Source organism: Gopherus evgoodei, chromosome 2 (assembly GCF_007399415.2).
Source record: "Gopherus evgoodei ecotype Sinaloan lineage chromosome 2, rGopEvg1_v1.p, whole genome shotgun sequence".
NCBI classification, from domain to species: domain Eukaryota; kingdom Metazoa; phylum Chordata; order Testudines; family Testudinidae; genus Gopherus; species Gopherus evgoodei.
The window spans coordinates 17,388,702-17,460,261 of record NC_044323.1 but is presented as its reverse complement, the minus strand read 5'-3'; the positions used below and the strand labels follow the sequence as shown (position 1 = coordinate 17,460,261).

The window sequence follows — 71,560 nt, the reverse complement described above, 5'->3', positions numbered from 1 at the left end:
TTGGGGCAGGAGGAATAAAGCGTTGTCACCCTGATTAAGTAAATGAGGAACTATGAAACTGTTTTATGATAAAGGGTTTCACTATCAAATAAATAGCACTTGCTAGACAAGGGACGTGGGTTCCAAAACCCAGTGAATTGAGAGAGGCTGGGGATAGGTATTTGTATCTGGTGGTGTAGGCCTCTTGTGTGAGCCAGAAGCACCAGTTCTACCTACTCCTCTCTCCACTGTGGAATATCAGAGTTGATTTTTGATTCCCTTAAGAATCTAGATACAGGTTACTGAGCTGAACTCACTATGGGCTAATGGTGCACTAGCACTGGGGCTCCCTTACTGTGAGCTGAAATCACTAAAGAGCTGGAATTGCTGAGCTGAGAGCACTGAGTACTGTGCTAACTAGTGGGGGAGCTGCAGAGCAGCTGGCAGAGTGGAGTGGAGCAGTTTGTGGAGCCACGGAGTGAGTGGAGCTGAGCAGTTTGCAGAGATGGCTGGATGGCTGGTGGAGCAGAGCAGCTGGCGGGGCGGAGCGGAGCGGTTTGTGAGGATGGCTGGAGGAGTAGAGTGGAGTGGCTAGTAGAGCGGAGCAGTTTGTGGAGAAGGCAAAAGCAGAACCCCACAGAGAGGCAGGGCAGTTGGCCCTGGACCACGTAAGGTGTCCCTTTCTATCCAGGCTGAGCGGGGGGACCTCTGCAGATAGACTCTCAAAATCTGGGGCTGCACTGACCCGGGACAGAGACTTTTGGATTGTGGGACTTTTGAGACTGTGGGTGATTTTTGGGTTGCTGGACTCTAGGGACATTTGAGGTATTGGACTTTGGAGTCTTGGGGTGATTTGGGGGTTGCTGGATTCAAGAGCCCAGGGAAAAGGACACGGTCCAATTTCCTGGGGTGGGTCTTTGCTCACGGTTTGGTCTATGAACTCTAGTTGAGGTGCTTTCCCAATTTAATGCTTGTTGTTTATCTCATGTAATTAAACCTTTTCTGCTACACTGAGACTCTGTGCTTGCGAGAGGGGAAGTATTGCCTCTTCGAGGCGCCCAGGGGTGTGTGTAAGATTTTCCCAGGTCACTGAGTGGGGGGTTGAGCTAGTTTTGCATTACTTTGTATTGAACCCGTCCCTTGCTGCTATCAATTCGGCTGGCAGAAGGGTTACAGTAGGGCACTTACATCAGCGAGACAAGGCTGTAGTGTGTACACTGACGTAATTAGGTCAACGTAAGCTACCTTATATCAATCTAACTGTGTAATATAGACCAGGCCTCAGTCAGCTAAGAGTCCTTTTCCATTGCAGAATGTAAATCACAGCCTGGTTCTCACTGCTTAGCAATATCTAGCTCTTAAATTTATCCCTATCTATCTTTAAAGATTTCCATCTGTCTTTGGAGAAAAAAATAACCATTTATTCTGGATCGTTTTTATCTTCAGTTGATATGTGTTTATCTAAATATTTAATCCACGTTCTCTTTGATTTCTTTTAACGGCATTTTCTCTGTAACATTCTACAAAACGTCCTGTGTTCATTCTAAAGATGCTCCCTAATCTCCCCTTAGAATCCTGGCAACCTTAGTTCTCTGTAGTGCCTCCGAACAGTGATTAAATGGCTTTCTTTTCATCTGCTGGTTAGCATGGAATGGGCCAGATTCTGTTCTTGCTTGCACTGGTTTTATACCAGTCTAATTCCACTGGGTTGTTCCTGGTCCTCATTCGTGTCAGTGAGAAGTGAGCAGAACCTGGCCTGATTCACCACTGCCTTTGCAGTTTGTGTAGTCATTTACACTTGCACAAAGTGAGTGGATGTACAATGCTGACACCCTTGTGTGGTACACTTAGCTGATACATATGTAAATAATGGCACAAGATGCCAAACAGTGAAGAATCATCTCTTTCCCCCCAAAACAGCTCTTGATATATTACCACTGAGCCTGACTCTCATTTACGCTAAGGCCCCTTTACTGTTCTAGCAGAGTAAGGGGGCTTTAAAGTGACTGCAGGTGTAATTTACGCATACTTTTGGCTCCCCTTACACTGCTTGAGCAGTGTAAAGGGACCTTAGTGTAAATGAGAATCCAGGCCTGAAACATCAGTGGAAGTGTGACTTTTATATTGTTCACTGAAAGTGAGTAATATTTGAACAACTCACTCCTCCTCAGAGCGGGGTAAAGAGATGTGGAACTTACGGTTTTGACATTTTGTTTCTCACTCCACATTATGGCGCGCGAAAGGACAGTGGGAGGAAAAGCCACAAAAGTCACAGTGGTGGTGGTCATAATACTAATGATTAAAAATTGCTTTCCCCCATTGCACCAACAGACAGCACAAAATGCCTGATTGATTTTTGCAAATTCACACTAAGCATAGACTAATAGACTCATAGACTCTAGGACTGGAAGGGACCTCGAGAGGTCATCGAGTCCAGTCCCCTGCCCTCATGGCAGGACCAAATACTGTCTAGACCATCCCTAATAGACATTTATCTAACCTACTCTTAAATATCTCCAGAGATGGAGATTCCACAACTTCCCTAGGCAATTTATTCCAGTGTTTAACTACCCTGACAGTTAGGAACTTTTTCCTAATGTCCAACCTAAATCTCCCTTGCTGCAGTTTAAGCCCATTGCTTCTTGTTCTATCATTGGAGGCTAAGGTGAACAAGTTTTCTCCCTCCTCCTGATGACACCCTTTTAGATACCTGAAAACTGCTATCATGTCCCCTCTCAGTCTTCTCTTTTCCAAACTAAACAAACCCAATTCCTTCAGCCTTCCTTCATAGGACATGTTCTCAAGACCTTTAATCATTCTGGTTGCATGATTGTTTCCTTCTGATTTCTCTAGTAGTATTTGGGCACAGCCCTTCTTACATTACTCCTTGTTCACTAGTTTTTCCAGGATCACTTCTCCATTTGCCTATGGCTCCTGCCTCCCTCCTCTGAGCCATCTTTCCCCAGCTATGTATGTTTAATTTGTTTCCATCTTTCAAATTTTAGACTGAAATTAATGAATATGTCCTTCAGCCAAACCCCTATTACTTCCCACTGATAAATTCTCTTTCCCCTTTTTCTTCCTGCTATTTACAGTGGGATAATGTCCCTGTGAAAAACACTTGTAACTTATAAACTTAAGATTTTCTTACAGATATTTAATGAAACACACAAGTATTCACCAGGTCCATCCCGTTAATTCTTCTCTAATTATGTTCTTATAGTTTTACACAAGGTAAAGATTACTTTTTTGGAAATATCTGCATTTCTTCATAGATCTGAAAATTCCCAAGTAATGAAGAATGCTATCTAATATGTTTCTGCTTTTCCAATCTCCTTGTTAATTTGTGAGCTCTTACCTAGAAATTATTCCCAATTTTAAAATGCAGCAGTGGTGAGTGAAAAATTGAGTCCCATCTGTTCGTTGCTTCACAGTTTCTGCTTCATGAGATCATTTCTAGGAGGGCGTTAGTTATACATTCTTGTGCAGCAAGTGTGGGTATTGTCTGTGCGAGCTTGCTGTGGCAGCCACAGAACATTAATAAACATGACACCTTTTCCAATTTCTTTATGCAGTGAGGATCTTGCATTGAGTTAGCTGCTAAAAAGGGTCAGTGTTTCATGGGTAATCCTTAAGCAATGATTAGCAGGCAAAAACATCAGCTAATGAATGAACTACCCTTTGAAACAACTATTCAGAGTTGTAATGTGAATCCCTGTATCTGCAACTGAATTAGGGTCTGTTCTTTCAGTCATGCCGACATGATGAACCCACGGACACTGGCAGGAAATACATGTACGCAGCTGGGGAGTAGACTTCTCGGTGTGATGTGTTCTCTACTCAAAACTGTATCAAGTAATGAGTGGGCATGGATCAATACCATGGTGTGTAGGTGGCAGATGCCTCCCTCCTTCCTCTCCCTCCCCCTCACCCCACACGCACACTGGCTGCAGACAAATAAATGAAAGGAAAACTAGGACCTAGCATTCATGGTAAGAAATTGAGTCCTAACTGCAGCTCTGAGCACCAGGGCACTTAAACTGTGACTAAGAGACGCAGGCGGATATTTTGTCCCCCAGTCTCAATTAATGAAAACTAGTCTCTCCTGTTCGTTATTTATAACGATCTTTAATTTTCTCTCTGTGTGTGGTCTCTGGACAGCCAGGCTACCCAGGGCCGCTGGTGGGGGGCAATTTGCCTAGGCCCTGGGCCCCGCAGAGGCCCTCAGAAGAATATAGTATTCTATAGTATTGCAACTTTTTTTATGGAAGGGGCCTCCAAAATTGCTTTGCCCCAGGCCCCCTGAATCCTCTGGGCAGCCCTGAGGCTACACCCTCCTCATCAGTCAGTTCCTTTCACTTGTCTTTCCTGCTTAAGGAACCGCGCCCACGCCCCTCTTGCATGTACCGGGCCTTGATACTGTCTTGTGCCTGTGTCTCAGCAGCTAGATCAGCCTCCTCTGGCCTTCTTTTTTTTTTAGGCCCTCTCTCACCCTGCTTTCTCCCATTCTCTCTCTCATCCTTTCTGCTCCCACTTCCCTTCCCCCACCACCTCTATCTTCTTCAGATAGGTTGACCAGATGTCCTGATTTTATAGGGACAGTCCCAATATTTGGGGCTTTTTCTTATATAGGTGCCTATTATCCCTTACCCCCATCCCAATTTTTCACACTTGCTATCTGGTCACCCTATCTTCAGGCCTCTTTAGACTACTAACCTTTCCTCTAGTCTCAGAGTTCAGTGCGGCTACTGCCTTCTTCGGCCTGAATAGTTAGCCAATGCTCAGGGTTGAGTTGAGGCCTGGGTTAGCTAACACATGCTAACATTTGCTCTAGTCCAAGCAAAGCCATGCTGGGAGTGGCTGCTGGCGCACATGCCATCCAGGCCTCAAGCCTCCAGCTCAGGCAGGGGATGAAAGCTAGTCTTGCCCTTACTGAGCAAAAGCATCACAGCACGTGGTGCCCTTCTGTCCTTCAGAACTTCCCTGGCTTTGACAGGCTTACACAAGTGGCACTACAGGCTCCCTAGAACTGTGCAAAACAATGCTTTGAGGCCAGCTAGTTGTGTAGGCTGGGTTAGTCACTTGCTCTGCACTCATTGCCATAACATAATTAAAAGAAAAAATACCCAGTTAGCCAACTCTTTACAGGACAGTGTAATGGGCTGCAGTTGGGTTAGGTAAGCTGCTCTTTCTACACAGGCACATCCATCCCATGGGGACTTAAATTAGCTTTCTTGGATTGCAAAAGATCTCCACACACTAGCCCCTTTCTGTTCCCTGCGTCCACACGCACCTAGCTTCACTAAGAAAAAATGCAAAGGCAACTGCTGGTAGGCCATGGCAACACCCAAAATGTTGCCAGCATTCATGAGTTTATTGCAAATCACCTGATGTTTGGTGTTTTTCTTAAAGCCCCAGCTCCTGGAGTCATGTGATAGTGTGACAATCTCAGCTTTCTAGCCCTTATTGTTGTGGAAATGTGACCCAAGTGTAACCTCAAGGTAAAAAAAATATCCCCAAAGAACCCCAAAGTAAAGTATTATTTATTATTTGCACTGTGATAGCCCCTACAAGCCCCTGTTATGTATAGACAGAGAACAAAAGTAAGGTCTTTGCCCCAAGAAACTTACATATTTTATTTTAAATGTCATGATTTTTAAACTAATCCCATGATTTTTGAATGCTTGGGGTTGTCAACACTGTACCCTGCATATCACCCTGATAAAACTATGCTAATACGGTTCTTTCACACTATGTACTCTATGAAATATGTAGGTTCTCACTAGTGGGAAGGGGCTGACTTTACATTTTGAGAGATGGAGTATGAAAGAGGCTTGGTCTATACCTAAAATTTAGGTTAACCGAGCTTCTTTGCTCAAGGCTGTGAAAAATTTCACACCCTGTGCAATGTAGTTAGGTCAACCTAACCCCCTGCTTAGACGCAGCTAAGTTAATGGAAGAATTCTTCCATTGATCTAGCTACTGCCTCTCAAGGGGGTGGATTTACTACCCCAAGGGGTGGAAAAACCCCTTCCATCACTGTAGTAAGTGTCTACCCTACAATGCTACAATGGGGTAGTAGCAACTGTGCTGCTGTAGCACTTGTAGTGTAGACTAGGGTGGCCACTCAGGCATTCTCAGAATACCAGACATCACAGTACTTCTGGGAATGGTGTGGGCCTGAGACCTCAGATGCATGATCCATGTGAGGTCATGACACATGGGGGTTGCCATTTTTAAGAGCATGCCACTTTGCGGCCACTGGCGTGACCTCCATGTGTGAGGTCACACTGGTGAGGGTGCAGCAGTGTCCTCTTCAAAATGACATCCCCTCATCCAATACTAGACAAAACCATGTCCCATTTTGCCTAAGTGCTGGATGGGTGACAAGCCTTAGAAAAGCAGGACTGTCTGGTTTCATACCAGACAAGTGGCCTGACGTACTCTGAAGTCTACACTCAAGTGCTGACATCCAGGGTAAGGTGGGTCCATGAAACAGCAGTTTTAGTCGGCAGTCCAATCAAAGCTTTGATCTGTACTGCCATTGTCCATGCAGCCACAGCCTCAGGCAGTGGTAGCAGCTTCAAGCCACGTAGACAAATCTAAGGGCAACAACATAATTTGTGAACCTGAACGCTGTGGGACTCTCACATGTCCCTTTTGCCTATTTATATTTGAAATTCACAGCATTGGTGAATGGGCAAAGTCAAGTTGCCCAGATGCCTGGTATAACTTAATATAATATTCCTTTTTGGTGAATAGTGAAAGAACATAAATCCAGACTGTTTAGAAGTCAAGCATAGGAGTTTAGTGCGTACAGTGCTGACGGAGTGTTACCTTACTTATTAGGCTGAGAGACAGTGTCAATCAATTGATTACAATGGAATATATGCATTTTCCGTGGGCAGGGGAAAGTGACGGGGTAGGCTGTTCCACAATCCTTGATAGGGCTAGTAGCAAGACAAGGTAGCACAGTAGCCAATGGTTAAAAGGTTACATAATGTCTCCGTCCATGGTCTCAAGTTAACAAGTTAACATTTAATTAATACTTTGATAAATATATATATTTGGGGTCCATAGGAATGAAGCAACTCCTCTGATTGTCCAACAGATACATTCCTAGGGGTTAAAGCAAAGAAACAGTGAAAGTATATGGCAATAAAGATTGTCTCCTTTGTGTCTTAAGGCAGGCATTGGTCCCTGGGAAAGGGTGATGGGAGGTGGCCATATCTTATACTGACATGTTCTAACCTTTCATAAACTCAAGGTTGGATATGTGGGAAGAACATCTCCCTACAAAGAAAACTAACACAACAGAAACAGGGCTTCTTTGTTCAATTTGCAATTCTGAATAAGACACAATTATTCAGTGCTCAACTCCAACACCTGGCGAGGCTTATTTTAGCAAAGCAAGGTTATCTTTTGTTTATTCTGCTTTCTCTTTCACTATTTGCTAGGCTTCTGGTCTCTTGACCAAACTCTAGACTTTTGGGTCTGGAGAAGAGCTGGTATAATCCATATACCAAGTTATTACATAAGCTGCACATGGATTTTAACCCTTCAGATAGCATGAAACTATTTCATTCTTCCCCATGTAAGAGGATGTAAAATAGACAAACAGCCATGTGAGACAAATGTTTATGAACAACACCAAAAACTGATTCTTTTTAATACAATGTAAAAATGCTGGTCATATCTCCCTTCTCCAGAAATAATTTTTTTCTATTGCCCAAACCCTCAGCCCTACTTTCTGCATCAGTTGGTAGAGGTTCTTTCAGAACTCTAAAGTGGATTCTATTTTCTAAAGTGCAATCGCCTCCTGCATACCAAGTGTGTCTTGCGGAAGTCAGTCAGTGTGAACTGTGACTTCACTGAAGACTGTCACTCCGCTGCTGGGAGGGAGATGTCACTCTTTATTAAAGTTGTGTGGGAAGACAATTATCTGCCTCACATTTCATCAAGAGTTGAGCCCAAAAGGAAGATCAATCTGGGAAAAAAAGAAAGCAGAGAGAATCCAGTTCTATCTGATTAGGATTTTTAACCACCCACCTTTTCAAATATGGGAACGATGAAGGGGAGAAAACAAAACTTTTATCACTTGACCAATAGGTTGCCAGCTCAATACCACTTTGAGAAGGTTTTTCCCCCAGTAAAAGTAGATAAATTCAGGTAGCACTGACAGAAAATCATTTTGTCATGATTAGCTCCCAAATTCACTGTGTGCCACCCTTATATGTCAAAAAGTTTTTCCAGTCTGGCTAACAACAGGTACATTATATCAACAAAAACCTGATGCACAAATGATCCCAGCAAGGTATATTATTGGTGTGGGTGGGAGTGAAATCAAAGAAAAATGTACTGCAGAGCTAGGTAAAAATAGTACTGTATGAGAAACAGATTTTTTGTTCCCAGCATAGAAGAACATATTCTGAAGGGCCACTGAAGAATTGTGTTGGGACTTTATTTGCAAACGGACATGCATGATCCTTTCCAATGGAAATGTAGTTAGAAGCATTTGGATCTTAAACCTCTTTATGGACATACTCAAAGAATATTGATACACATGCACAAAAAAATTGGGGCTTATACTGGCACTCTAAAAATAGTAGTGTAGATGTTGCTTTGACGTGGTGACTGGAACCTGCTATATTTAGCACACTAGCATGAGCTCCTCTAACATGGCAGATGCTATCAGTTCATCCACAATGTAAGAAAACTCCCTCTGGAAAATCTTGATCCAGTATTTCTGTTTGTAAAAGATTTTTTTCACACCAGGTATAACCTGCCACAGTCTCAGAAATTGCCGGTAGGATGTTCACAAAGCAGCTATAGCATGTGAAAGCCCACACACTTCCTCACTGCTAAGGCTGTCAAGTTTTTTTCTGTCAAAAGATAAGTTCTACTCCAAATGGTGAGGGACATGAAATAGAGCCGTGATCATGGCCCCAGTCAAGCAGCATGATATGACAGCAAGTTGTGCTGACAACAAACTCATTTAGTGATGCTACCCATTCTTGCCAAAATATTTGCATGAGAATTGATTAATTGGTTGCACTTTCTACCACGTCTGTATGTGTGTTCTCCGTGTCCCCAGTGCCACCTGGATGAAGGCTATTTGAGGGAGACAATTAGTGCTCCAGAATGGATGTCTTGTGCAGAGTTGCTTTAGATAGGATAGACCAGTCTTTTCCACGAAGGCTGTGAAGCTTTCTGTTCAGTCGGGTCATTGAGAAGAGCATATAAAGTATGTAGCCTTTTATAGACTGTATCCTTCCACATAAATAAGGCCTTGATACTAGAAACTCTTAATTATCCCTCAGAAGTGACTGGACCAAGGTCTAAGTGCAGGAGTATGTGTGATATAAAAACATGTAAGTAAGCTGGGACAGTATCTCATCGCAGGATAGGAGAACATCTGAAATTGTCAGGGAGTGCAGGAATATTGACACAAAGGCCTATTGGCAAGTGTGGAGTGCCGCCAGCCCCACCACTGATCCACTTGTAAGCGTGAAGGACAAGCGCCCTCAGACTGTGAATCCTGTACCATTTTCTGTGGTGTGTGACAGTGAAGAGTAGTTTTGCTCTGGTGTTTTCCTTTGAAGGATTCACGTTCATAAAGTAAGCCACATTTGCTTAGTTTTGCCAGTGATTTTCTATGCATGCAGAAATAAAGCCCGCTGGCCTTGATCCTGCTTTTAACATATATGAGTGCACATCAAACAGCATCTTGTGAAATCAGCTGCCAGCATGGAAGTCAAGTTCTGTGCTGCAAGAGAGAACATAAGAGCGGCCATACTGGGTCAGACCAAAGGTCCATCTAGCCCAGTGTCACGTCTTCTGATAGTGGCCAGTGCCAGATGCCCCAGAGGGAATGAACAGAACAGGGAATCATCAAGTGATCCATCCCCTGTGGCCCATTCCCAGCTTCTGCAAAGAGGCAGAGAGGCACATGTTACTGCTGTGATCTGAGAAAAGGGACCAGACAGCTTGCTATAAATTCCTTGGTGGTGTTCTTACCCTGTGCATTTCTTATCTCAGAAGGGAGACCTAATAAATCTGTTAAAAAAAACAAGAGTGTTTAAGAAGAGGGCAGGTGGGAGTTGCTTCTCTGGCTCCTCAGATGACAAATTTGATTGTTAAAGTCTGTGTTTTGTGAGAGCAAAGCCCTGCTGAGAGACATCAAACATCTTGAAAGGATAACAGCTCTCTGAAGGGCCTTTCCTACCTTTACGGTTACTGGACTTGAACTGAAAACCCCAGCTGAAGATAGCACTGAAAAACACTGAGCTCTTGTTCTTACAGCTTGGTCATCTCGGTGTCAAGACTGACCGTTGTATGGGTCTCATGTACAGGGATACAGATGTGAACAATGTCCTACAAGAATCTCTGTTATGCAAATACAGACTGGTAAAATTAGCCATGATTTTAACCATTAGCGTTATCATAATGTGACATTATAATTACCATTATAACAATGTTTTGCATTTTTTTAGTGCTTTCCAGCTGAGGTTCTCAGAAGACTTTACAAACATTAGGGAACTAAGCTCCAAAGCAGCCCTCTTTGTCCCTGTTTCATGGATGGGGAAACAGGCACAGACAGGGCCGGCTCTACAGTTTTCGCCTCCCCAAGCAGCGCACCGAATTGCTGCAGCAATGGGGGCAGTCTGTGTGCCCTTAGGGCGGCAGGCGCGTTTCCACGGCGGTGGCAATTCAGCGGCAGCTTCTATGTTTAGCTGAAGCCGCAGCGAACAGCTAAATATAGAAGCTGCTGCCGAATTGCCGCCACGGCGGAAACGCACGTGCCGCCCTAAAGGCACATGGACTGCCCCCGCCATCTCTGGCGGCAATTCAACACACTGCTTGGGAGCAAAAACACATGGACTGCCGCCCCTTGAAAATTGCCGCCTCAAGCACCAGCTTGGAATGCTGGTGCCTGGAGCTGGCCCCGGGCACAGAGGGAATGAGTACTAAATTATACTTTCTCCTGTGCAACTGTTGCAATCCTGATATGCCCTTCCCCCACTGAACACCCACCACGCTGCTATACTGGACCCAAACATTGAGTCCCACATATACTGGACTTGCTGAGTCTCTGGCTCTGGGCCTCTAGAAACACACTCCAGCTGCAGACTCAATGCCTGATACCCCTATTGGCAGTGGGAAGCCCTGGTCCCATTGTTAGGCCCTAGACCTAGCACCAGCTCTCCCCACGAGCTGGTGCACATCTTAGGGGTCCTCTGGTTTACTGTTTCCCTCTTTGGGGGCTGCATGACAGCATAAGCCAGTGACATGTATACTCTGCAAAGGCAGCAAAGACATTTGTAAACACACATGCACTTTACTCATAGAGAAAGAGGAAGGGACTTACAGATCCCTGCAAAAATAATAAACAGCTGTATGCAAAAACCCTCCCTCCATGGTCCTCACTACTCCAGAAGTGCTTTGGGTTTTGGTCAGTCCTGTCAGGGTCCCAAGACCCTCCTCTGCCTTGTCTTGCCTTCGATTTCTTGTTCTGGTCCATAACAGGGGGAGAGCTGCTAGGACCAGACATTGTCCTTTTATATCTTTCCACTGCCTTTGGTCATGTGACCTTCCTGGTCAGCCTCAAAGCCCCCATCAAGTGATCTGCTGCTTGGTTATTACGCATCTGAAGTTCCAACTAGAAAAACTGGTTTCTTGCAACTTTGTCGCCCTCTGTAGCATATCCATTATGTTGACAGGGCAAAGTCAGTCACTATTAATGACTCTTGATCAGTCTAGATTGTTCATCTGTCAGTGTCTCTTGGAATTTCAGTCCGAGATGGAGGGAAAAAGAGGAGGAAGGTGGCACAAGACAATCTTACAACCAAATGGTGCTCCCGAAACAACATGGAGTTTGCAGTTTGATATAGATACAGACATGTACTAAATCATAGCAGTACTCTCTCTTCCCACTAGCCCACTCAAGCAGGATGCCTGTATAATCCATCTCCCAGCACTGGAAGCATGAGGGATGGGCAGCTGGCTAGCGTTGCCGACAGTATGGCTAGTCTAGAAGAGTGCATTTCTGCACAGCCCGCCCGCCCCACCAGAATGCTTGCTCTAGGAGTGAAGCATTTGTGTCACCTTTTTAAAACGACAGCAAAAGGTAACTTGTCATCCACGCTCCCCAGTGCTCAGCATGCTTTACTCTGTCCACAGTCATCACCTTCCTCCCCCTCCTCAGCATGGATCAGCCACTGCTTACTTTGTAATGAAAGAGGTGCTGAATCTCTCACCCAATTAGATGCTGGGGCACAAGTAATTTTTTTTACTTTCATAACTGATGCGCCAAGCCTAGGGGTGCCGAGGTGATGAACTGCCAAGCCTGGAGGTGCCGGGGCGATGAACTGCCAAGCCTAGGGGTGCCGAGGCGATGAACTGCCAAGCCTGGAGGTGCCGGGCGATGAACTGCCAAGCCTAGGGGTGCCGGGGAGATGAACTGCCAAGCCTGGAGGTGCCGGGGCGATGAACTGCCAAGCCTAGGGGTGCCGGGTGATGAACTGCCAAGCCTAGAGGTGCCGGGGCGATGAGCTGCCAAGCCTAGAGGTGCCGGGGCGATGAGCTGCCAAGCCTGGAGGTGCTGGGGCGATGAGCTGCCAAGCCTGGAGGTGCCGGGGCGATGAACTGCCAAGCCTAGAGGTGCCGGGCGATGAACTGCCAAGCCTGGAGGTGCCGGGGCAATGAACTGCCAAGCCTAGGTGTGCCGGGGCGATGAACTGCCAAGCCTAGAGGTGCCGGGCGATGAATTGCCAAGCCTGGAGGTGCCGGGCAATGAACTGCCAAGCCTGGAGGTGCCAGGCCTCAGGCCTGGCAAGCCCTGGCACAAATTAGGCACTGGGATCAGCCTCATAGGAGGAAGAGTTGAGGCCAGTGAGACTTGCCCAATGTCTGACATGAAGGCTGTGGCAGAGTCAGGAATAGTATACAGATTATCTGGCTCCCTATAACCACAGGAACAAGTTCTTCCACTCTAAGCCCTAAAATAATAATCAGATCTGCTGCTGCAGGGTGTTCACCAGCCACGTGCAGGGGTCAGGAAGGATATACACTCAGCATCATGCAATTGGCTAGGTATGTTATAGAAGTAGCCTATCACACTGAATGGACAATGGCCTGACCCAGCATGGCTAATCCTTTCTTCCCAGCAAGTGGAATTCTGGAGCATAAAAGCACTTTAAATATTGTGCCTTCTTCTGACAGTATCCAGGATAAATTCCCATTCATCCCACAATAGGGGAAATTACATGCAAGCCCCTCTCAGGCATGATATGCATGTCCTCCTGTGGCTGCAACAAAGGGGAGAATACACCTCCAACATTTTTTCATCTGAGGATAGTTAATCATGAATTAAAGCATTTGTGCATTCCCTCCAGAATGCTGGCTTCACTGCAAGGGGGCTAGACTTTGTTTCCTGTTTATCCAAAAGGTTTCAATGGTGGTTTGAAAAACAGACGTCAGCCTAAAAAGAGCTTTTGATGTACTGTTTAATTCTGATATTGTTTTCAAGTGCTGTTGAGCTTAAATTCAGGGCACTGAAGAGCCTATAATGTGTTGGAATGATCCAAACTAGCTTCATGAGAGACAGTTTGAGTTACTTCAGGTTCTGGAGCCTGCATTCTAGGGTAGCTGACTTGATTGCTTTGATTGCTATCCCCTGCCCTGTTGTGTTTGTTTCAACCAGATTGCCAAAAGAGTCCTTAGATTGTAACAAGTTTTCACTAGCTTTAGACACTAATATTCTAAAAGGAAGTGAGAAGTGTCATGATTTGTGGCCAATAGCTATTGTTCTAAATAAAATGTAAAATTAAATATACTCTATAACTTATTGGGTTGAAATATGTTTGTCTGGCCAAATGCATTCCAAAATGCAAATCCATTGATTTGGAGGCAAAATAATGCCATCTGAATTGTAATTCTAGTCAAAGGGATAATGTAGATAAGACTCTTCAGTTGATGAATCTCCCAAATACGAAATATTTATTGCTGAAGATTTGACATTAAAATGAGGAAAGAAAAATGAAAGTGCAGTTTTGAAAATTAAACTGGTAAACTTAACATTTAACTGACGTAAGTGATTCTTCTAAAGAGATGACTGTGAAAATGAGAAATCATCCAATGTTTGAAGTGATTTTAGTTTTCCAGGATGATGAACTAACTGCTTCTTAGACGCCAGCTGACAGCCTTAATGATCATTCTACTTTGACAGCATTAGGAAAACCTAAATTGAAAATGCCCAGAATTGTTCTTCTAGACACTTATTTCTATTTTTTTAAAAGGAATAGAAAGGTCCATGACTAGACCAATTTGTGTGCTAATGATGCTGTTGTATGCTACGGAAAACTTTCAGATGGCTTATAAATCTGTATTGAATAAGCTTCCATTAGTAATATTTGGGTACATAAAACATATGAACTTTGGTTTCATTCCTCATTTAAATTGAACAAATTATTTCAGGTAAAGGGATTCTCTTGCTCAAATAAAAAAATCAGATTCAGCTTCTGGTTCATTTAAAAAACCAAAATCAATATGTATAATGTCCTATTGAAGAAGGAATGGTGCCTCTTCTTCCGACTCCAGTATTCCTGTCTGACAATAGTGTTTCCCTCTACCAAGTGGCAGCACAGCAGATGTCCTGAGCCTTGCAGTTTGCCTTCCCAGTGCAGAGAAATCAGTGGTGCAGACAGGGCCGGTGCAAGGAAGTTTCACACCTAAGGCGAAACTTCCACCTTGCACCCCCCTCCAAGCTAACCCCGCCCCCCTCAAGCAGCTAACTCAGCCCTCCACCCGGGGAGCCCCCCCGCAGCAGCTGCCCCCCCAACCATGACAGCTAACCCCTTTCCACCCCGTCCCCCCATGGCAACTAATCCCGCCCGGGGAGACTCCCCCTGTCCCCCCACGGCAGCTAACCCCACCCAGGGAGACTCTCCCCCATCCCCCTGTGGCAGCTAACCCTTCCTGGGGAGAGCTGACCTCCCCCGCCCCCAACACGGCAGCTAACCCTGCCTGGGGAGACTCCCCCTGCCACGGCAGCTAACCCTGCCTGGGTTTTCCCCCATCCAGCTCACCACAGCTCCGCCTCCTCCACTGAGCACGCTGTCGCTGCTCTAATTGTCCTCCCCACCCAGGCTTGCGGAGCTGATTGGAGGAGACTTAGAGCTGGGCTGTGTGCTCAGCAGAGGAGGCAGAGTGGAGGTGAGCTGGGGCGGGGAGCTGTTCCCCTGTGCACCCCCCCCCCCGTTACTGTGGGCAGCCCTCCCCGCGCGCCCCCCCCAGCTCAGCTCCACTCCACCTCCTCGCCTGAGGGGACTTTTAGGTGCCCCCAATCACTAGGCGCCCTAGGCAGCTGCCTAGTTTGCCTAAATGGTTGCACCGGCCCTGGGTGCAAAATCCGGCTATATTCAAAGTGTAACTTGTTTTATTTACACTGGTACAACAGTCCTGAAACAGAAATAGCTAAACAGCATGTAGAGCACAAAACTGGCTAACTGATCTCAAAATGTAATTGTAAACAAGGAATCCTCATCACGTGAATGTGTTTCCAGTGGGGTCCTGCTGCACAGACTGGTTCTTGGTGCTATGCTATTTAACATATTTATCAATAACCTGTATGAAAACATAAAATCATCACCGATAAAGTTTGGAGATGACAAAGATTTGGAGAATAGTAAATAACGAAGACGATAGGTCACTGATACAAAGCAATCTTGCTTGTTTGGTAAGCTAGGCATGAGAGAACAATATGCATTTCAATATGGCCAAATGCAAAGTCCTACATCTAGGAATAAAGCATGTAGGCCATATTACAGGACTGGAGGTGGGGGGAGTGGGAAATTATCCTGGGAAGTAGCGACTTTGAAAAAGACTTGGGTGCCACAGTGGATAATCAGCTGAACACAAGCTCCCAGTGCAAAGGTGTAAGTGACAGGTCTAATGTGGTCCTGGGATGTATGTGAAACAGCATCACTTGGGGATACCTCCTATAATGATAAGTATGCTAACAGTTGGCAGAGAAATCTTTTTCCTTAAAATAAACTATCACCAGCAATCTGTCCGTGCATGATTTAATTGGACTGCAACAGATGCAAAACAATGGCATAATTAAAGGTATACTAATAAGTGTCCAAATAGCTAATGTAGGCACTGCAGTATTTTAAGGGATTATAAGGGCCCATCCTGCTATGGGCTGAGTGCCTCCTGTGAAGCTGACTTCAAAGGAAGCTGAGGATTCTAAGCATCTTGTAGCATCAGGCCTATAGGCATTATAGACTCACTGTGTCATCTAGTATGAGCCCCTGCCCATGTAGGATTGTTCCCTTCAGTATGGTCAGTGTGTTTTGTCCCATTTGAATGGCACAAGCCCCAGAGCTTCCACCGTTCCAGAGGGAGACAATTCCTCAGGCTAGTACAGTTATTATTGCTTGGAGAAATTATTCCTCATATTCAGCCTGAATTTCTTTGATTAATTTCATCCTGTAACTCCTATTTATACCCCCTCAGTCAATGGTAGGTCTCTTGTTCTCTCTGGTTCCCAACCATTTCCTGAATTCGAGGTCTGGCTATGGGGGCATCTGACTATCAATTCAATCTAGTGATCCTTGGGTAAGATTCCTTCTGGCTGCTGCACAGGCAAGCAAGGGGGCGGGGGGGGGGGGGGTCGTGGAGCAAGGTGCCAGGACAATTGCAGTCTCTGCATAGGATAAGTGAAGGGACTAGTACTTCTGTGAAAGCCCTGGGGTGGGGAGCCATGGATCTGCGTCACCCTGTGCACACATAGGCCATGGAGCTGGCTTGGACACACAGACTGACAAACAAAACCCTACACACTTATCAAGCTGCAGGCTGAGAAGGAAGAAGAGAGAAGTGGTTGTTTCTATTTTTAAATACCTGGGAGGCTCTCAGATCCCACTGTGGCAGAGAGGCTGCTCTTGTTTATGCTGGGGGATAGAGGAGAAGGGTGGTGTAACCCCATCCACTACCCAGATCTGTACTTAGATTGTAAACCCCTTGGGGAAGGGACTGTCTTTTTGTACTCTGTTTGTACAGCACCTAGCACCATGTGGTAGCAAAACTGGGGCTCCAAGGTGCTACCACAATAGGAATTAATTGTAATAAGAAAGGTGCACCAAGCACGGTGGACACACCTGAGGATTGAGCCCCAAGGTCAGAATTTTCAGAAGTGCTCATTGGTGCCCGTTGGGTGCAGAGCTGGCTAGTAAAGTCACAGTGGAAGTGACTTGGTGCTAAACCCTTGAAAATATGGCCCATACTACCTAATCCTCAGCTCTCTTCTGAGGTAGGTATTAAATCCATTTGACATATGTACGGCCTAATTCTTCACCCATTCCATCATTTTTTGCCAGTCCAACTTCCTTGATTTCAACAGGTAGGTTGGGTAAAACTGGTGTAACACAGTGGAGAATCAGGTCCAGAGAATGGAAGCCAGGCAGGCTAAGAAACTCACTCCCAGTCACAGCTGGACCTGATGCTATTCTGGTATAGACCTTGACGAAGTTCATGGCTCCCAGGCCTCTGCTCAGACCACTAACCCATGCTATGCTCCATCTGTGCATGGAAAGGAAACAATCTTGAGCACTTGTTAGAAAAGCTGCCCACTGGGCTAGGGAGAAAGAGTGTTTCCTTTCTCTACAGTAGGGTTTATGCAGAGAGTTCTTGGAGATGAAGTCTAAAATATATTTGTTTCGTCCGGGTGTGGCTGGTCTGTGAAGTTCAGCTCCTTTGAAGCACTCCTGTTGTAAGAAAGTGATGACTGGAACCTACTTCCTGGAATGGAGGCCTTGGCCTACTGAGCCTGCTGCACCTGCAGGTGCTTGTTAAAAGGGAAAGCCTCTGTGAGGAGCAGGGCCCTTATTAGGCTTGTTAACAGCAGGAAGAAGGGAAATGGCACTGTCAATAAAAAGAGGAGCCATTAGCTTTGTTGTCTTTGTGTGTAATCTCCAGGAAGATTAGAGGGACAGCAGAGAATGAGGGGAACACTGGGGCTGAACCGGGAGGCAAAGGGAAATGGGCAGCAGGTAGAGATATTATGGGTGCTGGGAAGGTGGGAGGAAGTGGCATGACTGAAGGAGAGCCCAGGAATGGGAGGCAGGAAGGGACAGTGTTCTGAGATTTTTGTTTCTGCATGGGGATTTAAGTCCAAACATCAGGAAGTGATGGGGGAGAACCCAATGGTCCACATTAATTCTCCTGATATTTTCTGTTCCTGTAACTAATCTACCAGCAGTGTGTATAATGCCAGTATTCATCTGTGAGCAGATGACAACCAACTGTAAAACAGCTTCGGCTAACCAGAAACAGACATGCCTCCATTTGGATGATTTGCAAAAATGCAGCAGCGGTTCAGTAATTAATTGAGTCTAGATGCAGTAAAACTAAACAAGGTTTTTTTGGCTTCTGACCATCAACCAAGTGTTTCAAAAGTGGATTTCTAAAAATCAGTTTTATTAGATGAAACTCAACTTTTAGCAACTGTCAAAGTTCAAGCATATTGCACTTTGGTCAGCTTTGTGCTCTACAGATGAGTGGTATCGTATGCCATTCACTGTTTCCTGCATGCATATTCCCTTTTAGATCTTTCTAACCATATCCAAGGGCTCCTTACAATGCTTCATAGTCAGGTGAAACTAAGCCTGAAGAATGCTGAACTATACTGAACTAGGCGTTTGGCGTATTAGAGCTATTCATAGTCTAATTTGGTTTAGAGTAAATGCAAGGAGTAAACAACCCGTGTATTGGCCGGTTTCACGTCCTGGTGCTCATACACAAGCACAAGGCCCATGTCTAGGCTTACAGAATGGTAGGAAAAGTTTGTTTACTGTAAGCCTGGGAGGTTTAAAGGGGCCTAAGAATTAGGCACACAAATCCCAGAGAAATTCCCTGGGAGTTGGGTGCTTCATTCTATAGGTTATTTTGAAAATCCCAGCCTAAACGGTTTAGGTCATGTAAATGTTTATATTTGGTGATTCATCCTTTGTTGCTTCTTCAGAATCTGGCTGTTGGGCCCAGTATAATTTGACAGTGGGCCTCTGAATGGTTCTTTCCTTGTCCTTATTTATACTGGGTTTGCCCTGAAAATGTGGGGAACAATTAAGGCAGTTTTGGGTTTTTACAGGGTTATTTGCTCTTTGACTCATAAAATGGGAGCCACTTAAGAGTTTGTTACTCACTTCATTGAAATTCCTAAGAACAAGGAAGAATTCTTGTCAACTTGTGCTGATCGTGCTGGATGGGGAATTATGCAACAGTCACTCCCACGTGAGATGCAGGCTGGACCCAAAAGCAAACCATTCCAAACCTGAAAACAGAAGTATCTATGCTATGGAGCAGAAGGGTTTTGTCATCAAGTGTTAAGTCCAGCTCTTTTCACAAGTTATATTCCAGAGTCACCTGCTGCCAAGCTACCTGGATCTTGTGCCATTAGCAGCTGATCCACCTGGCATAAAGGCAGATTGGTCTCCATATGGCCCATATGGTCCATAGCCCCATATTGCCCACTAATAGGTTAGCCCCAACATACATAAACACCAGTTTCTCTATGTTGTAAACATGCGGGTTTAAAAAAAAACCCAAATCTTAAAATAATGACCCTACATCAGCCTGCTGAGTAAGAAGTTATGGGAAAAAAAACAAAAAGAAAAAAAAAACAACCACAACTCAATAACCCCTAAAATAGAGCACAATAATTTAGCTCAAATACTCAAAAAGCACTTTAAGTAAATAATGCAGGATCTCTCAGGGCACTAATTATTGGATTCATAGATTTTAAGTCTAGAAGGGACCATTAGATCATCTAGTCTGAACTCTGGTATTACATAGGCCATAGGATTTCATCCAGTTACTCCTCTATTGAGCGTAATAATTTGTATTTGGCTAAAGCACATCTTCCAGCACTGTCTCCCACTTAGGCTTCTGCTTGGATACCCTAATGGAACAGTCCCATAGAAAATAATCTAAGTTTTTTTAAAAAAAAACAACGTATAGAATTTAATAGATAATTATATCCCTGCTTTGGAAGTCTACAGGGTAGTTTTAAAAAAAAAAACCTGTTTCAAGAAATTTATTCTCTATTGCAAGAAACTCATTCTCTATTAATGTTCTGGTTTTTAGAGTAACTGCTATAGAACCCTATTGGTTTTATCCCTCATAGGTTCTATGAGGCTTTTCCATAAGTGTATCCGTGGTGGGCTGCAGGGACAATGCTGCAAAGAGCAGTTAGTGTTGTACTGCCTGCCTCGTGACCCTGGCCTTACATCTATGCTCCTGGGAAAAACCCTTGCTTGATGGAGCTCTCCTAGAATGGCATCCACAGGCTAGAAGGGGATGTACTGTGCAATACAGACGATCCAGAGAGAAATCTCTTGCTGAGGAGATACCTGGCCCGCGGTAACTAAATGGTTATTTCTATGTTTTCAAACCATAAAGCAGGTTACATGGCAATCATTAGCAGTAGGCACCATCTGATGCCAGATGGCCTCCAGGACAAAGTAAGTACCACTCTGTAATATGGAATTGCCAAGTGTGACCTGAGGTAACTTCATGATGCATAGGAAATGTAACGTGTTACTGGTAGAACTCCTCTCACAGGCAATAGTTTGTGAAAAATGTCGCTGTTCGTTTTCTAGATGTACTAAAAGATTAAAAACTGCTCTATTTTTTTAACAGCAAAGGGTGTCTCTGTTCTGAAACCCTGACAGCTTCTAACTGTGAGCAGAATATTTAAATTGCCCATTTTTGAGCAACTAACCAAGAATTTAGGTAGAAAGTCCGACTCATATTTCTCCAAGGTATCAGAGATGGGAGAAAAACAGCAACGTTTCCTGATCCTTTAGAATATGAATTCTCAATGGTGTACTGCATGTTCTTATGGAAAGCTCCATAAACTTGTTGTTTGTTTCAAGGAACATAAATATTTGTATCACTTTTAGTTGCCAGTGGCGACGTAAACTTCCTTTTGTTTACTGTGGATATTCGACTAAGTAATTTTCTATAGAGACCGCAAAAGCTATCATTTGAAAGCCCAAAATATTTTTGCCATAGGTCATTCATGTCCTTATTTATAGAGCGGCCAGTGACAGAAGAACAGATCCCTTGCCCACTGAAAAATGTCTCTTTGACAGATGCTTTGTAATATTGTTGTAGTTAAGTCTCCCATTCTTCATGGGTTCTTCACAGTCACATCAGGGCGAGAGTGTTTTCTAGAGCTTTGGCCTAAGAGAGTAATTCCTCCCACTCTCTACCCAAAGAGTCATCAGTAATGTTTTAGCTGTTTTCAAAGCAACAACTATATATCCCATCCTTGGGCATAGGAGATGCTTGTGTTTCTCAGATTTTCACCAATAGATCTATGGAGTATGTTCTTCCAGCTAGGAAGTCCTGGGTGTATAGTGTGCTTGTAAACAACCTACACTCATGCACTTGAGCTTCATTGGTATTTTGGCTCTTCCCAAAGTACTTTTTAACTAGCTTAGATGCCAAGCAGCAACAGTGAATTTTGAAGGGCAACCAGCAAATGTCTCATGTGTGACAGAATTAACAATGATGCCACATGCTGGCAATTAGATGCTAAAAGAGTGATCTGCACAGCTGTAGGAAAGGGAGACATGAAGTTCCTGGCCACTTGTGGCTGCCAACAAAGGCAGATAGAATCACAACAGGTTCACTCAGAAGTGAATCGGAAGTTCATTCAGATGACTGAGGTTATCAGAAGTATATGACAAGAGAACAGCAGACTGTTGCTGTATTGTAAGGCAACCCTATGACTACCAGAAGTTATTACTGTCTTTGGTGCAAATTGTGATGTCTCACACTGAGGCATCAGCCAATGGTGCACATTAATCTATCACCTACCTATATGGATGTTCTTAATCCTTGGACTGCTGGCTTTCTCTAGTAATGCCAGACAAATTAACACTTGGAAGAGGTGCCTAAGTTTTGTGTAAAACTCTTTCCCGTAGCAGTTCTGCATACACACAACACGCCAACAAACAACTTCCAGACTAATCAAGCTATTTTTTCCTGTAGGTTGCCAAGCAAAATATGGGAAAGATTGTTGTTTCTATTTTAAGTACTAGTGGCAGGTGGATATAACCGTGATGGAAACAATATAAGTTCTTAGATATCTGAAATCTCCAAATAGTTAATGTAGACAACAGTAAAAGGAAGACCGTAAGTATCTGTTGTGCATGAAACACCATCTCTGGTTAAGCCTTGCCATAGTATAAATAAATATACAGAAGATATACCATGAAATCTGGTTCCTATATACAATCAGCCACTGAAATGATATACTAAACTCAGCATGGTATGAAGAGGAAGAACCAGAAACTGGAAGTGCCTGTTGGCAGAACATTAACATGCTCAGAGATGTTATGCTGGACCCTGGAGACCTTTCCTATCTGCATGAATATGATTCTCGTACTGAAGACCCAGTTCCAGGGGGAAAAGGGCCAACTCCCGTGATTTCAGTGGGATTATAAAAGCAACAACAAGTACTGGACTTAGTAATAAATCACTGAAAATGAGAGTTATTTTTGACGGTTGGTGGCTGTAGAGCAGGAACGGGAGCACTCATTTTGCCAAATTTAGATTCCACATGAAAATATTGATTCCCAGATGCAAAGTAAAAGTGGAACATTCAAAGTCAGTTTGGCTCTGGCATGAGAGGTCGTGGGCTGCTGCATAGCTTTTAGTTAGGTCGTCAGCTCTTGGGAACAGAGACCATCTTTTTGTTCTGTATTTGTACAATACCTAGCACAGGAAGTTCCTGGTCCATGAATGGGACTCCCAGATGCTATTGCAATACAAATCATAAATAATTCCCCTGAAAATAAGGTAGGAATAATTTTCCAGTAGAAGTATTTATTGTTTGCACATCACAAGTTCCCACAGTGAAAATCAAAATATAAAGAAAAAAAACTGTTCTAGGGGGTTGCGAAAACCCAACCACTGTCCAGTTTTCCACTTCGTACTGTGAGGTTGTTTGTCTGTAGGGCTGTGTGGTTCTTTCCTGGAAATTGCCACGGTAGGGCTGCGTTTAGCCAGTGAAGGCTTGAGAATCCCTGGATAATAAGGCAGATGATATAAGGGAACTGTGGCTAAAATTCTGTGAGCAGAGAATAAGCAGCAAAAAGGAAAATTTAAAATGAAGTGGCTGAAACATCTAGATCAGTGGTTCTCAACCAGGGTACACATACCCCTGGGGCTACACAGAGGTCTTCCAGAGGGTATGCCAACTCATCTAGATATTTGCCTAGCTTTACAACAGGTTACATAAAAAGCACTAGCGAAGTCAGTACAAACCAAAATTTCACACAATTACTTGTTTATACTGCTCTATATACTATAATCTGAAATGGAAGTACCATATTTACATTCTAATTTATGTATTTTATAATTATATGATAAAAATTAGAAAGTAAGCAATTGTTCAGTAACAGTGGACCGTGACACTTGTATTTTTGTCTAATTTTGTAAACAAGTAGTTTTTAAGAGAGGTGAAACTTGGGGGTACACAAGACAAATCAATCTCCTGAAAGGGGTACAGTAGTCTGGAAAGGCTGAGAGCCACTGATCTAGACAGGTCCCAACAAGGGAATGCTTGGGCAGTAAAATGGGACCAAAATTTGGCTGTTGCCGGCCAGTTCAGAGACTGGCAGAACTGGCTCTAGTCACAAACGCCGGCTTCTAATTTTCCCCAGGGGTGCTCAATCCCTGCTCAATTCCAGGCCCCGCCCCCTCCACCTCTTCCCCCAAGGCCCCACTCCCGCCCCACCTCTTCCTTCCCCCGCTCTACCCCACCTCACCTCTTCCCCACCTCTTTCCACCCCCTCCCCAGAGTGCACCCTGTCCTCCCTGCTTCTCCTCCCTCCCAGTGCCTCCTGCACACTGCTGAAGAGCCATTACAGTGTGCAGGTGAGGAGAGGAGTTGATTGATGGAGGCTGCCAGTGAGCGGGAGGCACTGGAGGGGGGAGAAAGGGGAGCTGGCTGCTGGTGGATGCTGAGCACCCGCTAAATTTTCTCCACGGGGGCTCCAGGGCTGGAGCTCCCAAGGAGTTGGAACTTATGGCTCCAGTGCCAGCTGCTCTGCTCCATCCTGGTGAAAGGAGCAGGAAGGGGTCAATTCTAGCATGTGAATTGTTCCTTAGGGACCATGCTCAGCTGACATCAGTTAGAGCAGCTCATAGACTACCCTTCTGGCCCACAGAATCCGGACACCTTAACCAGCTCCCTGATAGTCCACCCACTCTGACTGAGAAGATCTCCATGCAGGACAAAATCTGGCCCTGTAAGATCTATGTATGATATGGCTGAGGTAACAAAAATATGCCATCTCTCATTAAAAACAGCCACAGTTCCAGGGGATTGAAGGGCAGCAAATGTTGTATCTATATTTTTAGAGGCTTTGGAAGTCATCTAGGGAATTAGTCTAGTAAACCTGAATCTGCACCTGGCAAATTGGTTAAAATAACAAAACACCTGGAAAGATCATGGTCTGGTAGGTCTAACCAGCATGGTTTCTGCAAAGGAAAGTTGTGTCTTGCTAATTTCTTAGAATTATTTGAATGTGTCAGAGTGGTAGATAAAGACAAATAGGATGACAAATTATTTAGAATTCCAAAAGCTTTTGACAAGGTCCTGTACAAGAGGCTACTGCAAAAGCTAAGTAATCCTAGGTAAGCGATAAAATATTCTCCTAGATCAAAAACTGGCTAGGAGACAGAAAGCAAGAAATTACATTAAATTATCAATTTTCATCATCGCAAAAGGCTAACAGCAGGGTGCCTCAAGGTTCTGTACTAGTTCCTGTATAACTATTCTATAACAGAAACACAATATAATCATAAATTATATGAGTGGTCTAGAAAGGGAGGGGAGTAGTGAGATAGCAAAAATTGCAGATGAGAGTTATTTAGGCTGGTCAGGACCAGAAAGGTCTGTGAGGAACTTCAGCAAGACCTATACAAGCTATGTGAATGGCACAACATAATGGCAATGAAAGTCAATGTTGATAAATGAATAGTATTACACACTGATGTAAATCAGTCATATGCTTTTCAGAGTTCTAAATTAGCTGTATCAACCCAAAAAAAGGGGACCGGGGCATCACTATAGACAGATCTGTGATGACCTCTGCTCCATGTGCAGCTGCAGTTAAACAAACAAAGATGATGCTAGCATACATAAAGAATGGAATGGTGAATGTACAGGGATTATTTTAATTCCATGATACAAGTCAATGGTGCAGCCTCATGTGGAATACGGTGTGCAGTACTGATCATGCCATCTCAAAAAGGATATTGCAGAACTAAAGGCAGTTCAGAGAAGGATAACAAGAATGATCAAGGGCCTGGAAAAATTCTCATGTGAAAAGAGATTGAAAAGTCTGGATTGTTTAGTTTAGAAAGGAAATGAATAAGAGGGGACATGACAAAAGTATATCAAATAGTGATTGGTCAGACAAGGTAGATTGTGAACTTCTGTTCTCTTTGACTTACACAAAAACGAGACAGTCAATTAACCTAAAAGCTGGGAAACTCAAATCTGACAAAAGGAAATACTTTATCACATGACCATGGATCTTGCTGCCACAGGAAGTCATTGAGGTCAAGAATTTAGTAAGATTAAAAAAGAATTGGATGTTTGTCCAGCCTATCCAGGCTTATAATTAATGGTAAAAAATGTTGGAAGAGAGATTAACCCTCATGCTCGAAGGTTTAATCCAATGTCAACACTGCAATTAAACACCCTTGGCTGGCCCTTGCCATCTGGTTTGGGCTTGCAGGGCTGTAAAATTGCAGTGCAAGTGTTCAGGCTTGGCTAGCGCCTGAGCACTAGGACCCCGAGCATTTGAGACCCCAGACTCCAGCCCAGGCCCGAGTATTTACATGACCGTTTTACAGCCTTGGGGACTAAGCCCCATGAGTCGAGGCAGCTGATACGGGCCAGCCACCAGCAGCGGCTCCAGGCACCAGCGCTCCACGCGTGTGCCTGGGGTGGCAAGCCATGGGGGGCACCCTGCCAGTCCCCACAAGGGCAGCAATCAGGCAGCCTTCAGCAGCTTGCCTGCGGGAGGTCCACCGGTCCCACACATTCGGCAGTAATTTGGTGGCGGGTACGCTGAAGCCACGGGACCAGCAGACCTCCCACAGGCAAACCGCCTAATCCGCGGGACCAGGGACCTCCTGCAGGCAAGCCACCGAAGGCTGCCTGACTGCCGTGCTTGGGGTGGCAAAAAAGCTAGAACCACCCCTGCCAGCCACAGGTATTTAATTGCAGCATAGGCATGCCCTTAGAAACCAGGATGAGGCCTAATGCCAGTTGTCCCACATCTCCCACTGCAGGGTTCCTAACACCTTCCTCTGAAGCATCAGTTGCCGGCTATTGTTAGAGACAGGATAGAAGACTATATGGTCCTCAGGTCTGATGCAGTCAGGCAATTCCTATGAGAAAGAGATTATGGATCAGATTTTTAAAGCTATTTTAGCACCTAAGATTCAAATAGGCGATTAATCGGATTTTCAAAAGCAGCTACACAGATGCCTAACTCTTATATCTGGCCCCATCTCTTTTTTCATCTGTAAAGCATCTGGCACATTTCAGCACTATATAATAATCAATACAGTTCAGAGAAATGTTACATTTCCTCACATCATATTTAACTTCTGTTGAAAATGAACCAAAGAAGCTTCCTGGCCAGAATCATATCATCATAGAAATCTAGGACTGGAAGCAACCTCGACAGGTCATCTAGTCAAGTCTCTCCTACACTGAGGCAGGAAAAAGTATTATCTAGACCATCCCCGATGGGTGTTTGTGACGGGTTGGATCACAGAAGCCCCCTTGGAAACTGCCAACTGATGTGCCGCGACTACTTCTGCCCCTGCTTTCCCTGCCAGCCTGGGACACCAGTACCCTGTCTTGTTGAGCCAGACACGCCAGTCCGCTCCAACACAAACCTAGGGTCTGAACCACATGCCCCAAAGCTACAGACTTAACTGAAAGCAACTTACAGAAGTGTTCCTGTCTTTAACACTCAGATGCTCAACTCCCAATGGGGTCTAAACCCCAAATATATCCGTTTTACCCTGTATAAGGGTTATACAGGGTAAACTCAAAAATTGCCTCTATAACATTGATAGAGAGATATGCACAGCTGTTCCCCCACCCCCGCCCCCCTCGGTATTAATACATACTCTGGGTTAATTAATAAGTAAAAAGTAATTTTATTAAATACAGAAAGTAGGATTTAAGTGGTTCCAAACAGTAGCAGACAGAACAAAGTGAAATACCAATAAAATAAAACACACAAGTCTATGTTTAAGAAAACTGAATGCAAATAAAACCTCACCGGTTCCAGTAAGTTTCTTTTTACAGACCAGTCACCTGCTAGTCCGGGTCCAGCAATCACTCACACACCCATAGTTACTGTCCTTTGTTCCAGTCTTTTTCAGGTATATCTTGTGGGAGACTCCTCCACTCTCCTATGCAAAGTCCAGCTCCAAGATGGAGTTTTGGAGTCACATAGACAAGTCACATGTCCATGCATGACTGAGTTTTTACAGGCAGCAGCCATGGCTTACCTGCTACCTTGAACGTCCTCATGTAGATTTCTTATATGGATTGCAGCCTCCCAAGATCCATTGTCCTTTTAATGCTTCTTGACTGGGCACTTAATTTAAAAATTCCTTTCTCAAAAAGCTGACCAAATGCTTTACAAAGGCTACTTAAAAATCAAGCCAGTGCCCAGCCAATATTCATACCTTCGAATACAAAAATGATACATGCATACAAATAAGATTAATAGATTCAGTAGATCATAACCTTTATAGAGATACGTAACATGGCATATGTAGCATAAAACATATTCCAGTTATGTCATATATACATTCATAAGCATATTCCCATGAAGCCTTATGGGATGCAGTGTCACAGTGTTCATCTAACTTGTTCTTAAAAATCTCTGATGACAGAGATTCCACAATCTCCCTAGGTAATTCGTTCTAATGCTTAACCACCCTGACTGGAAGTTTTTCCTAATATCCAACCTAAACCTCCTTTACTGTATTTTAAGCCCATTATTTCTTGTCCTGTCTCCAATGGACAAGGAGAACACTTTATCACCCTCCTCTTTATTAACAGTTTACGTACCTGAAGACTGTTATGTCCCCACCTCAGTCTTTTCTCCAGACTAAGCAAACCCATTTTTTAAATCTTTCCTCATAAGTCATATTTTCTAGACCTTTACTCATTTTGTTACTCATAGACTCATAGTCTGTACACTAATGCGAGGAGTCTAGGTAACAAAACGGAGGAACTAGAGCTACTGGTGCAGGAAGTGAAACCAGATATTATAGGGATAACAGAAACATAGTGGAATAGTAGTCATGACTGGAGTACAGGTATTGAAGGCAATGTGCTGTTTAGGAAAGACAGAAATAAAGGCAAAGGTGGTGGAGTAACATTGTATTTCAATGATGAGGTTAACTATAAAGAAATAAGAAGTGATGGAATGGGTAAGACCAAGTCTGTCTGGGCAAAAATCACATTGGGTAAGAAAGCTACTAGAGCCTCCCCTGAGATAGTGCTTGAGATGTGCTACAGACCACCAGGATCTGAGTTGGATATGGATAGAGACCTCTTTAATGTTTTTAATGAAGTAAACACTAATGGGAATTATGCGATCATGGGAGACTTTAACTTCCCAGATATAGACTGGAGGACAAGTGCTAGTAACAATAATAGGGCTCAGATTTTTCTGGATGTGATTGCTGATGGATTTTTTCACCAAGTAGTTGAAGAACCAACAAGAGGGGATGCCAATTTAGGTTTGGTTTTGGTGAGTAGTGAGGACCTCATAGAAGAAATGGTTGTAGGGAACAACCTTGGTTTGAGTGATCGTGAGCTAATTCAGTTCAAACTAGATGGAAGGATAAACAAAAATAGATCTGGGACTAGGGTTTTTAATTTCAAAAGGGCTAACTTTAAAGAATTAAGGAAATTAGTTAGGGAAGTGGATTGGACTGACAAACTCATGGATCTAAAGGTGGAGGAGGCCTGGAATTACTTCAGGTCAAAGCTGCAGAAACTTTCAGAAGCCTGCATCCCAAGAAAGGGGGGAAAAAATCATAGGCAGGAATTGTAGACCAAGCTGGATGAGCAAGCATCTCAGAGAGGTGATTAAGAAAAAGCAAGAAAGCCTACAAGGACAGGACGATGGGTGGGATTAGCAAGGAAAGCTACCTGATTGAGGTCAGAAGATGTAGGGATGAAGTGAGAAAGGCTAAAAGCCATGTAGAGTTGGACCTTGCAAAGGGAATTAAAACCAATAGTAAAAGGTTCTACAACCATATAAATAAGAAGAAAACAAAGAAAGAAGAAGTGGGATCACTAAACACTGAAGATGGAATGGAGATTAAGGATAATCTAGGCATGGCCCAATATCTAAATAAATACTTTGCCTCAGTCTTTAATAAGGCTAATGAGGAGCTTAGGGATAATGGTAGGATGACAAATGGGAATGAGGATATGGAGGTAGATATTACCACATCCGAGGTAGAAGCCAAACTCGAACTGCTTAATGGGACAAAATCGGAGGCCCCAGATAATCTTCATCCAAGAATATTAAAGGAACTGGCACATGAAATTGCAAGCCCATTAGCAAGAATTTTTAGTGAATCAGTAAACTCAAGGGTTGTACCGTATGACTGGAGAATTGCTAACATAGTTCCTATTTTTAAGAAAGAGAAAAAAGGTGATCCGAGTAACTATAGGTCTGTTAGTTTGACATCTGTAGTATGTAACGTCTTGGAAAAAATTTTGAAGGAGAAAGTAGTTAAGGACATTGAGGTCAATGGTAATTGGGACAAAATACAACATGGTTTTACAAAAGGTAGATCGTGCCAAACCAACCTGATCTCCTTCTTTGAGAAGGTAACAGATTTTTTAGACAAAGGAAACGCAGTGGATCTAATTTACTTCGATTTCAGCAAGGCATTTGACATGGTTCCACATGGGGAATTATTAGTTAAATTGGAAAAGATGGGGATCAATATGAAAATTGAAAAGTGGATAAGGAACTGGTTAAAGGGGAGACTACAACAGGTCGTACTGAAAGGTGAACTGTCAGGCTGGAAGGAGGTTACTAGTGGAGTTCCTCAGGGATCAGTTTTGGGGGCAATCTTATTTAACCTTTTTATTACTGACCTTGGCACAAAAAGCAGGCATGTGCTAATAAAGTTTGTGGGTGACACAAAGCTGGGAGGAATTGCTAACACAGAGAAGGACCGGGATATCATACAGGAAGATCTGGATGACCTTGTAAACTGGAGTAATAGTAATGGGATGAAATCTAATAGTGAAAAGTGCAAGGCAGGGGCGGCTCCAGGCCCCATCATGCCAAGCATGTGCTTGGGGTGGCATGCCGCAGGGGACACTCTGCTGGTCGCCAGGAGGGTGGCAGGCAGGGTGCCTTCGGCGGCATGCCTGCGGAGGGTCCACTGGTCCCACGGCGCCACTGAAGCCACGGGACCAGCGCCTCCGCAGGCACGCCTGTGGGAGGTCCACTGGAACCGCGGGACCGGCGAGCGGCAGAGCGCCCCCCATGGCATGACACCGTGCTTGGGGTGGCGAAATGTCTAGAGCCACCCCTGGTGCAAAGTCATGCATTTAGGGATTAATAACAAGAATTTTAGTTATAAATTGGGGATACATCGGTTGGAAGTAACAGAGGAGGAGAAGGACTTCAGAGTATTGGTTGATCACAGGATGATTATGAGCTGCCAATGTGATATGGCCGTTAAAAAAGCTAATGCAGTTTTAGGATGCATCAGGTGAAGTATTTCCAGCAAAGATAAGGAGGTGTTAGTACCGTTATACAAGGCACTGGTGAGACCTCATCTGGAATACTGTGTGCAGTTCTGGTCTCCCATGTTTAAGAAGGATGAATTCAAACTGGAACAGGTTCAGAGATGGGCTACTAGGATGATCCGGGGAATGGAAAACCTATCTTATGAAAGAAGACTCAAAGAGCTTGACTTGTTTAGCCTAACCAAAAGAAGGTTGGGGGGGGGGGGATATGATGGCTCTTTATAAATATATCAGAGGAATTAATATTAGGGAGGGAGAGGAATTATTTAAGCTTAGTACCAATGTGGACACAAGAACAAATAGATATAAACTGGACACTAGGAAGTTTAGACTTGAAATTAGACAAAGGTTTCTAATCATTAGAGGAGTGAAGTTTTGGAACAGCCTTCCAAGGGGAGTAGAGGGGGCAAAAGACATATCTGGCTTTAAGACTAAGCTTGATAAGTTTATGGAGGGGATGGTATGATGGAATAGCCTAATTCTGGCAATTAATCAAAGATCAATTGCCAAATTATCAGCAGGTAAGTATGCCCAGTGGTCTGGGTTGGGATTTTAGATGGGATGGGATCTGAGTGTCTGTTACAGCTATCCCCTATTCCATTTTGTTTTTTACAGCTGTCCCCAGACTCCATTTTGTTTTCTGTTCTCCTGTGGCCGCCCTTCCCTGGCTGTTAAGTTGTTTACCAGGGCCACTGCCCTTCTCAAAGGGAGGGCCTCTTAAGTTGTTTAACAAGAGCCATTGCCCTTCTCAAAGGGACGGCCACTTGTGCTGCGTGCTAAGTGGGACCACTGCCCTGTTCAAAGGGTTAGTCCTGTTATCACCTCGTTGAGCCTGGGCTTGGTGTAGGGTAGGCAATGTCCAGAGCTGCAAGACCTAATGTGTTTTTAAGATCCTGGGCATGAGTCATAGGCCTCATGTGCTCTTGAGTCACCTATTGCACAGGACTATGTCCAGGCATGTCTCTGGGCTTACCTTCAGTTTTTTCCCTGTGCCCCCTCCCCTGTGACAGAGGGAGCCTATCAGGATTACTGGAGGGAAACTGCCCAAGTTTGCCTTTAAAACCAGACATTTTTGAAACACACCTCAGAAAGGTTCCTGCATTGCTGCCTAGTCTGATCAGCCAGGGGTTCTGGGGGGTCCTTTCTCCGCTCTCGTTTTATTTTTGAGCGTACCCCCGTTTTTTGAACGCCCCCCCACGAAGAACGAATTGCTACCTGAGAGAGCTCCTGATTATTGAGACTGTACCGAGCCCTCCTTGCCTCTTCTGATGTTGCTGCTGCTTCTGCCTTTGCTGCTGCCTTGGGGACTGGTAAGAATCCCTCTGTAAAACTTTCTATACTTTTATTTTATTATTTTAGCTGCTGGCTCTGTTTCCCCAGCACACAGACTCAAGCTAAACCTTGGTCTGTGTCTTAAAACCTCTCTTAAACTCCAGGGCTCTTTGCCACTAAAAATAAGTTTGTGCCGCTGCTAAGCTCTGCTCCTGTGGGCTTTGCCTTGGGGCTCTCTGCTTTCAGCTGTATCCACCGCTGTAGCCACCATCCCTTGGCTTCCTTGGGAGCTGGGTGCTGGACACATACCACTCTGCCCTCTGTAACCTCCCCATAGCATAAGGTGCACCATAGGTCTTGTTTTTTTTAAGTTTAATAAGTCATAGTTTGTTAAGATTGTAGAGCTTGTAAGTTTCAACTGCCTTGTTATAGTTTACTGTTTTGTTGCTCCTATAGTTGCTTGTTATAGCTTTGCTTAGAATTGTGATATTTGTTGTTTTGCCTAGTCGTTGGTTAAGATAGACAAGGTTTTTTGCTGCTTAAATCCACCTTCCTGCTGTCCCGATCTCTCCCTGAACTTTCCCATGTCTGTTTTTCCCCCGCTCCAATCTCCCCCTCTGTGTGCTCCTCCATGTCTCCCTGTTATAACCCTTTGCTGCTTTTCCCCCGCATCTGCACTCCCTCCGAACTTCCCAAACCCCTTGCTGCTTCTCACCCTGTGAAACTTCCCAAACCCTTTGCTGTTTTTTTTATCTTTGTTTTTGGTGTCCACTTGTTGCTTAAACCTCTCTCTAGCCCTTCTTTACACTTCTCCGCTGCCCCTCCCCTACCAAAGATCTCACTGCTTCCAGCCGCTTATCTGCATACCACTAATCACTCACCCCTCCCGTTTCTTGACCCAGCCTTTATATTGATATTGTATTGTTGTACTGTAACTCACCTTTTACTTGTAATTATAACATCCCATTGGTTACCTCCACTTTTCTGATATATTTTGTATTTACATTGATGCCACTGTGTTACATTGTGTATATAGCTATTAACTCATATAGAAGCTACCATTTTATTTTGCATTTCTTTTGGGTACGCTTTGCATTTCCACACTGTATCTAGAGTTGCTTATTGATTGTACTGTATCCCATTGTGCTGAACCCCACTTGCTGTAGCCCACTATTAGAACTCCCTACACTGTTCAATAAGAAGAACCCCCTCCATCGTTGCCTATTGTAAACACCCTATACACCCCATCCCATCGTATTTCATTATTAAATTCCCACCACTTCCTTTTTTTTCCTTTAATAAAGAAATTAATTGGAACCCCAGCTGTGTGGTAATTGCTCCCCAAGATCCCATATACTTGCAGGCAGGGACACTGAGTTACTACAGAGAATTCTTTCCTGGGTGCTGGCTGGTGAGTCTTGCTCACATGCTCAGGGTTTAGCTGATCGCCATATTTGGGGTCGGAAAGCAATTTTCCTCCAGGGCAGATTGGCAGAGGCCCTGGAGGTTTTTCGCCTTCCTCTGCAGCATGGGGCATGGGTCACTTGCTGGAGGATTCTCTGCAGCTTGAGGTCTTCAAACCACAATTTGAGGACTTCAATAACTCAGACATAGGTTAGGGGTTTGTTATAGAAGTGGATGAGTGAGATTGTATGGACTGCATGATGCAGGATGTCAGACTAGATGATCATAATGGTCCCTTCTGACCTTAAATCTATGAGTTTATGAGTCTATGAGTAGGGCCATATGGGCCTCTAGCAGGGGGACACAAAAGGCCTGGTATACACTGTCACAACATCCCAGAATGATGATTGCTTTTTTTTTTTTTGACATGGTATTACATTGTTGACTCATATTTAGCTTGTGATCGACTAGAACCCCTCTGCAGGACTTCTTCTCATGCAGCCCATTTTGTATTTGTACATTCAATTGTTCCATCCTAAGTATAGTACATTGCATTTGGCCTTATTGAATTTCATCCTCTTTATTTCAGATGATTTATCTCCAGTTTGAATTCTCACTCCATGCTCCAAAGAACTTGCAACCCCTTAACTTTGTTTTTTAGTTTAGTTTTGTTTTTCTGTTTATAAGCAGAGTCTTCTGTAATTAAGTTTTTATTGAAATAGATTTTCCTTCGTTGCGCTCACACATAAAAAATACATGTAGTCTCCAGGCAGAAGAGGCTAAAATGGCTGAAAGTGTGAAAAGGAAGGTGGGTGTGGGTGTGTACTATATATAGGGTTGCCAACTTTCTGATTGCAGAAAACTGGACACCTTTCCCCTGCCCACTGCCCTGCCCCTTCCCCAAGGCCCTACCTCTGCTCACTCCTTCCCCTCTTCCTCCATCGCTTGCTCTCCCTGACCCTTGCTCACTTGCTCATTTTCCCCTGGCTGGGGCAGGGGGTTGGGGTGCAGGAGGGGGTGAGGGCTCCAGCAGGTGTGCGGGCTCTGGAGTGGGGCCGAGGGGTTCAGAGTGCAGGGGGGGCTCAGGGCTGAGGCAGGGGGTTGGGGTATGGGAGGGGCAGTGGGGTGCAGACTCTGGGAGGGAGTTGGGGTATGGGAGGGGCTTCAGGGTGCAGGGCAGGCTCTGGGCGGTGCTTACCTGAGGCAGGTCCCAGAAGCAGCACCATGTCCTCTGGCCCCTAGGCACAGGGGCAGCCCGGGAGTTTTGCATGCTGCTCTCGCCTGCAGGCACTGCCCCACAGCTCCCATTGGCCATAGTTCCCTGCCAATGGGGGTGGCAGAGCCAGCGCTTGGGGCAGGGGCAGCATGTGGAGCCTCTTTGGCCACCTCTGTGTCTAGGGGCCACAAGGATGTGTCACCGCTTCCTGGGAGCCACACGGAGCCAGGAAAGGCAGGGAGCCTGCCTTAGCTCCCCGCATACCATCAACCAGACTTTTAAAAGCCCAGTCAGCAGTGCTGACCAGAGCCACATGTGGTCCCTCTTCAACCAGGTGTTCTGGATGAAATCTGGATACCTGGCAACCCTAATTATATAATGTAAGTAGTATAAGGGCCCTACCATCAATCAAACCGTAACCCCGCCCCTAACCCCGCCCCTTGACCCCTCTAGTCCCTCCCACCTGTCACCAGAAGTCCCACCCTATGGGGGTATTACTTCCGGGGTCAATATGGCCACATGACCGGAAGCAAAGTGGGTCATGTGACCCCTCTAAGAACTCCTCCCACCACCCTCTACCAATCAGGAAGGGTTTCCTCCCGAAAGGACCACCCCAAGAGGAGATTTGACCAATCAGGGCAACTTCTGGGGGCGGGTGACCTATCTAGAAGTGGGTCATGTGACCCCTCTAAGAACTCCTCCCACCACCCTCTACCAATCAGGAGGGGTTTCCTCCCGAAAGGACCACCCTGAGAGGAGATTTTGACCAACCGGGGTGACCCCTCTAAGAACTCCTCCCAAGGCCCTCCGCCAACCTGAGTGGAGCACCAATACCCCATAAGTACCAGCGCCGAACAGAGGAGGCCATTTTTCTTACCAAGGACACGTGTTTTAGAAAGCGTGGAAAGGCTGCTCAGAGGAAAACATGGACTCCTTTACCACCCCCATTAGAACTTCAGACTTTGTTTTACCCCCGAGAGTCTTTGACCGTCCACGGAGAAAACATTACATCAGCGACAGTTCTGAGGAGGAGGTTGTGACCGCGGGGAGCCCTTTGGCCCAGCCATTGTTGGATATGCCGGAATCTGACCCCGAAACTCTTGTGAGACATCCCAAAGAGCCTGATGGCCTCTCTTTGTCCAACCCCTCAGATCGCCACTTGGGAGAGTCACCGGTGGACAAGGCAAATGGAAAAGATGGCACTCAGGTAAATGAATGATTAAGAAACGGCGGTGGGGGGGTGATGAGACTAGGAACCGGGGGGTTGTGTAAATTAAAAAAAAAACCAGCAGCTTAGGTACTTACACTGTTTCTTTTTTGAAAAATCTTTTAGCAGCTCAATGATGCCTTTCTAGAGGACCCAGAGCCCCTGGACAGCGTTGCATCAAGCAGCGAAGATGAACCGGGCCCACCATGTTTTTGCTCAACACCAATACAAATTGTTGAAGAGGGCTCCGAGGATGATGGGTTTGAAGAGTTTAGGAGGAGGCTAGGCACAGAACTGTCCGAGCCAGTGCCACGTCATGAGCGTAAAAAAGTTATGCGGATTATTGTACGCGTTGCTGTTTATGCTGTCCTTAAACACTGCCTTAGGGAAAAGCTTTTTGAAGATTGTGAGGGCTGTGTCATAGATGCGCCAGCCCAACGGCACCATGACTGTGTGACTTGGACTTCAGTGGATATAAACTGCAAGCTCCGGGCCCTGTGTGCTGAGCTGTGTTTGGAAAGCTTACTAAACACTGTTATTGCCATAGGTTATGCTATGCAATGTCTGTGCCTAACCCAAGAACATTTAGCACAAGGGGTGACTTTGATAAATGCTGTGCAATTCAGTGGAGACCCTGACCGTGTTTTAAAGAAAATGACCAAGCCGGAAGATGCCTGCTTACAACGTTATATTGACTGTCTAGTTCGCACAAGAAGTTACAGAACCCTGCTTAAGAAAAAGACTATTTGTAAGAAATCTAAAAGGATTAAGTTAGAGAATGGTGAGGGTGCAAACATGCGATATAAAACTTGGTAGCTGTAAATTAAAAAAAAAGGGGGGGGGCTTTTGTGACTATCTGTGTTTTGTTAGAAGGCTTTTGGCCCTTAAGTTTTAATGAAGCATCTTGGTTTGTTTTTAAGAAGTTGTATATCTTTTTAAAATAAATAAATAGTTTTTGTGAGAATTAGTTTGTGTGTGTGTGTGTGTGTGTGTAAAAGACATTCATGTATAGCAAAAAGCTGAAATGCATGTTGTGGGAGGGGAAAAAATCCTAAAAACCAACCAAGATAGTTCAGACATGTTTGAGTATAATACAGTTGTTACGGAGAGCTGCTTTTACCAGCAGGACCAAATATTGTTTTTTTTTCATCCCCTGTCCCTAAGTGGCTCTCTCAGGGATTGAACTCCCAACCTTGGGTTTACCAAGCCATTACTTAAGCCACTGAGCTATCCTGCTTGTTGAAATAAATAGGTTTAAGCACACACCCCATGCTCACTGAATAGCCAGCATGTTTGCAATTATTTACCTTTGTTCCTATAGGGTTACAATTGATTAGTGAGTTGGATGGTGAGTTCTGATTAATATGAAATAAAACCTTAGGAACGCTATTGGACAGTTTAAATGTAACCCAGGGGTAATGGTGAAGCACTATTGGGCAGTTTAAAAGACCCAGGAGTTGGTGGAATGCTATGAGTCATTCTTGCTAGAATAACACCCCACCCCCCAAACTTTAAGCATGAAAGAAACAACCAACCCCAAGACATTAACTGATATTGCAAAAGGGGACCCTGCACTTGGAAATGGGGTACTGTTTAATACTGTAAGAAAGCCATAAATGTATTTTAACTTACAGGGGTGGAGGAAGCCCTATTGTGTATGTAGCATGGTTCCCACAACAGAGATACAAAAGGGTGTTCTGCAGAATCTATTATTTGAGAGCTGTGGTGATTAAATTAACCTGTTAGCAACTATGTTGAAACAATGGGGCTAAGAGGGTATAAAAACCTTAGGTATGCTGCAGTCTGTCCTTTTAACAGAAAATCTCTTTATATAACTGCTGGACTGCAAAAAGAGGTAAGCTTGCTGTCTCTAACTCTGAAACTAATGCCACTTTTTGCCCATGCTGTCTTTACTAAATAATGGTGCCTATCCTTATTGCAGTGTGATCTGTTTTAGCATGGAACCAGTAACTTCAAACTGCATTTTACCACCAGGCTAAGGTAAAAACCATTTTAACTATAGTTAGCTTAATACTGTTACAGTCTCTTACAGACACACCCCAGTCCATCTAGAGGCCCAAAACTTTGACTGGTGGACAAGCCTGTCTTTTCTAGCATGGTGTACTGGGAACCAAGAGGGATGTGGAAAAAGTGTGTGTGGCTGCAAGCATGATTTGGTGTGTGTGTTATAAAGCTGGGATTGGGGGGGGGGGTGGCAAGGGGGATTTGTGAAGGCATAGGTTTTTTTAAAAAAGTATTTGGTTTGTTTTAAACAGGTTTTTTTGTTACTGTACATAATGTGGTGTGTGTTTAAAAATGGGCTTTGAGGGGAAAAGGCCCAAACACATAGGCTTTTAAATGCAGGGGAGGTTTGCAACTGGTTTTTAAATGCATGTGGGCTTTTGAAAAGTGTGTGATATAAAGCTGTGTGTGTAAGGCATAGGTTTTTTTTAAAAAGTATTTGGTTTTCACTGTGCATAATGGATTTTTAAAAAGCAGTTTTTGGTTTTTATTTTGTAAAATAAGATGTTTATTGTAGGGCCAGAAATGGATTATTTTGTTGTAAAGCTATGATTTTTTAAATAGAAAAACACCCTGCTGAATGAATATATATAATTTAAGTTTTACAAGATGGTTTTATGTGTTTGCTCCACAGTACTGTCAAAACATGACCAGAGGGAAAACAAACTCAAAAGAAAAAGAGAGGAGACAGCTGAAAAGGAAAATTCACCAGCATCAGTGACTGATGGACGGATGAAGCCTAGTAAATATATTTTGCTTATTGGTTTAGTTGTTCTATGAGGTTTTGTATTTTAAGTAAATACATAGGTGTGGGTGAGAGAGAGATGGTAAAATTCAGTTTTTGTAAACTGTTATGGTTTTTTTCCCCTCATAGGCATGGACAACCTTTCTGAAAATGCTGTAGTCAGCGCTACAAGCACACCTCCTCCAGAAGAACCACCAAAGAACCAAAAATCTGCTTTGAGACCTTTATCAACGCAAAACAGCACTGAAGTGCAGATGAAGCATCCGGGCAGCCCAGACCTCATATACGTGAAACCCAAGGACAAAACAAAAGACTCTGGTAAAAAGCAACCACACAAACACAACTCCAGTTGCTCAGCGGCTACAGCCACACCAAGCCCTGAGAAAACTGTGAAAGAAAATGCCCACGTTCACAAACCCAGAGCACGCACTCTAGGGGTTCTGAAGGTGCGCAAACCTGGAGCATGTGGTGTATGGGCTCCATATAAAAAACCACGGACTAGAAGCTTCTGCGATGCCAAGGTGTTGCAACCACACAAACACAATTCCAGTTCCTCAGCGGCCACCGCCACAGCAAGCCCTGAGAAAACTGTGAAAGAAAATGCCCACGTTCACAAACCCGGAGCATGCGCTCTAGGGGTTGTGAATAAAACACCGAGCACTGACAAAACATTCTCCCAAAACCATAAGCTCGCCACAGCTCCCCCAAGTTCTAGTGTTTGGGAAGAGTTTGATGCTTCCATCAGAAAAGTGATGGATGCTGTATCCTCGAGGAGTCTAAAAGAATGGCCTTCTAGAAAGACTTGGGAAAAATATGATGCTTTGTTCAGAGCAATGTTAAAAGACAGGAGGGCTGAAAAGGGTGTCTCTGAGCAGGCATGACTAGTCGTGGAAAGGGGCCTGGGTAAAAGGGGCACCCTCCAGGGTACACATCAGCTTATGTGTAAACAAAAGGGGGGACAGCGCTTGAGGGATAAACAGATGGCTGCCAAAAAGTTTCAGGCCAGGGTGGCTGTAAAAATCTTAAAAAGGGCTAAAGAGGTAATGAGGAAAAAAAACCAAAGAGAGATGCCTCCTACTGGAGGCTCTCAGACTGGCTTCTCTGAAAATGGGGAGATGGAATCAGACTCTGGTTTAGCAAATTCCCCAGAGGGCTCTCTAGACAGGCCCCATTCTACTTCCAATGACCCTCATGGAGGCTTCTCAGAGTTTGACTCCCAAATAGCATCTGATGTAGAAGATCCCGCTAATGATCCCATAGAGGAACCGCCAAGTAACCCCGAAAATGCAGAGGTGTATATGGAAAGAGTGAGAAGTTGGCAACGTGAATTACCTAGATTTGGGGGGTCGGTATATTGTGAGGAATTTCGTTTTGTCAATCTTGAGCAAGTAAATTCAGCTCAGCAGGTTGTTGAAGCCATACACCAGGGAATACAGTTGGTGCTCGATGATCTTAATGATAGGGTAGGCCCTGATGAGTACGTTCAGTTACATTTAGAGAGCCGTAATTTAGCTAACCCTTTGTTTTCAGTCAGAAGAACTAGGGATGAGCTATCTGCTGAGGATTTCTTAAATCAGACCTCAGAGCTGCTACAGAGCAATAGAGAGTTGCATCTCGATGGGACATTGCGCCTTGTTGTGACAGTTGTAAAAAACAGGTGTGGAGGTGCTCGTAGAGTTTTAAATTCTATCCTTAGTAGTCAAATTATTCATAAAAAAAGACAGTGTTTGGTAGACCTGACTTACACCGGTACCAATCTGTGTTTTGCGGATGGCCTTTTGGCCGTCATGTCCGATCGTAAACCTATGGACACGGAATTGTTAGCGGAGGCGAGAAAGTTGCATGAGAAACTGGGGTGGTCAGATCAAAAAAAGATTCTGGTCAGTGACGTAGCAAAGTTTGAACAGCATTTAGGAGTGAACATACACGTGGTGCTATATACGGAAAAAGGTGGCTGGGGCTTTTTTAAAACAGGAGGCCTCACGTACCCCAAGACTTATTTCATCCTGTTGCACGATGAGCATTACTATGGAGTTCTGGATGTGAAAAAGTTGTTCGGAGCGAAAAATTATTGTGAGTTTTGCCACATGGTGTACAGCCACGACCACTCTTGTAGGTATCGTTGCCGCCTCTGCTTGAGTGTAACGTGCTCAGACAGCATGGGCGTGCAGCTGCGGTGTCCTAGCTGTAGACTGTATTGTCGATCCAAAGAATGTTTAGACAGACATGTCGACTGTGCATCAAAAAACCAAGTTGAATGCCTGTCTAAAACTTTGTGTGATAAGTGTCAGTCTTACGTGAACAAGCGGCATAAGTGTAAAGGGAGGCGATGTAAGCAGTGTCAGGGTTTGATTGTTGGTGATGTAGACAGTCACTTTTGTTTTATGGATAGCCTTAGAAAGCCTGAATCCTCAGAAAAGTATATTTTTTATGATTTTGAATGCATGCAGGAGACTGGGTTGCACACTCCCAATTACATTTTTGCTATGTCCTTAAATCCAGAAAAATCCTGGGAATTTAAGGGCGATGAGTGTCTGTCTGTCTTTGTTAAGACCTTTATCGGCAAAGAGTTTCGCGACTACACGTTCCTAGCGCACAATTCCAAAGGTTATGATGTGTACTTCATCGTTAGGCAGTTACTGAAGGAAAAGATGTGCATAGAACTGATCACTCAGGGTAGTAAACTAATGTGCATGGAAGTGAAGGCCCTGGGGATTCGTTTTATAGACTCTTTAAACTTCTTGCCCATGAAGTTTAGCAAGCTACCGCAGGCATTGGGATTTGAAGGGTGCAAAGGTTATTTTCCACATTTTTTTAACACTGTAAAAAATCAAAATTATGTGGGACCTATGCCCAGTGTGGCACACTATGGTGTAGAAAGCATGATGCCCAGGGAGAAAACAGAGTTTCTCGACTGGTATCAGGACCACAGTTCTGAGGTGTTTGACTTGCAGAAAGAGCTCGCTTATTACTGTCAGCAGGATGTCAAAATTTTGAGACAGGCTTGTATTCTATACAGAAAAGAAATCATGACAATGACGGAGAAGGGAGATGTAGTAGAGAAAGAACCTGGTAAATTCACCGAAGTAAAACTGTGCATAGATCCATTCCAGTACATAACACTGGCATCTGTTTGCATGGCTATGTACAGGTTTATGTTTTTGGAGCCTAACACAGTAGCTCTTCTTCCTCCAGACAACTATCACAGGCAGAAAAAGAGATATTCAACCCCATCTATTCAGTGGCTGTTGTATATCTCTTACAAAGAAAATATACAAATACGGCATTCTTTACAGGGTGGGGAACTACAGGTAGGCCCCTACTTTTTAGACGGTTATGCCGATGTGGATGGGGTACGCACAGCCTTTGAATTTAATGGATGTTTTTTCCACGGCTGTGTCACCTGTTAGTATGAAAAAGCACAAAATCCTATGACGGGGACATCTTTTGGGTTTCTTTATTATAAGACGAAGCTCAAAGCTGACTATCTGAAACCACTTGGTTTTGTAGTGAGGACTCTTTGGGAGCACGAGTGGGAGGTGATGAAATAAACAGACAGGGAGTTGGCAGACTTTTTAAACTGAGCCCAGTTACCCCAGCCTCTTGTGCCTAGAGATGCTCTTTTTGGGGGGAGAACAAATGCTATCGGCCTGTATTACAAGCCTAACCCCGGGGAAGAAATCCACTATTATGATTTTACCAGCCTGTACCCTTTCGTAAACAAAACCAAAGAATACCCTATCGGACACCCCAATATACTTTATGACAAATTTGGACCCCTGGCAAATTATTTTGGAATTGCAAAAGTTAAAGTTTACCCCCCACGAGGTCTCTTTTTTCCATTGTTACCCGTCAGAGTGGGTGGCAAGCTTATGTTCCCGCTATGCCAACCCTGTGCGGAAACCGAGCAGCGGGAGACATGCACCCATACTGACGAGGAGCGGGCCATCCTGGGGACTTGGTGCACGGTGGAATTGAACGCGGCTATAGCGAAGGGGTACGTGGTGGCTAAAATCTATGAAATCTGGCATTTTAATGAAAAATCTAAAACTCTTTTCAGAGTACATAAAATTACACCTCCGCCAGAAACAAGAGGATTCAGGGTATCCTAGTTGGTGCACCAACGAGGAAAAACAAAATAAGTACATTAGCGATTTCTACCAGAAAGAAGGCGTGCGTTTACGCCAACATGAGATCAGATCAAACCCTGCTAAACGCCAAATCGCTAAACTGTTTTTAAATTCTCTGTGGGGTAAATTCGGCCAAAGAACCAACCTACCCAACACCAGCATCGTGAGAGACCCTGACGAACTCTTGCAGTACCTATTTTCCCCCAATTACAAGGTTTCATCCTGCGAGTTTATCGATGATGAAACAGCGTGCGTGTCTTGGAAGCACGCAAAAGAACGGTACTCTGTCTCTGGCAATACCAATGTTGTCATAGCCTGTTTCACCACCGCTTATGCCCGCTTAGAATTATACAGTCTGCTAGACGGTTTGCAAGAGCGGTGCCTGTACCACGACACTGACTCGGTGATATTTGTGAAAAGGGAGGGTGCCTGGAATCCCCCTCTGGGGGATTATTTAGGGGAGCTCACAAGTGAGCTCCCGCCAGATCAACACATCACTGAGTTTGTGTCGGCAGGCCCAAAAACGTATGGGTATAAGCTGTCTGGAGGAAAGGCCTGTATAAAAGTCAAAGGTATTACCCTAAACGTAGCAAACTGTGAAAAAATCAACTTTGACAGTTTAAAAGATCTAGTCCTGGACTACTGCACGGGTCTGCGAGATAACAAAAACACCTCAAAAAAGATAGAGGTGCAGCAGCCCTCTATCGTAAGAAACAAAAACCAGTGGCAAATAGAAACAAAAACCCTTAAAAAAACACAAAAAGTGGTTTATAACAAGAGGGTCCTAGGAAAAGGTTTTAAAACCCTGCCCTACGGCTTTTGAAAAAAATGGATATGAGGTGGAAACACTCCTTTTCCACAATTCTTGCGGGGCCTAGTAACTGCGGAAAAAGTTACTTTATAAAAAATGTGTTGAATAATGCCAAACAAACACTATCTGTTATGCTTGAGAATATCGTGTGGTGTTATAGTTGTTGGCAACCTCTGTATAAAGAATTGCTCTGTAAATATCCCTTTATCAATTTTATGGAGGGGTTGCCTGATGCTTTGGATGATGACAGTTTGTTTCCTACTAATAAAGTAAATATGGTTATTATAGATGATCTGATGAACTCTGCTTGTGAAAGCGATGAAATCGAGAAAGCTTTTACCAAGTACGTGCATCACAGAAACCTGAGCATTATGTATATAGTTCAGAACGTATTTTGTCAGGGAAAAAAGAGTCGCACAATTAACCTAAACACAAAGTACATGGTTCTGTTCAAAAACCCCAGGGATAAATTACAAATCGCTACGCTCGCTCGGCAAATGTACCCTGGCAAAGCTCAATTCTTTCTAGAAGCTTTTGAGGATGCTACCAAAAGACCTTATGGCTACCTGGTGGTGGATTTAAATGCTTCCACACCGGAAGCTTATAGACTAAGAACCGGTCTTTTCCCTCCAGACTGGCCAGTGGTTTATACTTTAAAAAAAACAACAGCTGGATATAAAAAGAAATGACTTATCGGCACGTCCCTTTTTAACAGCTGGGACTGCTGACTGAAAACATGTCTAGCTGCGTGAAGAGAAACCTGGGCCTTTTAAAATTACTTAGCAAATCGTCCCCGCAGCAAAGGAAGGCTATTCTGTGTTCGGCCTCTGACGATCTAGTAGTGGCCATCTCAGAAATAGCGCTCAATACCTTAAAAGGAAACATACCTTTAACACAAAATCAAGTGCGTGTGTTGAAAAAGAAACGCACGCTTATAAAAACTTTGTGTAATAAGAGCGTTTCACTTAAAAGAAAAAAGCATCTGGTAAAGCAGTCTGGGGGGTTTATTGGGCCTCTGTTAAGTTTTGCTATCCCTCTGATAACAGGGCTTTTAACTAATCGATAATGGAGTATGCAGAAAAAATGTACCTGGTGCCCAGCCACCAGTTGGAGCAATTAAGGGCTCCCCCTCCAGCAGAGGAAAATATCAGAACAACAGCAACTCGCTTACTGGACGCTGAAATGAAGTCTGTTCTTCAAAGAACTGACCTGGCCGAATACGAAAAGGCTAAACTTTACAGCGCTGTGCTTCAAAGGTACCTAACGTACGTGAAGCAAAGCGATGCGGATAAAGGGAAAATAAGTCTGTTTCTACCGGAACAGGAACAAAGCATAACTGCCAAACCCCCAGAAACACCAAAGAACTCAGACTCTGTTGCTCAGGAGGTGCTGGATAATGTGAATAAGCGTTATAAAAAAAATACAATAGTATTGCTAAATAAACTGGGGCAGGATAAAAATCTCTCTTCATGGAACGATAAAGGGTCTTTTGTGTACAAAGGCTCTGTGGTTAATGGTTCTAACATGCTTGACTTAGTCAGGGCTGCCACCCAAACTCGCTCTGTACCTAGCAAACGTGTACCTAAAGGATGGGATGTGTTTATGAATGCCATGGCGGAACTGAACGTACCATCTTCTGTCACGGGCAATGCAGCCAACAGAGACCTTTTGGAATGCCTCAAGGCCTCGACTGCTGACACCGGGGTGGATCAGGAATCCGTGACCCCTTTTTTTGCCCTATTAAAAAAAAAAAAAGATTGGCTAAAAGAGCCCAATGGCTCAGTGTGTAACGTTTTTCACATTCTAAAAATTTTAAAACTTGTAATGTTTTGCTTTAAATAAAACATTTCTAGATTTTTTTTTTAAAAATCTGTGTAATTTTTTCAATTGGTCATTTTAAAAAAACAAACAAACATCAATTTCTTTAAACCCCTAACCTGGGGTGCTTTATTGGGTAACATGGCTATAAAAATCATTACAAGATACACATGTCTGGGCTTGTTGAAACATGTTTTGAGCAAGGCTAGGCATGACCAAAAATTTAAATTTATTTTTTACAAAATTTATCACCATCCGGTCATTTTGCACTAAGTCATCAGAATACAATTTTAAAATCCGGTCAAAAGATAAACCCTTGCTACGATGATGTAAAAAAACCAGGCAGTGATAGCCACAGGCGACGGAGCGGGGGTCTTGTAATTGTCTATTGTGAAACACCATGTCTGTGGCATTTTTGTTTAAAAATTTCATAATGCTTTTAGGAAACAACACGCTGTTCGGGGGTTGGCCATATGAGTCAAAAAACTCTCCATGGTTATGCTCCGCCAGATACAGGGCGAGCCAGTGTTCACCCGGTTGGTTGTGTGGATGCGTGTTCACCACCAAACCTACGGCTTGCTTCCAGGGAGCCAATCACAAGGGAACACATCTAAAAAATTCTTTTTCGTGTAAGGATCCGTTGATAAGACACGTGAGAGCTGCATGGTGTCCATGTTCACATGTAGTCAAACAGAACGTTTCTTCTCTGATTTATTTCTATGACATTGTCAAAAACTCCATACACAATCATATTGACGGTAACCGTTAAAGCCTTTCCAAACCGTATTTCTGCTCCCAGGTTCCCAGTTTTAATCAGGGAATAGTGATCTGCGCATTCCTGGTCGGGAGACAGGTCAAAGGCAAACAAGGTGTAACCCTGTGCAAACTCCTCACGGTCGATTAACAGAGAACGATCTTTCATGTGTTTACCAGCTGTCTGTACCAGATTCATGTATTCTCTCACGCAGCGTCCTGCCTCGAAATCCAGTTGCAGAGGCTTGGTCGGTACCTGTTCACCATCCACATACAGGGCCACAAAATTAATATCGTAATGTTTAAAATGAAAGGGATTTTTAGTGTAACTGCCGCTAAAGGCATCGTTATCCACAAATCCTAGGACAAGCATTTTGGGTAACTGTCCCAAGAACAGGTTTTCCTGGTTACTGACCTTGCTGCCTGCAGGGATGCTAAACACTTTCATTCCCACACGGTCCACGGGGTATTTAGCATTAGCGGCAAGCAGGGCCTCCGCATGCCCCAAACGGACACCCGGGGCCACCCGTACTTTCTTCACAAAAAGGGACGCTGATACAATGCGCAGTTTAAAGCCTTCAGCCGCACTGCCCATTAAACAGAAGGCGTCTTTACTGCATGTCAGTTTAATTTTCACATCCACTCCGTTTAACAAAAGTTTTTCTTGAAAAAACAGGTCACTATGTAGATGGCCCAGCAGCTCTACCGTTCGGCTCTGGGCCGTCAGCTTTGCACGCTTCACAAACCCTAGATTCTCTCCATCCAACTCTGTTTTTTCATGTTGTCCAGCAGTGTCTTTGTAAAACAGGCCGGCAGAAAATTGCGTGGCGAGGGTGTCATCGCTGTAATTGAGCACTGATTCTATAAAGGCCCTGTAAGGGTAACAGTTGTTGCTTTGGCTTACAAGGCGGTCTCCCAGCGTAACATCCAACTGACTGAAAATAGAAGCCACGGGGTAATTCACCAGGCCCACTTCGGCGTCCGCAGCAAGTTCAGTTCCGTCTCCTTTTACAATCTTGCAACACAGGTAAAGCAGCGTGTTGTTTAAATCCATATAATCTATGCCATTCCCTGCTATAAAAAAGTCAATGGGGGCAGACTCCGTAACGGCCGATAGAGGTGGCACCTCAATGTAAATGCTTTTCTCGATGCTGGTCTGCGTAGGGGCTATTTGAAACAAGTCTAGTTCGGATTTGGTGCACTCTTCAGACCCGCAATGAACAAAAGCCATATTGATTAAAATATGTCTCTTTTACCAGGCAGAGCACGTCTCCTCTTTTGCCTAGGCTGCTTCTTGGACTTTCGTTTATGGCCGGCCCTGCGTGTCAAAGCCCTTCTTTTAAAAGGTTTTGGGGGACCTGTGCGTCGCGGGTATGACATATTTCTCTTTCTTTTCTTCCTCCTTTTAATGTACATCAGCCCCGATCCTTCCTGTGAAGCTGTATTCCCCACCTTCTCCAGAACAGCACGGGAGACATGACCTACCACATCTTTAGCTATGTTTTGAGTGGCGGTTTTTACGTGGGGCTTAATAATCTCTAGCCCCCTCCTCAAAAGCGGTACAGCTTTTCGAAAGAGGCTACAAAATATTCCACCCACACCAGCCCCGTACATCACGGGGGCCCCATGATATCCAGGAAGGGCGTATCCAGCCTGGGCTTTGTAATAGTTCCTGCAGATGGTGGGGTCGCCATAATTTTTTAGGATCGCCATAATAGTGGGTTTTTTTGCTTTTTAGAAACCTCGCTCTCTCCGCGGTCGCAAATGCAGCTTGATGGTCACCTTGCCGAAGCGAAATGAGACATGTCTGTTCTGATCTGTCTTTATTTCAATGGTAATGGTGTCGATGTGGTGTTTACTAACAGGAACGTAATGAGGTTTATCATAGGTGATGGTAACAAACTCATTGTTCCTTCCTTGGACAGGGACGCAGCATAACAGGGGAACAGAAAAGTCCCCCACAAACTGGTGTTCTACAATATCCGTGTACAGATACAAGGAGTTAAAACCCCCTGTAATGTCTGCCGAGAAGGGAAATTTTTGGACGTTGCGTTTTGGGCCCAAACCCAAAATGTTAGCTAGTTCCCCGCCAGTAGAAAACCCATAGTTAAAATTGGTAGATTTAAGTCTCACTTTTCTACCTACAGGGTCGTAGTTCATGACCATCTCAGGCGGTCCTTGGTGACGAGCCATGGTGCTGTTCATATGCTCCAGTAATTTGGGTATGGTCGAGTAATAACCTCGTCGTAGGATGAAATTCCACTTCGTATCTTCAAAGGTAATTTCAAAAGGGGTGTCTTCATTGATAGTATTCCAGCTGTGTGTGTATTGTATTTCCACTAACCCCACCTCCCAGGCACCCAGGAGATCCAAGGGCTTAATTAGCCGTATTGTAAAGTTCGAGATGGTGTTTTGGGGAAAAACTGCAGAGCTGGCATTGCTGGGCAAAGTGATGTAAAACCCGCCGTTGTTCATTATTATTTTTTCTTCTATCTGTCTTTGCAGGAGGAATTGGTTTTTTGTTTTTTTTCTCTCTTTGGTTTGTGTCTAAATGTCACAGAGTTGAGAAGCTTCCACCCAGCTGTTAAACCTATCAGGCCAACCCAACCATTTTACCAGTAAGTGTTTTTTTCTCCCTTTTCCTTTCTCCGCTAGAATTTTTTCAATCCTGTAAATCCTGTCTCGTTTGGGGTTTACTTTTTGTAATTCTTCAGAGTAAAAAGTTCCAGTAACTGCCTCACCTTCGTAATCTTTTAATTGGTATACAGGTCTTCGGCCCCTGGTTAAGGCTTCATCCACTATGAATATCTCATCGGTAAACGTCTGTTCATAACCTTTTTCAAAAGCGCCTTTGGTTTTAGATAGTCTCACGTGATCGCCTTTTCTAAAAGGGGAAACAACCTGTTTTATTTTAAAACTGTCTCCGTAAACCGTTTTCCACACCTTCAGAGAATTTGAAGGGTTAACATCAATGGGTTTGGTATGTATAGTTCTGTGAAAGCTCTGGTGATAACTCTTTATAAAGTCAGGTAAGACGTCAATGTAGCGAAAGGTGTTATGGGCTGTAAAATATCTCCACATCCTAGTTTTTAAAGTTCTGTTAAATCGCTCCACAACCCCTGCTTTGACTTCATTATTAGTAAGAAAATGGTGAACCCCATGCCGCTTTAACAGTCCACTTAAAGGTTTGTTTAAAAATTCTTTCCCCTGATCGGTTTGTAATTTTTGAGGCACGCAACCTTCGCTGAAAATAGCTTTAAAGGCCTTGGATACCTCACCACTTGTCTTGTCTTTTAGGCATAAGGGCCAGGCATATTTGGATAAAATGTCTATTACTGTTAAGATGTACTTAAAGCCACTGTTGTGTTTGGAGAACTGATGCATATCCACCAAATCTGCCTGCCACTGTGCATCCACGTCTGAAACAATAGTCTTGTTTCTTTTAAAATGTATTCGAGCTGGTTTGTGTAAAGTGTAAGCATCCTGGTCTGAAAGCCAAGCTGTTACCTGTCTTCTATTTAAAGTTTTACTATGCTTTCTGGCCACTTGAAAAAGAGGGTTCACTCCGCCAAAGCTCCCAACTTCCCTGGGATTGTAATATATTTTCTTTAATAGAGCTGTCGGTGTAGACATGACTGTTACTGGTACCGTCTTTTACTACCACAAGTATGAAAGGGGACACGCTCATATTGACACATTTAAATACATTTTATTAATTGCCGGGTTTAACATGATCTTTTACAGCCGCCTGTAAAATGGACGCCATAACTGCTACCATAAGGGAGTCTGAGCTGTTTCATTCTTCCATTTTGTGATTTTCGGCTTCAGATCTGTCTCTCGGATAGCAGTAAAAACAGCTGACGCGCAAGTTCTTAAAGGCCTCTAGAAAGGCATCATCAAGCTCCTGAAAGATTTTCAGAAAAAGAAACAGAGTAAGTACCCCAGCTGCTGGTTTTTTTTTTAATGTACGCAAACCCCCGGTTCCTAGCTTCATTACCCACCCCCTCCTCTACCACCATTTCTTAATCGTTCATTTACCTGAGTGCCATCTTTTCCATTTGCCTTGTCCACCGGTGACTCTCCCAAGCGGCGATCTGAGGGGGTGGACAAAGAGAGGTCATCAGGCTCCTCAGGGTGCCTCACGAGGGTTTTCTGGTCGGTTTCCAATGTATCCATCAACTGGTCGGCCAAAGAGCTCCTCTCAGTCGTTCCCTCCTCCTCCTCAGAACTGTCGCTGGTGTAGGTCCTGCGCCACATAAGTATGGTGCTTGGGTCCAAAACAAAGTCCGAAGTTCTAACGGGGGTGGTAAAGGAGTCCATGTTTTCCTCTGAGCAGTCTTTCCACGCTTTCTAAAACACGTGTCCTTGGTAAGAAAAATGGCCTCCTCTGTTCGGCGCTGGTACTTATGGGGTATTGGTGCTGCACTCGGGTTGGCGGAGGGCCTTGGGAGGAGTTCTTAGAGGGATCACCCCGGTTGGTCAAAATCTCCTCTCGGGGTGGTCCATTCGGAAGGAAACCCCTCCTGATTGGTAGAGGGTGGTGGGAGGAGTTCTTAGAGGGGTCACATGACCCACTTTGCTTCCGGTCATGTGGCCATCTTGACCCCGGAAGTAATACCCCCATAGGGTGGGATTTCTGGTGACAGGTGGGAGGGACTAGAGGGGTCAAGGGGCGGGGTTAGGGGCGGGGTTACGGTTTGATTGATGGTAGGGCCCTTATACTACTAATGTATATATTGTAGGAAAATTACCCATCTAGAGTGGTGACATTTTTCCAAATGTATGAGCTGATCATTGTGCCCACAAAAAACATATTTTCCTGCATACATTTAGGCACATTCCAGAGTTTGCTTATTTATTTGGAGTGGCTGTAGCAGGTAAGCAATAAATTTTTGAAGAGACCACCTATATCTGCCTTCACTCATTTGTCTATTCCATTGTGCATATAGGACAAAACTCTGGCTGGTATGTGTTCATGCATGCCGACCAGTCCTTTGTAAAGTATAACAGAAAATGGTAGCTCTTCTACAAAATTCAACAGAGAATTATATCCTTGCCATAGAGCTTTATCAGATGGTTCAAAAATTCTTTTGAAAGGATACTGCCCTCTATTAAATTCTGTAGAGTTTTAGAGTAATTTCTATAGGACTCTACTTTTCATACCTATTAAATGTTATAGAACTTCCCCTCAGCTTTTCGGCTGAGCCCCATTGAATGGCTCTATAGGGGACCTCATCTTTGCCCAAACTAGTCCTGGGTTAAGCATGGGAATGGGAGCCAGGAACTCTTGAGTTCTAATCAAAGCTTGGCTCCTCCCAAAATGTAGAGCACCCTCAGGGAAAGCAGTAGGAGGAGAACCAAGGATCTGACCAACTGTCTCAGGTCCCCTCCATCATCTGTGAAGTAAGGAATAATGCTGCTTGCTTGCCCACCCCGTAGGTGTTGTTGTAGCTGTATAGGGCCATAGGTGCTTTTCATCTTCAGAGTGCTGTGCAAACATGAGCACTTCTGAACACATAAATGCAAAGTGTAAGTGATCATTATTTTTCACTGTACCTTGAGATCTTGCCTACTGAAATGTAATTATTAAACCCATGGAGTGTTTTTCTTCCTCTGCTTACATAATGAGCTATAAGTGTCTGGTGGCCTGTCAAGGCCACAGTTAGGAACAAGAAATGGATATTGTACTCTCTTTCTCGCTCACACTTAGGGCTGCCAACTTTCTACTCACACAAAACCAAACACCCTTTCCCCACGCTGGTCCTGCCCCTCCTCCAAGGCCCCACCCATGCCTCACCCCTTCTCTGCTCCCTGCTCCATCTTCTTTTCCATCTGTCACTTGTTCTCCCCACTCTCACTCGCTTATTTTCACTGGGCTGGCTCAGAGGCTAGGGTGCAGGAGGAGGTGAGGGCTCTGGCTGGGGGTGTGGGTTCTGGGGTGGGGCCAGAAATAAGGGGTTCAAGGTGTAGGAGGAGGCTCCTGGCTGGGGAAGGGTGTTGGGGTGGGGTGGGGTGGGGGTGAGAACTCAACCTGGGGGTGCAGGCTCTAATGTGGGGACAGGAATGAGGGATTTGGAGTGCAGGAGGGGGCTCTGGGCTGGGGCAAGGGTGTATGGGAGTTAGGGCTCAAGCTGGGGGTGCAGACTCTGGGGTGGGGCTGAGGATGAAGGGTTTGGAGTGTAGGAGGGTGCTCTGGGCTGGGACTGAGGGGTTCAGATGGCAGGAGGGCAGGGGGTTGGGGGTGCAGGGGGGGGACTGAGAGCTCCAGTGTGGGTTTGGGCTCTGGGGTGAGGCTGGGGATGACGGGATTATGGTGCAGGAGGGTCACCAGGCTGGGATCAAGGGGTTCGGAGAGCAGGAGGGAGATATAGGCAGGGGTAGGGGGTTGGGGCCCAGCAGGGGGGCGCTTACCTCAAGCAGCTCCCAGAAGCAGTAGCATGTCCCCTTTCCAGATCCTACGCGGAAGCACAGCCAGGTGGCTCTGCATGCTGCCCTATCCTCAGGCACCACCCCTGCAGGTCCCATTGGCTGCAGTTCCCAGCGGGGTGCTTGGGGCAGGTCAGCATGCAGAGCCCCCTGGTTGCCCCTATACATAGGAGCCAGAGGGGGGACATGCCGGCTGCTTTCTGGGAGCTGTGCAGTGTGGAGGTTTAGCAGGTGCACAGCGCTGCCAACTGGACAGTCAACAGCCTGGTCAGAGGTGCCGATTGGAGCCAGCAGAATCCTTTTTCGACTGGATGTTCTGGTCGAAAACTGGACACCTGGTCACCCTACTCACACTGTGGGCTAATACAGGGAATTGAATTGTTACTGTTCTCACGCTGCCCTGTGCTTGGAGGAGCAATGGTACTGCCAGTCAGAATATCAGGGAGCACTCAGCCTTTGACCTCACTTCTACTACAAGAGACTCTCATACTGCACAGACAAGCAGAAATCTGAGCAGGCCTGACGAGGCTTTTGACCTAATCTCCTTCTCTGCAAAATGGTGGAGTCGTTTTGCTGTATGTCTGCTGCCAAATTCTGCTATTGCTTAACAGGACAGATGTGCTGTCTGTTACCTGCAGCTATTGCTTCCTCTGTTGCTGTGAGTAGTAAAGTTGTCATCAGTGGGTTAACAGGGTTACTCAGGGTATTATGGTTTCCACACACCCTTAACTCTCTATTTAGTTAGTGGCGGACACACACACACTTATAATGAAGTTAAACCAGCCTGCAGTCCTGTGAGTAGACTTATTTTTGTTCCATTGAGTGGTCCTCTTTACAAAACTGTGTGTTTTCATTGTGGTGTTCTGAGACAAACCACTGAGTCTGCAGTCCAGCATGAGACAGTAGCAGGGCATATATGTCTGCTTCTAGCAAAGGCCCCAGCTTCTGGCTCTTTACTCTCACCTTTTCTGCCCTGACTCCAGCACTCCCACAGTTCCCGAGCTACTTCCATAGCCTTCAAGCTGCTGGCACTCTCCCATAGCATATAAAGTTACCTCACATTATTAAGGTGAACTTAGATTAAAAGCAAAATATTATTTATCAAATATATTGTAATAGTGCTGAGAGACCTCCACTAAGCTGGAGGCCCATTGTGCCAGGCATTGCACAAATACATAGCAAATAAGCACTCCTGACCTGGAGATCTTACACTCTAAAAGAAAGAAACCACATGTATCCTCACAAAGGAAGTGACACATTGATAGGGGTGACTTGGTAATGAGCAGAGAACATGTCCTAGGGCTTGAGAAAGCAGTGCCACAGCTCTGGTGCATGAAGAGGATCTGCTGGCAGTTTGGAGAACAATATAACCTTCCCGGTAGGGAACCTGGATAAATCTGAGGTGAGCCTGAGGGAGCTTACATTTCCCTAGGAAAGTGCCCTCTCAGCACGAATGAGTGAGTGCACTTTCACGTGTCCCAAACCTCCACTGGCATTCATTAATGAGAGACTGATACAGGCACAACAAAGTTTTGTTATTTTACATTGTTATAATGTGCCTTACGGTTCTTTAGCTATTGAGCTCCCACCTTTTAGTAACCCCTGGTGACCAGGTCTGCCCCATGTCATGGCTGCTGTGCTGTCACTGTCTGTTTAATATTCTGCACCTGCAGTGGTGCATTGGGGGCGTTCAGAAGTGCAGCAGGTGCACTTGGAAAGTTTGGCACCCAGTCAAGTAGCTGAGGAGAGAGAAACGTCATGGCCCTGCAAATCACAAGCAATGGAGAGAGTAGCTCCATAGGCTTTGTGGCTCATTCCTAGTACTGAAAGGTCGAAGTGTGGCACTGGACCAAATAGCTCTCCTCAGCTGCTAAAATGGGTCCATGTTGTCACTGGAAAGCAGCATTAGGAGTGCACCACCTCTGTGCAGAACATCCATGTACAGGTCTTCCTGCTAGGAGTGTAATTGATCTGTGGGGCAGTGCATAGGGCCACTGCCAGGTCAAGGAGGCAGATGTGCTAAAACAAAGTTCCCTGACTTTTTGACCATGCCCTTGAAGGCCTCTCCGTGCTATTGGTCCTACAAGGTCTCTGGAGTAACCTCTGAGAGCTGGAAAGGGAGCCAGATTTAATTAAGAAAAATGCTCTTGATCAGCATCTTTTCTGCATGTGCATGAGTACAAATGCCAGCCAGAACTTGGCCCATTGTCTTTATTACTGATATTGAAGGTCCAACGGTTGTGGGGATATTACTGTAAATGCTGTTCTGTAACTTTCCAGTAATTTCTTCATGCTAACATGCTTCCTCTTCAGTGCTTGACCGACAGAGAAATGGCAGGGGTCTCCATATTGTGGGGGACATGTAGGAATGTTCAGGAGGGCGGGGCTGGGACTGGAAGCCCCACCCAGTCTTACTCTGCTCCCAGTCCCAGGCCACGCCATAGCTCTGCTCTGGGCCCCAGCCCCACAGCCAACCTCGGCCCCTGGCTGCAGCTCTGCTCCTGGAACCAGCCCCAGACTCGGCCCCTGGCCGTGGCTCCGCTCTCGACTCCACTCCGGGCCCTAACTCATGCCCAGCTTTGGCCCCAACTTTGGCCCCCTTTCTCCTGTTTATCCCGCCCCCGCCCCCCCGAGCCGCAGCCGTGCTCCCAACCCCGGCTCCAGGAAGGAGGCTCGGACATGGGTAAGGGGTGGTGATGTGAAGAGTTTGTGGACCACTGCCATAGGGTGTGAAAAGTGCCCAACTCCAAACCAGTACCCTCAGCTGTTTGATGTGGGGTATATGCAGTTTACACAGAAGGTTTAACTTTCCAATAGATTAGATACAACATGGCTCAGTGTCAAGAGAAGCCAATAGGAGCATAGTGTGCACATGAGCCACTGCTTTAATTACTGAAGTGGCTCTACATCAACTTAAGTAGACTTAATTTTGTAGTGTAGACAAATCCTTAGTGTTTGCAGATCTGGGGCCTATTTAAGGCAATTTCAAGGCAGCTAACACTCTGATCTCCAGACATGTGTTCACTTGCATACGTCTTCCATGCTACTTTGAACATGTCTGTCTGCTGTTGGCAAACATCCGTTGGCTATTGATGTGAAGTTACTTTATCCACTTTTCACAATACTTGTTTTACAAGATTTAGGACAATTTGGTCTGCTTGGGCTACATGTTGTGAATAGAACACTCTGGAGCAGATTAATTTTGGAAAGCTACAGCTAGCAACAGAGTATAATCAGCTAACAAAAGCTGCTTGGATACTACAGCACAGCGATGGATGGGTAGATGTTACCTAGATAGATGTTCTGATGGCTTAACGCTTGTACCTTGAACTTCTTCGGAAGAGCTTGGTTTGGAGGTGTGGTTTGTTTGGAACCTAACAGTACTGGGATTTTCTGTATCTAACCTCAGTTGAATTGATCTTGTAGTAAAATCCAGTTATTTTTCTGAGTTGCCTTTAGACTCATTAAAACCTTTGCTCTAAATATTTAATGTTGTTAAATAGGAAAAGCAACCAAATGCACAAATACGATGGTGGCAGATGTTAAAAGGATGAAATGAGGATGTGAATGGAACATGGTTAAAAATCATGAAATACAGCAAAACTCAGGCTTAGTCCGCAGAGAAAGGTCAGTTTGCATTTAAACAGAATTAATGCCTTGCAAGCTATTTTAACCCTACATAGGAAGAAGCTATATTGATTAGCTTGGTGACCATATTCACTCAAGCTTGTGCCACATGCACCAAAGCCAGATTTTAAAGTAATTACAGGTCATTTAAATATACACTTTCTGGTGTGACTGAGGCTGAGCTCAACATGCTGGGATCTGAGGGATCAGAGAGAAGAAATGGGGGAGGGATAGCTCAGTGGTTTGAGCACTGGCCTGCTGAACCCAGGCTTGTGAGCTCAGCCCTTGAGGGAGCCACTTAGAGATCTGGGGCAAAATCAGTACTTGGTCCTGCTAGTGAAGGCAGGGAGCTGGACACACAATGATCATTCAGGGTTACTTCCAGTTCTATGAGATAGGTATATCTCCACACAGATAGATAGATGTACTGGCTCAGTGCAGCTCTAAGCTAGGGCTATGGAGGACCATTGGGTGGGAGAAGACTCTTTTGAGGAGCTTAGATTTTTCCAGTCTCTGCCATGTCAAGAATACCATAAAGCAAGAGGAGAATGTTAGGTATAGAAGTTTCAGTCCCACTGCTATTGTCTTGTGCTTTTGAAACATCAGTTAAGGACCCTGTTCTTCATGTCATGCTGCTCTATACAAGGTGAGTAGCTAATAAAGTTAATACCATCCATGATCTGCTCATATGTAGGGGACAAATAGCTCAGTGGTTTGAGCATTGGCTTGCTAAACCCAGGGTTGTGAGTTCAATCCTGAAGGGGAGTATTTAGGGATCAGGGCAAAAATCTGTCAGGGGGTTGGACTAGATGACCTCCTGCGGTCCCTTTTAACCCTGATATTCTATGATCCCAGAGTTGGCTATGAAAGCCAATCCTGGGTGAATTATGCCACACTGGTTTTGTAGCTGTGCTCTCTCCAGTTCAGTATTGCATGAGCTGAGAGTGTTTCAAGCCTGGTTACTGAGATCCCAGAGGGTGAAATTTATGTTTTCTCCTGCCATCCCTCTTCAGTCTGTATGTGAGATATTTGTGGGAGAGAGTGAAGTCATGTGATGGTATTGCCTTCAGAATACTGATAACAACCAATTCCTACATGACTGTTTGATAGAACTGTAGGACAGGAAGGGACCTTGAGAGGTCATCTAGTCCAGTCCCCTGCAGTCATGGCAGGACTAAATACTGGAAGCAGATGATGCAGTACCTTTGGTCTGGCCAGTGTAGGGATCTGAAGGACAGAGAGCAACCTGAGGCTCAGTGCAGAGATAGTGGACACTGGTTGGGTGGTGATGGTGCACCCCATCAAGGGTGTGCCACCTTTTTTCAGAGTTTATTAACAGTGTAAGGATACCTCTGGGGCAATGGAGGATCCAAGAATCTCAGGTGCTGCCAGTGGCCAGAGTACCATTTATTTTCCTCTGCAGTTGGCACAACCCAGTGGCCATTCTTTTGACACATGGACCCTGCCATAGTTATTGAAGGTGGTGTTAATCTTTAAAGCCCTCTATGGGTTTGGTTCTGGCTTTAACTGCCTGTGCAAACCCTCCCTGCCCATGTACCACATAGAAGGTAAGATTAGCTGTTCCAGCCTTGCCGCCCCTCAGTTAAACAAAATACTGCTTGTATTGCTGCCTGCTTTCCAGTGACAACATCGATATGTAGAGGTAATTGAGCAGGAAAGCTAAAAAAATACCAAATACTAGGCTCCTTGAGGAGACAATGGCTGGGTCATCAGCGGGAAGAAACTAGGTGGCTGGCTGTTGCCAGGCTAAGGCGGGGATCACAGGAAACTGTAAAACCTCTAGAAGAAGGCAGCGCTTGGATGAGCCAGGAGAGGCTGGGTCAACGGAAAAACTGCCAGGCTGGGGAGAGCCACAGAAGTTAGAGATAGAGGGAGCATGCTGCAAGCAGAGCAGGCTGCTTCTCCTAACTCTGAGATAGGGAATAAGTCAGATCCCCCTGAGCTATGGCTAGAGGGGTTAAGCTTAGGGAAGGGAGTATGCATGTAGGACCCTCTGTTTTTCTGTATACCTTGGCCCTGCATGCTTTGTACCTTTGGGAGAAAGTAGAACTATTGCTTTGTTTTGAAGCAGTTGGTTTTGTATCATTTTAATCAGTTGCTGTTGCAGGTACCTGAAGGGGAAACCTTCCAGGGTCCAATAGCAGATAAACCTGCTGAAGTAGTTATGGTTAGTACCCAGGGGGATGTAACCCCAATCCTGGTCTGAGAGATGTCAGATTGAAGAATTCCACCCCAGGAGAGGTAAAGGCCTGCAGGGGTGCTCTTGGTGATACCCCGAGAAGGGACAATGGTGCATCTAGCTTGGTAACCATCACACAGGCCCTGACATTGGATCATAAACTCTTTGAGATGGCTAGACTTCTGGGATGAAATCCTGACCCTCTGAAGTCAGTGGGGGGTTGGTGTAAGTGTTCTATATTTCTTATAGGAGTACAACTTCCAATGATTAGAACTGATAATAGAGAACCTAGTCCGTGTATAATACTGTGCCTAATTATAAAATAACTTTTTGACTCTGGCTGCAAATGGAGCTCCCACCACTCTCAGATGTATGTAAAAATCACTCTAAGGCCTGGTCTACAGTAGGTAAATAGGTCACTTAAGGGTGTTAAAAATCCACATCTCTGAGGCCATGTCTACACTACAGCATAAAATCAAAATTATTAAAACCGGTTTTATAAAACTGGTTTTATAAAATCGATTTTACGCGTCCACATTAGGGCACATTAATTCAGTGGTGTGCATCCATGGTCCTAGGCTACCATCAATTTCCGGAGCAGTGCACTCTGGGTAGCTCAGTAAAAGAATGAGACCAATAACTTCGATTTCTGTCCACACTAATCCTAAATCGATATAGTAATATCGATTTTTGGGTTACTCCTCTCGTTGGGGAGGAGTACAGAAATAGATTTTAAGAGCCCTTAAAATCGATTTAAAGTGCCTTGTAGTGTGGACGGCTACAGCGTTAAATCGATTTAACGCTGTAGTTTGGACCAGGCCTGAGCAATGCAGTTAAACCAACCTAACCCTCAGTGTAGACAACTCTAGGTTACTGGGAACATTCTCCCATTGACCTACCTACTGCCTCTTGGGGAGGTGGATCAATGACAGACGTCGATGGGAGAAGCCCTCCCATTGGTGTAGTTAGTGTCTTCATTGAAGCACTTCAAAAATAGTGCAGCTGTGTTGCAGCATCATTTTAAGCACAGACAAGCCCTACCGCATGGCCTGTTGTACCTCATTGCCTAGTCATGCTGATCACGATAGACAAGAGCAAATAATCATCAATGGTCTACATTAGCTAGAACTTTTTTAACCAGATAGCACTTTACCTACTCAAAATCACCCCTTTAACTTCCGCTGCCAGGTGTCTCAACAGCAATTTTAATGAAAAGTCCAGTCAAATTATCAGAACATGAACACATACCTGGCACCTCTCTGGCTGTGTTAGATTAGCACATTTTCTGGCTACTTTGTCTGCAACAGCATTCCAGAAAAAAAAAAAAAAAAGCCAACCTGTTTTCTGTTTGAATCGAAGGGCAGTCAGCTGTGACCTTCTCTGAATAAAGGCAACTAATGTAAGTAACAGATTGTCTTAAAAGCTGCTGCTCCCTGAGCCTTGATAATTGTATTCAATGTGCTGCAAGGCTCATCACCAGACAACATTTAACACACAGCTTATTTGGTCTAGTTATTGAGTCTCAGTACAGGTGTTCTAGGCTGTTCATTGAACTGTCACAGCACTGAGAGGAAAATGCATTAATTGTAAATTTGGAAAAGGTTAGTTAAATCTTTTCTGGGGGTACTATACTGTCATTAAATAGCACAGGAAGAGCAATAATGGATAATAATGGCCTTCAGAGAAATTAAATTGAAGCTGTTTTATAGCAGCACTTAGCATTTATACAGTGTTCCACATTCTAAGTGCTTTAGAAATGGGAACTAATTAATCCTCACAACACCCCAATAAGTACATATTAGTATTTTCATTTTACAGAATGGGAAACTGAAGCAGAAAAGTAAGCTCTTTTGGGAAAGGAACCGTGTGTCTCAGTACAGCACCTAGCACATCAAAGTCCTGATTTGTGCCTCTGGGCCCTGCCCAAAATAAATGACTTGTGCACGGCCTCAGAATTCAGGAGTTCCTGGCTCCTCCACTTTGTGCTCAGATCACACCTCTGTCCCATTTTAGGTGTGAATCTCTGGAATGATCTTTGGGATAGAAATCTTTATTACACCCATGTTACATGGCTAGGATGATATTTGAGATCAAATCTTGCAGTCCTAAATCCTGAGTAAGAGCTGCAGGATTTGATCCATTGTGTAGATAACTGGGGCTAGTCAGTAGCCATTACTTGCAGAAAGGTACTGTGGATTTTAATATGATGTTGTTTGTTAAAGCACAACTATAGACAAATTAGAATTTTCTAATACCATTTTATAATCTTCTCATGTCTTTTTGCTTGCATAGAAATGATACAACAAAGGGAAAATTAACGAGAAAAGGTGGGCGAGGTAATATCTTGTACTGGACCAATTCCTGTTGGTGAGACACAAGCTTTCACGCTACACTGGGCTCTTCTTCAGTCTGTGAAACTACGGCTATGTCTACACAGCGCACCTTACAATAGGACAGCCGTGCTATTGTAACATGTGCTGTGCAGCTGCTCTTTATCGCCAGGAGAGAGCTCTCCCAGTGGCAAAATAAAAACCACCCCAAGGGGCGGTAACTTCGTTGACAGAAGCAAGGCTCCCGTCAACAAAGCACTGTCCACACTGGTGCTTTTCGTCGCTAAAACTTGTGTCATTTGGGGGGTGTTTTTTCACACCCATGAGGGACAAAAGTGCCAGTGTAGATGTAGCTTTTGGGCAGGTCTACACTGCAAGGTCTCCCATATAGCCACTTTTTGCTGGAGGGAAGAGACCTCTCCTGTCAACATAATTAAACCACCTCTAATGAGTGGTAGCCACTATGTCAGCAGGAGAGCCTCTCCTGCAGCCATAACACTGTCCAACCAGCATTTTTGTTGGTGAAACTTATGTCAGTCCAGAGTATGTTTTTTTTCACACTCAACTGACACAATGCTCTTGTAGACAAAGCCAGACTCAGTGCCACAGCTAAATATAAGGTGGAACAGATTGTTTAACATACATAGTTAACACATATTTCAAGGGACCATTCAAGGTGTAGTGGCCCATTAACACCCTTCCAGATGGGGAGGGGAAGGGTTGTTAGTAGGTTATATATTGTTGTAATAAGTCATAAATCCTTGAAACATGTGTTGTGAATATTGCAGAGCACAGCTGATCAGACCAGTTAAATATCCTTCCTTCTATTTTCAAGCACTGCTGAGTATAACAAAAGCTCTGCCTCAACAACAAACATTGTATTGGTTTCCTCCTAGTCATTCTTGGCTTCACTGCTTTACATAAACACACACACCCACCCCTTCTCTAGTGAAACAATCACATCCATACACGCTGGTCATCATCAGTAGAAATTTGGCTCATGGGTTTATTAGATTATCTAACATGTCAGAGCTTCCACTGAAAATAGATTAAAACCATACAACAAAAGTACTAAAACGCTCTCTTTAATGTCTGTAGTTTGGCCATGGTTAGCGCACCACCTTATTCAGAGAACTTGCTCAAGTGGATTTTTGAGGGATTATACCTGTCTCACTCATTTTTCCTGTTGTATAACGAATCTTTTTAAAATTCATCGGGTAAGATGTCTTGGGTGAAAATCCAAGCCTGTTGAAGTAAGTGAGAAAGTTTTGCCATTGACTTAAATAGGGCCAGGATTTCATCCTTTGTTTCTAAACAAACTGCCTCCTGCTAGTTGGATTCTGCTCCCATGAGCTTCACCTGCACCAGGCAGTGCATTGGGCCAGGATGCTTAAAGGCTTTCCAGTGATTTATAGCATTTTTTCCCCTTTTTATCTTTGCTTCAAGATACCAGACCCTGAAATCATGTAATTCTGATTCCTATCTTGTCTTCTCCTTTTAAATTCCAGTCTGATTTTAATAGTTGCACCTCAAGAACTGATAGTTGGAAGTAATGCTATTCTCCATCTGAAAACTTGTCATTTGAGCAGTTCTAGGACAGAAAGCATGCATCTGTACTTGTAGGTGCAAGTGACATGGCAGTTGCTAAAGTCATGTTGGTGAAGTGGAGGCACAGGAAGAAAGCAAAACAGTGAGCAGCAGCCAGGACCTGCACTTATGGTAGAAAGGGGGCAACGAGGATGGATTTGATCTTAACTTAGACAGAAGGCACGGCTATTGATGGTTTATGCCTGAAGCATAGCATGCTGGCCCTTGACACAGCCTTCCCCCAATTGCTGGAAACCTTAGACTCCCAGGATCAAACCTCATTAGCCACTAAAAATAGACTGGTCATTAACTCCCACTGAAATCAGCTGGAGTCTTTCCTTCAACTTCAATGGGAATTGAATTACACTCTAGAAACTAAAAACTTTGAACTGATGTGCATGTTGAAATACACTTCAAGTATCCTCAAGCAGTTACAGGAAACTTGCCCCAAAAGTTGATTAAAATACATCCATGAATTAGAGTAGCTTCCTTTGTGTAAGAGAGATATTAAGTTTAAACATTTGCAGTCAAGGAACACCTGTGTATTTCATAACTAAATCAGGCATATGAAACAGATGTTTTCAGTGATGCACCCCTTTCTCTCACTCTATTGCACATAACAAATTAAGCTTCCACAACAAATACAGAAAAACTTGCTACATCAAATCCAATAGTAAACATCCCCCCATTGATAGATCCATAATGCAGAAGCCTTTTCTTATATCCTTACCAAGCAGTTATATTTGGGGAATAAGATTCATTTTCAGAGTTAAAATTAATCTCTGCAACACAGATTCCATTCTTCACCTCTGAAAAATATAGTTTTTTCAGTAAAATAGCTGGTTTCACACAAAAACAAATGAGAAGTCCAGTGGCACCTTAAAGGCTAACATTTATTTGGGTATAAGCTTTCATGGGTAAAAAAAAAAAAAAAACAAAAAAACCCACTTCTTCAGATGCCTGTTTCACACTGTCATGAGAAACCCTACTGCTAAAGGGGTTTGGCTTTGCATATGGGAATATGCAAATTAATAGTTCTGAAATGCAAAGACCAGCTAAGCAGGCACTGGGCTTCAAAAACCCTTCTGTGTCACATGGACTTCTCTGTCCTGCTCTTGCAAGCAACTGCACCTGAGTGACATCACTGAAGAGAGGGTGACGTCAACCACGTGCTGGAAAAGGACACTGCTGGAGACTCAGCAAGCCCTTGTGTGCTGTTTACAAAAGGGCCGGCTTGGAGGGTGAGAAAGGAAGTGTGGGCAGAGTCTCTGAGGGCTGCTGAATTTCAGAGGCAAATCTTTTATGAGCTCAATGAATCATTCTGGTGATCTCTGTAGTTGAGAGTTTCTTTCAGCGTTCCCCAGTCTCCATAGGATGGGCTAAGTAGGGAAAGTGATGGAGCTTTAGAGGGGTTGCTGGAGAAGAAGGGGTTTCCTCTTATTTCCTGCTTGCTGCTCAGTGCTGTCTGGAAAACAGATTCCTGAAGGCATTGTTGTAGTTTTTGTTGAAAGCCGTATAGATCAGTGGATTAAAAAAGGAATTAGAATATCCGAGCCATAGAAAAATACTTTTCCAAATGGGTGGGATGTCACAAGAGCAGAGAGGGTTGATGAGTTCAGTGATGAAGAAGGGGATCCAGCATAGTACGAAGACTCCAATAAGGATGCCCACCATGAGGACAGCTTTCTTCTCCTTCTGCTCTCGCCACGTGTCTCCATCAGTCTGGAAGGTAACAGTGGCATGGCGGACTGTGAAGACCATCTGGGATTGTTGGGAGGCCTTCACCTGCCAGACGTGAGCACAAGCGTCAACATACGCACCCTGCCTGCTGCTGCACATCACCACATGAGGCATATTGCATGCGTCAGCAAACAATCTACAGTACAATTGCAGTTATATGAATGTGAGCGGGCACACTGAAGTAGTTTGGGTCAGCAGTGCAACTTTATCCTATTTAAGAGATGTGAGGTATATGTCCCTGTTTTGGGTAATAGGAGTTTTGAATAACTGAGGTTATAAATGGTGTCAAGTATCAGAGGCGTAGCCGTGTTTGCTGCTTTTACTGATCCAGGCTAAGAGTCCTGTGGCACCTTGTAGACTAACAGACATTTTGGAGCATGAGCTTTCGTGGGTGAATACAAGTGGGTATTCACCCACGAAAGCTCATGCTTCAAAACGTCTGTTAAACTATAAGGTGCCACAGGACTCTTTGGTGAGGTTATAAAAATAGCAGTGATAGTGGAAACTGCATATGCACAATTACTCCCACTATCACAATCCGACTATGTATATTTCACACAGTTAGCAGGATCAGAGCAGTAGATCTCTCTCACACACAGCCCTGCCTGCTTCTTCTGACTCTGCTAGTCTCTGAGCGGCATATGATGGGGGAAAGGAGAAAAACATACTAGGAGAGCATACAACATACATTATTGCCAAAAATTGTCATATAGATCATTAATACTCCAGCAAACCACGAGTTCAAAGCATCCAGCTACCATTAGGAAACAATTGGCAAGGTTGTGTAGGTGCTTGCACAGACACACATTTCCTCCAAGACTATGTCAGGTTATTTTCCATATTCTGGGTGGCTGCCTACTGACCCTCCACGCCAATCTCCTAAGGGGCCAGACTCACCTGTGAAACCCTCAGTCATACAAGTGAGCACTGACCCACAGGATTTCAAGGGACTACTTCTCTGAGGGTATGTCTACATCTAAAATTTTGCAGCGCTGGTTGTTACGGCTGTATTAGTACAGCTGTATAGGGCCAGCGCTGCAGAGTGGCCACACTTACAGCAACCAGCGCTGCAAGTGGTGTTAGATGTGGCCACACTGCAGCGCTGTTGGGCGGCTTCAAGGGGGGTTCGGGGAACGCGAGAGCAAACCGGGGAAGGAGACCAGCTTCGCCGCGGTTTGCTCTCACGTTCCCCGAACCCCCCTGCAAACCGCAGGGAAGGAGACCTGCTTGCACGGAGGTTCGGGGAACACGAGAGCAAACCGGGGAAGGAGACCAGCTTTGCCGCGGTTTGCTCTCGCGTTCCCCGAACCCCCCTGCAAACCGCAGGGAAGGAGACCTGCTTGTTCGGGGAACGCGAGAGCAAACCGGGGAAGGAGACCAGCTTCGCCGCGGTTTGCTCTCGCGTTCCCCGAACCACCCTGCAAACCGCAGGGAAGGAGACCTGCTTGCACGGAGGTTCGGGGAACGCGAGAGCAAACCGGGGAAGGAGACCAGCTTTGCCACAGTTTGCTCTCGCGTTCTCCGAACCACCCTGCAAACCGCAGGGAAGGAGACCTGCTTGCTCGGGGTTCGGGGAACGCGAGAGCAAACCGGGGATGGAGACCAGCTTGATTACCAGAGGCTTCCTCAGGTATGCTGGGATACCTGCTTATTCCATGGAGGTCAAGAAAAGCGCTGGATCACCAGCGCTGGATCCTCTACACCCAAGACAAAACGGGAGTACGGCCAGCGCTGCAAACAGGGAGTTGCAGCGCTGGTGATGCCCTGCAGATGTGTACACCTCCTAAGTTGCAGCGCTGTAACCCCCTCACCAGCGCTGCAACTTTGTGATGTAGACAAGCCCTGAGTCACTGCTCACCAGTGTGAAAGTAGAATGAATTATATAGTAAGAATAGAAAGGATTAAAGAAATGTCGTCTGTACCTTTAAGCAAAATTGTTGGAATGTTGCAACCAGATGTCAGGAATACAGACATTAGCATAGAACAATTGCACTGTTTAAGGGCAATTGGTAAAGCATTAGCCTTAGATTGATAACAGTTAGTAAGGAAATAGGATATGCATGCTGTGCCCCAGGCGAATTTTACTGTTTTGATTTCTTTGTCCCTTTGTCTAATTCCCGCTCTTTTATCTGTATAAATAAGACTGTTTGGGCCTTGCATGGCCACTCACATATTCTGAATGCTATTGGCGGAGCGCTGCGCTAATAAACAGAGTGGTCTGACAAACTGTGAGTCCCGATTCTAACTTTGACACCAGCCTGAGCCAGAGATTCACAGTCAGGCTCAAAGTTCCAGCACAACATTTCCACTAGCACCCAATGACTGCACACTTGGCCTGCAAGTCTCCCTTCTAGACCTTAGAGCTCCACAGTCCTGGGCAAGTTTCCCCCACAGGGCTGGGCCAGAGCAGGGTCCCAGGGCCATGGACATCACAGCTGCCACCCAGCCCAGGCCAGCTGGCAAACCCTGAGCTCAACCCACCTCTAGCCCTTCGGGGGCGACAGGAGTGATGGAGTTGCTCTTCCGGGATCCCATGCGAAACTTGGCCGCCTTGTAGATCTTCCAGTAGACAAAGAGCACGACACAGAGCGGCAGGTAGAAGGCGCCGAAGGTGGAGAAGACCGTGTAGGAGGGCTCCTGGCTGACCTGGCACTCCTGGTTGCCCTCGGAGTAGGTCTCCCCCCAGCCGAAGAGCAGCGGGGCCAGGGCGATGACGGCGGAGAGGGCCCAGGTGAGGGCGATCATGGCGTTGGAGATGCAGCGGCGGAGGCGCAGGGTGTACTCCAGGTGGCGGCTGAGGGACCAGTAGCGGTCCAGGGCGATGGCCGTCACGTTCCAGATGCTGGCCGTGCAGCACAGCACGTCGAAGGCGATCCACACGTGGCACAGCGCCCGGCCCAGCCGCCAGCGCCGCCCGGCCAACTCGTGCACCAGGCTGAGGGGCATGACCAGCGCCGCCACCATCACATCGGAGACGGCCATGGAGGCCACCAGGTTGTGGGGCACGCGGTGGAAGGCGCGCACCCGCAGGATGGTGGCCAGCACCAGCACGTTCCACAGGAAGGTGGCGGCGGCCAGCAGCGCCAGCAGGGTGAGCAGCAGGACGCCGAACACCGACAGCGGGGCCCGGCCGGGCAGGGCCGTGGGGGGGCCGCCGCCGCTCCGGTTGGCCGCGGCTGCCCATGGGGTGGCGGAGAGGTTCAGGAGCCCGTCCATGCTGGCCGCCGCGTGGGAAGGGCGCGGCAGAGAGCGGCCGCCAGCTCCCGCCCAGGCGCGGCGGGGCCGTGGGACTCAGGGCGCGGGCGGCGGGCTGGGAGCCGGCTGCGCCTCCGTGCCCGGCCCGAGAGGAAGTTTGGGGGGACGTGCGGCCATGGCGCTGGGCGCCGGCGGGAGGGAGCGTGGCCGCGGGCTCCTAGCCTGCCCAGGGGACGGGAGAACAGCCCCGCTGGCGCTGGCCCCTGCCTGCCGCGGACACCCCCGCACCCCGCCGGCGGGACCGTCCCCGGGCGCCCGAGCCGCGCTCCCTGGTGCAGGGCTGGGAACGGCGACGAGCGCAGTCCGAGCCGGCGGCGGGGCTTTATCAAAGAGGAGAATGACTCCGACGTCAAAACGTGGCCCATCAGCTGACGGCAGCCCCCCTTCCCTCCAGTCCTCCCCGGGCGAACGCACCCCTCGCTCAGCGAGAGCCTGCTGCCTTCCCCGGCCGGATGGCGGCCCCTGCCTGCCTGCCTCGCTCGCTGCCAGGTGGAGGAGGAGCCCGCTTGGGTTCGGCACCTGCTGCTCCTTGCCCTGAAAGTCTCCAAGAACAGCCCAGGCTTCTTGCAGAGGACTGCACCAGCAGATGGTAAATCGATCCCCGAATTCCCTTCTCTGTGCTCAGCTTAGCGCTTTCACTGCTGTTACACACCTATTCATCTCATGTACCTATTACCTTGTTCAGATAGGATGCTGCTCTGCACCTGTTCGTATGAATAAACCATTACATGCCTAATGGTTTGGATTGCTCGAAGAAAGGGGGTTATGTACAGTGAGGGATGCATCTTTCATTATAAAGGAGCAGGTATCCATGGCTTAGATTTATAAGCACTTTAATCAAAGCTTTGTTCTACCAGCAAGGTGCATATGTGTGTAACCAACTGGTCAGGTGGGTTACCTGTGCATATATGAAAACAGAGTATTTCCAGTGGGCTTCAGCAGAGCAGAGATAGATTAAAGTGGTCTCCGATTTCAAGTGCATTGGTAAAAGGAGCTGGAGAATAAGAGCTTTTCAAAATCATGCTTAGTCATTTCAGTTTAAAGATGTTTATCTAGAGATTAGCTATAGTTAAGTCAACTCAGCCTTTCCAGTACTGCTTTTCTGCTAAGTGTTTGGGGCACCCATCATGAAAACATCCCACTTCATTTATGCTTTTTCATGGACTTTAGTTTCCCCTGTTGTGAAATATAATTTTAAAATTCAAAAGAATTACACCTAGATATTTTAAAAACTCAAAAGTTAGTGTATTCCTCCTGGCAATGTTAATATACCCACATTGAATGTGTCTCACAGTACAGCATGAATCTAACAAGCCAACTAATACATATAAGGGGTCAAGTGACTGTTTCTTTCAGAATCTCACCTTTTGCATATCCAAACTTTTAACTACTAATTAGCTTTTTATTAAAGCTAAACAGAACACTTCTTTGACTTCTACTACAAATTATTATTTCTGTAACAGTAGTGATTATAAGCTCCAAATGAAGTCAAGGCCCCATTGTGCTAGGCACTGTACAGACACATAAAGAGACAGTCAGTACCTTAATCAGCTTACAAACTAATCGGACAAGACAAACAGCAGGTGGGAGAAAGGAAATAAGTAAGTAAATATTGAGGAAGGGTGATGTTTACATTTGTGACCTTAATGCAATTCAATTGGATTTAGGAGAAGAAATAAAGATGTAGCAGTTCTGTAAAAATACACAACTGGACATTACCACAGGCAATAGCATAACTAAATATCAAATAGTTCTTTGGTACTGCACATTTTTAACCTCATAGAATTTTATTTTCAAGCTTGCAGTTACTCAGTAGTTACTGAGGCAGCTAGTAAGGGCAGTTACTGAGTAAGCTGTTACTCAGTAAGGGCTAGAGACGTGATGTTTGATGTTTCAAAATTCAGCCTATTTGTATAACACTCTTTTAGGAGGCATGCAGGGTTTTGCTTCTCAGTGCTGCCAGGTAAAAGAAACACATCAAGAAAAAGTTGGAGAATGTAGGGTTGTCGTGGTGTGGTTTGGAGGGGACGGAGGGCACTATACCACACTTTTAGAGGCATACCATCACTTTTCTCCTTGTGCCCAGGAATAAGCACAATGTTTTTGATGGGAAAAGTCTCTCTTTTCCACGCACAACTCAAATATAGCTGAATGGATTTTGCACAGATTTATAAAGCATCTCTTTTGGAGCTGAACCCAATCCCAGAAAGTTCCTGATCCTGCAAGATGCTGAGCCTCCTCAATTACCATTGACCTCAAGGACTTGAAGGAATCACTTAACACCTATCAGGATCAGGCCTATATTAATTAATGGGCCTTTCCCAACAAACTGCACAGACACAAAGCTAAAGCTAAACAATATGTGGTATGTGCTCCTAAGAACAAAATACTGGTGCTATTGCTTTAGGAAGAAGTAAACAAGAGTAACCATGAGAAAAATTGGAAACCTAATCCATGAAAGCTGAAGCATAAATCTAGATGAGATGGGTTCAGTGTGTCTTCTCTCTGTGCACTAGGATTTTCACTATTGTATTGACTGGACCTCTCACTAAAGATATTAACAGATTCCTGAGGACTGAATGGATCTGGAAAGAGGTAATTGAAAATAGCTGTTTCATCTGGAAGTCACCTGGTGAATCCATCCTGACAGAAAACTTACTTTAAAGGACAAAATCTCCCCTGCTTTACTCATATGAGTAATCCCATTGATTTTCAGTAGGGCTGCTCATGTGATTAAGGTGAGCAAGATCTGTGGAATGGTCAGGGTCTCAGTAAAGCCCTTTGTGGGGTAGTGTCCACCTCACAAAAACAACCACCACAGCTGGCACTAACTGACATCCTTGATGCCAGTGTCAGGTGAGGTCCAAGACTGAACTACCTCTCTGAAGCCTAGTGGCAGCCCAGGTAACTCAGCATTGAAACAAACTGGCAGGGCAATGAGGGAGAAGCTTGCTCATGACCGCGTATGCTGTACTATTCTGTGGATGAAAGAAGAACTCCAGAGTTTGTGGATGTGGTAAATTCAATGAGAATTAAAATGAACTTTATTTATATATGTACTGTATATACATTCAAACCAAAAGCTTCACTAGGTATAGTTAAGATTGCTCTGCTGTATCCTCTATTAATGCAATTACCGAAAAATACAGGAAATCCCCAGTTAATACTCCAGTCACATCCACATCAACCTCAACTCACATTCTTTACCAGCAAAACCTGATACCCCAAACACTCACAGACTTCCAGCCCCACAATACATTTTTGTTACAACATTGTACTCAGCCACAATGCATGCATCTGATTCTTCACAGTCACAATAAAAATCACAGCCTGACCTCAGCTAGATGAAGATAAATTACCTGGAGTCATACATGTATTGTAGCTATAAAATGTGTTATTTGCACGTGAAGTAGTACAAGTTTGGTATCCCAGTTCAGAGCTGCCTGCACCTTTAACCTCCTGCACTAGTCTGGCCAAATGCACCTTCTCCCAGGGTGAAATCCCATGGTTCTGCCAATCTCAGACTGGGTCCTGGGGTACAGTACTCTGTGTACTATCCATGATTCCTCAGCAGGCCAAAGGAGTCAAGCCCTGCAAGCTGTGACCAGTGTGTGTATGCAGTGACATACAATAGCTTTTCCGCAACAAAGTACAGTATTGTTCACTCTCAACAGCACAAGAGCAAAAGGTTTTTAACACAATAGTCCACACGTGTATCTGTCTTATCTAAAGCTTAAGTAGGCCTTGCTTCTTCAAACCCTTACCCCACTTCTGGGGTTGGGATTCAGTATGCTTCTCTGCAGAACCTGTGTCTCTTTGCTCTGCTCTTCCAGGGGTTGCTTTTTTATCCTTTGGAAGTCTGTCTCTCATAAACCTGGTGTGACGATGCTGCCTCTGGGAGCCAGCTGAGGTCACTCAATGAGGGTGAACTGCAAACAAAATGAGGCAGACAAACCCCAGAAGCTGGTGGATATTCCAGTACTTAGATTTACCAAACCAGCACAAAACAACTTCTATATTACCTCACTGGTTATTCAGAAGTCCAAACAATGCAGTTCCCTTAAATTACCCAGCCTCACGCCTCCATTCAGACACACGTCAGATATCGTCAATCTATCCAACTACACATTCAGC

General features: G+C 45.0%; 3 protein-coding genes across 3 annotated transcripts; 1 reads left to right on the top strand and 2 right to left on the bottom strand.

The window, feature by feature from the left end:
* The first annotated feature begins 35,700 nt into the window (after positions 1 to 35,700).
* LOC115647289 lies at positions 35,701 to 36,798 on the top strand. Its single transcript, XM_030554187.1, has 2 exons — positions 35,701 to 35,982; positions 36,109 to 36,798. Exons 1-2 carry the CDS (start codon positions 35,701 to 35,703, stop codon positions 36,796 to 36,798), a joined length of 972 nt encoding a protein of 323 aa, XP_030410047.1.
* Positions 36,799 to 46,184: 9,386 nt separating this feature from the next.
* Positions 46,185 to 47,492, bottom strand: LOC115647287 (uncharacterized protein F54H12.2-like). Its single transcript, XM_030554185.1, has one exon. It carries the CDS (start codon positions 47,490 to 47,492, stop codon positions 46,185 to 46,187), a length of 1,308 nt encoding a protein of 435 aa, XP_030410045.1.
* A 15,860-nt stretch (positions 47,493 to 63,352) lies between these two features.
* Positions 63,353 to 67,387, bottom strand: HTR5A (5-hydroxytryptamine receptor 5A). The gene is made up of 2 exons (XM_030549294.1): positions 66,653 to 67,387; positions 63,353 to 64,216 (listed from the first exon to the last, which is right to left on the bottom strand). The coding sequence occupies exons 1-2, from the start codon at positions 67,385 to 67,387 to the stop codon at positions 63,887 to 63,889; spliced, it is 1,065 nt and encodes a 354-aa protein (XP_030405154.1). The 3' UTR covers positions 63,353 to 63,886.
* Positions 67,388 to 71,560: the final 4,173 nt, after the last annotated feature.

Coding starts and splice junctions, on each gene's coding strand:
- LOC115647289 (XM_030554187.1), top strand. CDS start 35,701: ATGGACTCCTTTACCACCCCCATTAGAACTTCAGACTTTGTTTTACCC. Junction 35,983..36,108: donor ATGGAAAAGATGGCACTCAG/GTAAATGAATGA, acceptor AAAATCTTTTAG/CAGCTCAATGATGCCTTTCT.
- LOC115647287 (XM_030554185.1), bottom strand. CDS start 47,492: ATGGCTTTTGTTCATTGCGGGTCTGAAGAGTGCACCAAATCCGAACTA.
- HTR5A (XM_030549294.1), bottom strand. CDS start 67,387: ATGGACGGGCTCCTGAACCTCTCCGCCACCCCATGGGCAGCCGCGGCC. Junction 64,217..66,652: donor TCGCCCCCGAAGGGCTAGAG/GTGGGTTGAGCT, acceptor CACGTCTGGCAG/GTGAAGGCCTCCCAACAATC.